General features: G+C 37.5%; 4 protein-coding genes and 1 long non-coding RNA gene across 8 annotated transcripts in view; 3 read left to right on the forward strand and 2 right to left on the reverse strand.

Annotated features, from left to right (window-relative positions):
- LOC132300186 (phosphoglycerate mutase-like protein 1) overlaps positions 1-9,286 on the forward strand; it is a 16,301-nt gene extending 7,015 nt beyond the window's left edge. For all 4 annotated transcript variants that reach the window (XM_059797168.1, XM_059797169.1, XM_059797172.1 and 1 more), the window contains exons 6-10: positions 6,871-6,949; positions 7,128-7,212; positions 7,759-7,878; positions 8,874-8,918; positions 9,000-9,286. In XM_059797168.1, the coding sequence (XP_059653151.1) occupies positions 6,871-6,949; positions 7,128-7,212; positions 7,759-7,878; positions 8,874-8,918; positions 9,000-9,138 (468 nt within the window). In that variant the 3' untranslated portion in view covers positions 9,139-9,286. The remainder of the gene's footprint in view (positions 1-6,870; positions 6,950-7,127; positions 7,213-7,758; positions 7,879-8,873; positions 8,919-8,999) is intronic.
- Positions 9,287-16,852: 7,566 nt separating this feature from the next.
- Positions 16,853-18,691, forward strand: LOC132300187 (uncharacterized). The gene has a single exon (XM_059797173.1). It carries the CDS (start codon positions 17,083-17,085, stop codon positions 18,499-18,501), a length of 1,419 nt encoding a protein of 472 aa, XP_059653156.1. The 5' UTR covers positions 16,853-17,082; the 3' UTR covers positions 18,502-18,691.
- Positions 18,692-27,813: 9,122 nt separating this feature from the next.
- LOC132298729 (uncharacterized) lies at positions 27,814-28,680 on the forward strand. The gene is made up of 3 exons (XR_009479938.1): positions 27,814-27,943; positions 28,264-28,354; positions 28,460-28,680. It is a non-coding gene; the product is annotated as an uncharacterized LOC132298729 (long non-coding RNA).
- A 14,615-nt stretch (positions 28,681-43,295) lies between these two features.
- Positions 43,296-45,194, reverse strand: LOC132301391 (uncharacterized). Its single transcript, XM_059798649.1, has 4 exons — positions 44,793-45,194; positions 44,527-44,606; positions 44,013-44,442; positions 43,296-43,850 (listed from the first exon to the last, which is right to left on the reverse strand). Exons 1-4 carry the CDS (start codon positions 45,192-45,194, stop codon positions 43,296-43,298), a joined length of 1,467 nt encoding a protein of 488 aa, XP_059654632.1.
- Positions 45,195-48,864: 3,670 nt separating this feature from the next.
- LOC132301392 (uncharacterized) lies at positions 48,865-49,479 on the reverse strand. Its single transcript, XM_059798650.1, has one exon. It carries the CDS (start codon positions 49,477-49,479, stop codon positions 48,865-48,867), a length of 615 nt encoding a protein of 204 aa, XP_059654633.1.
- Positions 49,480-72,089: the final 22,610 nt, after the last annotated feature.

Below are 72,089 nucleotides of genomic sequence, written 5' to 3' on the forward strand. Positions count from 1 at the left end.
ATTAGGACACAGACACGGCGAATAGTATACATATACATATATATATATACACACACACATATATACATATATATATATATACACACATATATACATATACACACACACACACACACACACACACACACACACACATATATATATATGATGTAGTATTTTAAAAATTACTGAGTGTTGCTATTTTTCATCAACCTCACAATGAAAAAAAAACACAAATCATAACTCATAACTAATAAACTATAAAAGAACAATGTTGCAGAGTTATAAAACCAAATAAAAAACAAGACATTAGAATAATAACTAGTATCATTTAATTATCATTGCAACTTTACTCCAAATACAAAAGCATAGACAGAAAGGACTATTAACATTCATGACTGTTTAACATTCAGGACTTTACTGTTAGCACTTAACATTCACAAAAACCTAAAGGTTAGTCCCCAAAAAAGATACAAAAACAAGTCAGTGTACTATCATCTATTCCCATCCATCATTTGACCTAGGACTTTTTTACCATTTACACTACCAAAAGGGTAGTACAAAACAAAAAAAAGAACATATCAGCATTAAAAAAAAAAAATTTTCCAGAAGTGTCTGTGCCGCGGAGTGTCCGAGCCGTGTCCAAAAATTAAAAAAAAATAAAAAATTCCAGACACGTTTTTTGGCTTGTCCGACAAGTGTAGGGGCGTGTCCAACACGTGTAGGGGTGTGTCCTTGTCCGACACGTGGCGGACACGGATTCTTCGCCCATTTTGGAGTGTCCGTGCTTCCTAGGGAGATATTTACTGTCCTTAAACTTGCCCCAGTTAATTAACCCCAAATGCTTGGAAAACTTTGATCGGGTGCTTGGTGTTATGGCGATCTTGCGGCAACCCACCATTGGCTATTAATGAGTTCCTTCATTGTTATTCCCTGAAGAAGGCGGGTGAATGGTGTTGCTTAGCCAAACAAGGCACCAAGGGCTTGATCAAGGGGCTTGCTTCCAGTGTCAAAGGCTGGAAAGAGCGCTTTTTCTTTGTCTCCAGTGATTGGGAATTTTCACCCTAGGATGATATTGTTGAACGAGGGATATTCATCCCTCGGAAGTGGAGGACGCTAAACCTCAAGGGTGAGTGCAACATCTGTTTGCACTAAACCTCTTAAGGTATTGATACTATTTTTTAACATTTTTCAAATGAGCACCATGCTTGTCGGATGAAGCGTGCGCAAGGGTAAGGAATGCACTTGACCACGAAGTAAGTTTCTTTTCCTCTCTAGTTACCTCACTTTCTATATTCGGTGTCGGCCTTAGTCCTAGGATTTCGATATTAGCAATTGAACTTTCAACCCTCCGACGATTACATAGAATAGGTATGCCACTCCTCGTAATTTACAATTGGGTCCCTTTCCATTTTACGCTTAATCCCATATTCTTGTTCCCTTTGAAGGAGTGTCCGATATGTCATCGAATAAATTGAAGATAGGCATCCTTTTGCATCTCCGAGATGAGCGAAGCAACTGTCCTACCCCATGGATGCTAAAGAAGAACTGGACACCCCCACTTCGAGGGAACTCCACTTCTTGGACTTCCTCCTCATTCCCAATGGCACAGGCAGACGCGAGTGGTGCAAATCACGAGTGACCCCCACTGCCGCTGCTAAAACTGGTTTATCATCACCCTTCGGGGGCGTTTATTTAGGACAACCCCAGATATGTGCTCACTATGCTGACTGGGGCGTTGCAGATGCAACTGGACCTACATAGGATGGAGTGATATGCTTCCCTTGATGCCATCTTTGGGTCGCTTGCGCATGACATTGTATGGGCGAGACCATTTTGTTGCTTTTTTGGGCTATCTTGACGGCTCCTTTTTTTTTTATCCCTTTTACATTTCCCATTATAGACTTTATTCTTTATGTAGAGTGCAGTGCATGCCATGGAATTGATTTCTCAAGCTGCCATTCTTGAGGACGAGTAAGGGCGTGTTTCCATGGAGCTTAAGGGTGAGAAAAAGAGTCGTCAAGCGGCTGAAGCTCCCTGGCAAGGGGAAAGGTCCGACCTTATGTCAGAGGTGGAGGGGTTGACAAGAGAAATGTCTAGCAAGTTGGAGATGGAGAGGTCACAAGCAGTGGAAGAGTACAACACCTGTGTTGATTTCGACCTGATCACCTCTGGGTTGTTCTATGACAGTTTCGAGGAGTTTCAATGTAAACTCTCTATCACACACCCATATATGGACCTGAATCAATATCAGATCTTGGAGGAGTCTGAGGGCTCGTCAGATCCAGGAGTGGCCCAATGACCCATAGGTGACGCGGGACTCCATATATTTATTGCCATGTTTGCTTTGTTCAAGCGAGAGACTATGTTGCTTATGTATGGAAGACTGTGTCATTTTCGTTATGACTTTCATCCCTTAATGGAAAGAGATTTTAGATTGGGTCACTCTCTTTTGACACAGGATTGATTAGTTTTACCCAATGTAAGACACATTGGCCATGATTAGGACTGAATCTTATTCAACTAAGCCCCTTATAATATAGGGCACTGTTATATCTATCCTTGTGCAGGATGTCAACTATAGGCTTCACTTAGCTCGGCTCATATCAACACTGGCTACGGGCTTCACTCAACCCTGGCACTTATAGTATGGGGCACTTTAATTAATCTCGGCCCTGAGAATCTCAAAATTTTGAAGGGCCCTAGGCAAACTTTCAAATGCGAGGCCCTTTATACATAAAGTTTCACATGTGCAAAAATTTATATTAGTGCGGAATTTTCATTAAAATGAGATGATAAGCACATAAAATATATTAATGTTGAAAACACACAAAGCAAAAGAGTACGATCCAATTTACATCAAAAAATTAAAAGGAAATATTCAACACAATTTAGTCACAAAAATCAAAATTCAACTTCATATCAAAGTAAATGTGATCGTCTTGCATTTTGAGCTGCAAAATTATCAATTAAAGTGCTTCAATCAAGTTTTCTAACATATATTTTTCAATAGATATCATAGGCAATCCATTTAGTCTCTCTTGTGTGACATCGTCGACTATAGGTAAGATTTGATCTACTTCAACTTTGAAAAGCTTCTCTAAGAAGATGCAACTGTAACTGAAATAGTCAATAGTACTTTATATACAATCCAAGCATTTGAAAAATAATAAACTAGCCTTTTTATAAAATCCAATACTTCAATTGCCTTTTTTGTTCCCCTTGGTAAAGCTTCTCTTGTAGTTCTGAAAATAATTATGTCCCATCAATATCAAAAGCCATGTCACGTGTTAAGACATCTTCAAGGTTATTTGGAGAATGTGACAATTGATTGCACTCATGAGTTAAAAATTTGGTTGTTTGGATTGGGCTTAACGAAGCCTGTCATGCACGCACACGAGCCCAAAAATAATGTAATAATGAAATAATAAAAATAAACCAGTTTCTGAGTTTAAATTAAAAAAAAATTCTTTTTTCTTTTGAAGGGAGGGGACATAAACAAATTATTGTTACCATAAAAATTATTGTATTACATATATAAATTGATTTCATAATTATGTGTGTTTATTGGCATATATTTTTTTTGAAAGTTATTTATTGTCATAAATTTACATGATATGTAAGTGTGTGTATTGCCGTTTAATTATGGAAATTATGGCCTGAAATGGACATGTGTTTGGCTTTTAATTGGTTACTACTGTTACGTGGGACTATGGAAAGTAGTGACATTTTAGACACATTCTACTATAGTTGCACAATAATTCTAAATCTGAGGCCCTAGGCGACCACCTGGGTCTCCTATGCCTAGGGCCAGCCCTGACTTCAATATCGATCCCTAATAGTATAGGGATGATGGCTGCGGGCTTCACTCAGCCCAAGCTTTAAATCTGTCAGGTAGAAAAGATGAGAAAGGACCCTAGCTGTATCGAAAGAGGTAGAGAAGCTCCTGAAGGCCAATTTTATTCAGCAGGTAGACTACCTCAACTGACTATCAAACGTAGTTTTGGTTAAAAAACCAAACAGCAAGTGGAGGTTCTGTGTTGATTTTGCAGATTTGAATAAGGCATGTCCTTATGATAGTTTCCCTTTTGTCGAGAATCGATATGTTGGTGGAAGGGATTGCGGGGCATGAATTGTTTAGCTTCATAGATGCTTATTCCGGGCACAATCAGATCCCATGTATGCTCCTTGCAGTGAGAAAACCTCCTTCATCACCGATAGAGGCCTATATTGCTACAAGGTGATGCCATTCAGATTAAAGAATGCTGGTGCAACCTACCAAAGATCGGTCAATATGATGTTTAAGGAGCATATATGGAAAAATATGGAGGTGTACGAAGATGATATACTGGTGAAAAGCCTGAGAACAACCATTTGGCTGATTTACAGGAGGCCTTTGACATTCTTAGGGCACACAAGATGCGCCTGAATCCCAGTAAGTGCGCCTTCGGGGTCCTTGGGAAAGTTCTTAGGGTAAATGGTAAGTAAGAGAGTAATCGAGGCAAACCCAGAGAAAATTCAGGCAATCCTAAATATGAGGTCACCAAGGTCTACCAAAGAAGTCCAAAGACTTGCAAGGAAGGTGGCAGCCTTAAATAGGTTAATCTCCTGCACCACAAACAAGTGCCTTCTTTTCTTCCGAATACTCAAAAAGGCTTTTGAGTGGACACCAGAGTGTGAGCAAGCATTCATTGGGTTGAAAGAATGCCTTAGTTCACCACCACTGTTATCTCATGCAATTCCTGGAGAAGAATTGCACCTTTACCTAGTAGTCTCATCTGTGGTGTTCAAAGGCTGGTGTACTAAACGAGTCGCGTACTTTGGGGAGCAAAAGAAAGATATCCAATGAAGGAAAAATTGACCTTTGCTTTGGTCATGTTAACTAGAGAGCGACCATACTTCCAAGCCCACATTATAGTGGTGTTCACATATCAACCACTTAGGCAGGTCCTTTATAAGGCAGAAACATCCGGACGTCTTATGAAGTGGTCAGTTGGGAAAGTTCGACATCCAGTACAAACTGAGAGCCGTAATAAAAGGCCAAGCACTTGCAGATTTTGTGGCAGAGTTTTCCTATCCTCCGGAACAAGCTGAGGTCCTGGCCCAGCCACCCAAACGATGATCAGGAGCAGATGCATTACTTGGTCACTTTATGTTGACAGATCATCCTACACTCGAGCCTGTGGAGCAAGATTGATGATTATCTCTCCAGAGGAAGAGAATTTGAAGTACTCGATTTGGTTTCAAAACCACCAACAATGGAGCAGAGTACGAGGTTCTGATAACTGAGTTGAAGCTAGTGAAAGCCTTCAGAGCCCAACGATTGAAGGTGTATACGGATTCTCAGCTGGCTGCAAGACAAGTTTGTGATCAGTACGAAGCTAAGGATGATAAAATGAAACTCTACTTGCAGAAGGTAAGGGAGGTAAGGATGATAAGATGAAATTCTACTTGTAGAAGGTAAGAGATTTAGTTGGCCTCTTTGAGAAGTTTGTGATGCAGTAGATATTGCAAGGCAAGAATGAGATGCGGATGCCTTGGCCCGATTGGCAGTACAATAGAGCTAGAGAGCACCAAGGCTATATCACTGGAATACTTGGGAGAGCCCAACATATCCCAAGAGCATAAAGAAGTGAACAAGTTGGTGCCAGGGTTGGAATGGGTAGATTCAATTGTCAAATACATTAAGAATGGCGAATTACCGCCTCACCCACACCAAACTGAGGCCCGAAAAGTAAGGATCTGAGCACCCAAGTACACACTCGTTGATGGGGATCTCTACAAAAGAGGTTTCTCTTTGCCCTTTCTACGTTGTGTCTCAACGGAGGAAGCTCGCTATATCATGAACGAGATACACGAGGGCGCCTGTGGAAACCATGCAGGGGGCAGATCATTGGCCTACAAGGCAATTCGACAGAGGAATTGATGTTGATGTCGAGTCTATGGCCTTTCGCTCAATGGGGAATGGACTTAATTGGTCCTCTACCTAGGGGGAAAAGTCAAACTAAGTTCACTATGGTGACAATTGACTACTTCACCAAGTAGGTGGAATCCTAATCACTGCTAACCTTCCGGCCGTTACCACACCAGTGCGCTTTCAGATTATTCCTTCTTTCTTTGCAGATACGACATTGTTCCTGGTTGTAACTGAATCTTGCATCAACAGTTGGCATTGTCCGGGGGGAATCGTTATTGGAGCCAACTTTTGATGCAAGATTCAGTTACAATCGAGAACGATGCCGTATCTGCAAGGAAATAATGAATTATCTAAAAGGGTGTTGTGGTATCAGCCGGACGGTCTCTGACGATCAAATTAGTATTTAGATCGTAAAGAGGAAGGTAAAAATACTCCGATGAATAACTTTTGTCGTATGTTTTTCCAACCTCTCATTTATAGAGGTCCCCTTGGTAGTAATGTCTATCTAGGAAACTTCTCCCTTTCCTTGACCATTACGGAAAAGAAAGTAACATCCGAGAGGCTGTTGGTGTATATCTATCCCCTGGACTTCCGTGTCGCTTGAACTTCCTTGCCGGACTAATATTCCTTATCAGTTCGTTTCATATTCTTGCAAGTTTAAATTTACGTTGCTTAGTTAACCCTAAACTGTTGATGTGAGGTAATCTTCGTGTAAGTTGGTGACATTTGTTTATTCTTGGACTGGGTAATTGTCAGAAACATCTGATGTTCTTGATGCAAAAATAGTTCAGGCCCATCTTTTATACAATTCTTTGAGGTTTAAACACAGGCTATTGAAACTCTCCTAAACTTGGCTTGTGATATTTGGTGTTGCGTCTTTATAAGAAAAGCATATTTCCTGCTGTAGAGTGGCCTACTGAAGTATTCACATCTAAAGTGTTGAAATTTTATAATTTATATACTTTTGGTTGCAGGGTGTTCATCCTTGTGATAAAAGGAGCAGCATCAGTGACTATCAATGCCTCTTTCCTGCAGTTGATTTTTCACCGGCAAGTACTCAACTATCTAGGATATCTTTTTTTTCTTTAAAAAAAACCCGAGCTTAAATTTCTGGACGTACCTGTAAATTAGTGCCAAACATTTATATGATATGCTTTTCACCTATTGTTGACTGATGGAGATTCAGGCAAGGTTCTTGTTATGTGGCAATTGATTATTTCTGTTCAGATAGAAAGTGATGAGGATATATTATGGAAAGCCAATATTAGAGAGAAGAAGGAAGAAGTTGCAGCTAGGGGAATGAAGTTTATGAATTGGTGAATACCTTTTCTTCTTCTGCTTTATGATAATTAACTATTATGCTAGATGATACAAGTTTCATTAGGTTTTAACTTCAAATTGATATTTATGTTGATGAAGTGGATTTGTATTGATTATGTTATATCTTCGCATATGTTAAAGCAAGGATTGCTGAGATGACTTTCAAAAAAACAAGGAAAAAGAGAGATGACTTACTGTAGCTGCACTCACAAATTAGGCATCTGCACGAAACTCAATCTCTTAGCGTGTTAACCATCTATTCATGTTGGACTGCAAAACCAAATCTAAAATAGATTATGTGCACAAGAGAAAAGGGGCATTTCATTGAATGATCTATTGGCTTTGCATGATAACTCACCGGTGTGAATTTTATGAGCCATTGGTGTCTACTTTTCTAGATAAATAATATACTTTTTCCATTTCTTGTTTTGTACCTTCGGCCTCAACTTTAATCGAAAGGACATATGCATCTAAAATTGTAATTTGTAATAATTGTGCAGGGGTCCATAAGACTTTTTGACAATTCCTTTTCGTCTAAACAGGTTGTGGACACGGAAAGAGAAGGAGATAGCGATTGTTACCCATAGTGGATTCTTGTTTCATACACTAAGTGCTTTCGGCAACGATTGTCACCCTTCGGTGAAGAAAGAAATCTGCAAACAGTTAAGTGTTCATTTCGTTTGATAAGTATATACATTAAATAGAGGCCATTGCTTGGTACGATGGTAAAGTGCTCGGGCTGCCAAGTCTGAGATTGTGAATTTGAATCGGAGAACATTTACTTTGTGCAAATACTTTCCGATGTTATGCTCAAATTCACTCTACCTCTGTTAGCACCATGCATTGACCTGACCAAAACTGGGTAATCCCCTAATTATGACTACACAGTGCATGTTCACAAGGCCTCTTGTTTTAGCTGAAGACCAGTTCCAATGAACCCTTTTTGAGTGTGTATGTCAGTATTTGTATCCTGATGGATTATGTGTTACTCCGTATTTGTTAAGCATTCGTCATGCTTGAGAACAAAAACTCAAAAATGTTTATCCAAATGTGTTCCTTCCTTTTTTATTCCACTTCTCTTGGGAAATAATATGAAGAATTTTATTTTTATTTTGCTTGAAGTTCCAAAATAAATATTTAAAAAAAATCCTTTGCTAGAATATATATGTTTTTCTTTAAGAATCAAACAATACACTCCATTATCTCATCAAGCTTAATGCTCATAGATAATGACTTATAGGTTTGAAGGATGAATTTCCCGTGTTGTGCATGTGCGTACTTGTTGCACTTCTCATATTTGGTTTGCGCTCTTTATATAAAATTTTCTAGATAGAATCATTTTTTACTCAAAATAGGAAAAGAGAGTCGGAAGAAATAGTTATTCCAAATATGAGCTTATAGGTTTTTTTTTTTTTGTTTATTTATTATTATTATTATTTTGGCTGGTTGGTGAGAGAATAATAGGCTTTCCCATGCAACTTTGTTTCTTTAAGCTTCTAAAATAGGTCAAAAACGTCTCATAAGTAAACATTCTACTAAGAAAAACACAATTTGAAAAAGAAAAGAATAAAAAATAAAATCAGCGCAAACATTCATATCTTTTGTTATTTTGCCTTCATTAGAAGTAAGAAATGACTTATGCAACATGTATGTGCAGTTTTGCGAATTGTGAGCTCCGCTCCATGGTCATTGTAGACAGAAGGTGAGCCTTGTCATTTCTATGTCCTCCTATGTGAATCTGTTTTCCGTTCTTGACTTAATTCAACATATATCTGTTCTCCAGTATGATAGGGTCAGACTCCTCAACGACTAACTATCCGGGGAAAATTCCTCCTGGGCCTGATCACCCTAGTGGGCCTAGTGATGTTGCTGCGGATGAGAAGAACCTAGAGAATGAACTGCCCAATCCTGGATCTAAATGAGATGGAGAATGTCATTATTCAGAGGTGCTTATTCATATATTAAGCTGAAAATCCCTGGTATGATAGAATAGCATCATTCGTGGGACTCTCTTGTTCGTATAGATGATGATGTCACATAATACATGCTGTTTTGATTTCATGAGACTAATTCAAGATTTGTTCCGGAAAAAAAGGTTGATTGGTTAGGGAGCACATCCATATAAAAAATGGAGTAGCAGAGCTGCATTTTCATTAGATGTAGAAAGCACTGTCATATCATAGTCACGCATCATCATAACTGCTGAAAATTTCTGTCAACCTAAATTTATGATTTCAGTCGAGTCATAAAAAATTTGCCTGTTTAAATACTTCAAGTTCTTAACCTTGTCTTCTGCTTCCTAAATATTAATCTGACATATGAATGATAATGTCATCCCAAACTCTTGTCCCTCTATAGTCTACATTAGGTTCATTAGAACTGCACCAGCTTGTCATTTGAAAAGGCAAAGGGTGGTTGTGCGAACGAAACTAAATCCCACCCTCTCCTAGCTCAAAATATAGGAATATACTTCTTAGAATTCTCTACTTGAACTCAGAGACATGTTCTTCTTGTTCAATAAATTACTGGAACACAGTAATAGTACCAGCACATTCTCAGCTTTAGGGTTCTAATAAAAGTTCTACTTTTACTGCGAACCACGAAGATGTGAATTTCCTTTGTAGTTCTGAAGAAAAGAAATCCACTAATCTCCGGTAGCACAAAATGCAATAGCAATTCATCCTCCTGTTTAGCGAGAGGTGAATCATTTGCACTCTTGACCCGGCTCCTTTGTTTCATCACTCAAATCCTCCGTCTTCCCTGTTTACAGGTGACTTGAACCTGGCAAGATCATTACGGCCATCTAACTTCTTTTTGTAATCTATAGAGTAATCTCATTCAACGTACTGATCCGATTCTCAACCCCACTTCAAGTGTAATCCATCCGTGAAATGTCTCACTTTGAGGTGTTCAGTCAGTTTTACCAACTATCCAACACATGAAGAAAACGACGAAAACACACAATTCAAGCAAAGAAAATATCTCTGGTTGGTTTCCCATAAGAATGTCACTGAATCATAAGAACCAAAAAGATGAGATGAACATCACTAATCATGAGAGTAAAAAAGAATGAATGATCAATCATCTGTACTATGTAGCAAGAAAACCATGAGCGTCAGCACACTTCAGCAATGTAAAACAGCTTGCTGGTGACTCCTAAATGAAGAAGAGAGAGAGCTTCAGCCCTTTCCATACCACAACCAAATGCTTCCAAATGACCTAAATGCTACAACTTGAAATTCCTCTCTGGGCCACCCTCGGAGAATTTTTCTGTAATTGCTCGGTGTATATGGAATGAGTTGATTGCACATGTACCCGGTGGTGGATTAGGATGCTCTAAGAGGCCCGACACCACCAAAAAGAATTAGCATGGGTGTCACCGACCGAACTGGTCAATTTAACCCTACTCAAGTAAGTCTTTTTCCAACTATTTAGAGTTGGAGCGGGATATGTGAATTCTTTTTCGCCATTCTGCTTTATGCAAGGCCACAGTAGCAGTTGACCTAATTGATGCTACCTTCGATATTTTTTTTTTTTTGAAAAGTTTTTTCAAATCATTGATGGTTTTTGTATTGCATGTGTTTGAGAAAAATAAAGACAGTAAGCAGATGGAGTGAACTATGTGTGTTACCCACCACTTGTATTTTCAACTGGTTTTGGAGAGCCAACATTAAGGGATTTGATATATCTTCCAAGCTTTTATCAAATTTTTAGCATTACAAAATCGTATAAATCATTTAAAATGGGCACAAACAATGAGTGGTTCATGTTTTTGCTAAATTATTCGAGAGGCCTATACCCAATTTCTGTTAGGAATTTGATTAAAAGAGTTTGGCTGAATGTTGTCAATGTTGTGAATGAGACTGACAAGATAGTCAAGAATTGGTCTCATTTATGCTCGTTTGGTAGGAAAGAAGAAACCTGATGGAGGGAAGATAGGAATGAAGGAACAAATGGCGAGAAAAGAGAATGGATGACAGGAGGAGTCCTTCACAAAATTTAAGTGAAAAGGCAGGGTTAGTGTAAAAGTTTTTAAATTACAAATTTTAAGTAAAAATGACAAGGTTATTATAAAAGTTTTTAAATTACAAAATTTTTCTTATAATTAACACTTCCCCTCACTTCTCTCCTAATAAACAAAACAAAATATGGTTATTATTTCATCCTCTTATCTTGTATCCATCCAAACAGAAATAAAAAATGACTTAATATCTTCCTGAGGGATTTCTCATTCATCTATTCTTCTCTCTTTCATATTATTTGCTCATATGATAAACTTTTGTGCTGCGGTCATTTAATATTATCTGCTCATACTAAAATATTGAGGGTTCAAGTCTTCGTAAAGTCAAAATGAGTGAGCAATTTTAAAATAAAAATTTTAAAATAGAAAATTGCTATCCACTGACTAATGACATTATTTAAATTCAAGGGATAACTTGAAAAGTTGGGGTTTAGATTCATAAGGGCAACTAAGGTGTTAGAGTTATTTGTCAAAAAAATAAAAATAAAAAAGGGTATATAGCTTTCAAATTTGTTTGGTGGTGTAGAGTTTTTTTTGTTGGGAACCAAAAACACTGAGTTTTAAAAGTTTATTAAGTAAGCCCAAGGATTGTATATTGTTTTTTTGTTTAGAAAATCAAAATAGTCTAAATAGAGAAGAATTGATGGATAAAAAAATGAAATATGATTATAAAAAGGCATGGGAGAACATGAAGATGCATAGAAAAAAGTTAACTCTGTGCTGCTAAGTCAATGATTCTTCTCTTTTCATGTCCACTAGTAATCATGTCTCCATCTCATGTAAAAATCACCCATCCCCTCCAATCTCTCTCTCTCTCTCTCTCTCTCTCTCTTATATATATATATATATATATATATATATATATTTGTGTGTGTATATGCATGTGAGTGGGGTGATGAATGGGGAGCAAGTAGATGTAGTAAAAGAGTAGTCAAATTGCATCTGGGACGATTTTTGCACATAACGGGATAACATATTATTATTATACATATCACACAATATATAATTCAAAATGTTCTTGTACTTTTTTTTTTTTTTTTTTTTCCCATAATGTTTTGTACTTTCACACTAAACAAATATCATATAGTATATGTTGAACAAAAACATAAATATAGGAGAGTAATTTCATATATAATATAATATATATAATTTTTTTTATTTATATATATTCAGATAGCTTCAACTTTATTCTAGAAATTATAAATTAATTAAATTTTTATAGTTGTCTTAATCAATATATATATATATATATAAATAAAATTTTCTATTTATATTAATCATGTTCATGTCCTATACGTGTCTTACTTTTTTAAAATTTAATATATATAGATACATCCGTATTGCTTCCATGCTTTTTAGTTCTCAAATTAGTCTTTAGTTATATATACATATATATATATATAACAGAAGCATGTGTAATGGTAATGAATTATATATAATTTAAGCTTGTTTAATGGCGATGAGATGTAATGGTAATGAATTATATATAATTTAAGCCTGTTTAATGGATTTGAATTAACATTTTTAACATATATATATAAATTTCTTTTTTCATTTCTTTGTTTAATAGTTTGCTTTACACATTATAATCAAACATTTCACGATTAGGTTGTTCTGACTTTAAAGGACAGTAAAGTTGCAAGTGTTGCAAGTAACAGAAACTATCTATTGTCTCCCGCCAATTACACGCAATTAACAGTCACAAACCCTACCTTTCACGCTGTTCATGTAAATTGTTTACTCTTTTCGATAATATATATATATATATATATATATATATATATATATAGAGTAGTATTTAGCTTAGCTTAACCAACCCTTATTATTTAAAAAATGTACAATTTTTCATATAAATGGTTAGTATATAAACAACGAATCTAATGAACTCCCAGAATATTCACCTGAATCTAATGAACTATGAACTTTTTATTTTATTTATTGGAATTTTACTTTTTTTTAGACACCTACTCAAGAAGACCATTGAATTTTTTAAAAAAAGATTTTGAGATCGATTTAAATGTTTAGGAATCATTAGAAATATACATATACAATAGTGTTTAACCGGTTCTTGATAACATATACATATACATTGGAAAAATCTAGTCAAATTAATTTAATTTAGTTTCTTTTAATCACAAGTCTAGTTTTTCCATTTTTAGTTAATAATATATATATATATATATATATATATATATATATATATATATATATAATATAATATAATTATATATATACTTGTTGACAACGAACTCTCACAATGCTTATGGAGATATTTGAACCGTGCCTTTTTTTGGTTGAAAGGTAAAAGACACTGTTAAAATATTGAGAAAACCCATAAAAAAAAAAAAAATACAACTTCAATAATTTTTTATTTTTATTATTCTTATTTAAAAGAAAAGAAAATATCACTGCCGTTACTTTGATAGTTCATTTTACAGCACACAAAGTGTGACCCTTACATCATCTACTACCTTATCTGCCCACCCTTTGCGTTACACTTACTCTAATTACTTTGTCCCAGTAGCTTTAATTACTCTTTTATTGTTTTTGTCACTAGCTTAATTACTCTTTCATTGTCTTCTCTTGAACCAGGTAGTGAGCATAAGCACATATTTTTTTTTTTTCCAATTCAAGGGTGTAAATGTAATTCCGTAATTCAAAATCCAATCCAGTATATACATGGATTGGGTTTGGATTGAAAATTTTAATTTAAATATAATTCGGATTGAAGTTGAGAGTTGGCCAATCCAAATTAATCCTAAACATAGCATCTTTACTTAACTTAAATTGTTTAATTCAGTTAGACTAATGTGGTTTGTTGAATCTTCAAGGAGATCCCCTCACATTTGCAAAAATTTAATCACATTCCTTACTTTTTTAAAAATGCATTACTCTCCCTCTCCGTCAAAGATGGCTTGGGACACTTTTTGCCGACATTAGCAAAAAAATGTAAAAATGTAAATTTTAATGCCTAGATTGCCCCTCAGGTCATGTTTGGCTACAAACTATATAGTAGTTGAGTCCAGCGACGCTTCCAACCTTCAGTTATGGCCTCTGTAGTGGTTAAGTCTAGCCACGCTTCAACCAAACACGACCCAACTTGACGAACCCAGTTCAATCCGATGAATCCTGACAAAGACGACCAAGCAACTCCAATTTCGGCAAGCTCCAAGGTTCGGCAAAACCCATATCAGTTCGACGATCCTACCCAGTTGTCCTTACAAACTCTACCGATTTTTGCATACTCAATAGTGATAGTTGCAAAAGTTCGCGCGCCATGGTAGATCACCGAGAGCTTCACCGGCGAAAATTGCACTGATCGGCAGCGACCAGTTGGTCTCTGCTGGTGCCATCATCACTGACGTAAATCACCGAAACAGCATATCGTCGCTGCTCATAGTACTGACCTGCTGCTCTAATTAAACTCCAACTCAACATTGTATTTGAGTAGTACTCATTATAATTTGAGTTGAGTAATGACACATATTCTGAATTTCGAGCTTGTCAAATGAAAATTATGTGAGCAAATGAAGGAATTTATGATATCATGTGTGGATTTCACACCCCACTCGATATATGATTTTTATTTGTGGGATATATTGTTCACCTGGAGCTGGAATCTTCCCCTTTCACTTTAAGGACATGAAGAATATACCATTATATCGGCTAATTTCTTTGTTAGTGGAGTAAAATAATTTAGAGAACTAACCTTAATTCAAAAGCTTGAACGTTATTCCAATTTTGATTCCAACTCTTAACTCTATATTAAAATTTTCAAATTGAATTGTATTAAAAATAAAATCCTCATATTTGATTAAAAAAATTCACACCTTAAATCGAGTCTAAGCACCATCACTTGGAAAGTGACTTGGTCACGACACATTTATTTGTTGGGTTTGGTGAGATCAATTTCTCTACCCGCTCTAGAAATCTCTTTAGAAATGGGAAGGGATAATGTTGTCTTTGTAGAAAAAGTGACATCCACTCCATGAAAATCCCGACTTCAAATATCACGTTCATACTCTGTAGCCGTTTAAAATATCAAAAGCTCCACTTGGCAGTCAAATCTCAGTCAACATTTCTCTCTAAATTCTCTCTCTTTAAGAGGGCACTGCGTTTCACATTGGACAAGTTTGAAAATATTTTAAAATCAAATCGTTTTTAATAATTTTAAAAAAATTAAAATCGAATCAAATTGTAAAATCAGTGAAACCGAATCGAACCGAATCAAACCAAATCATAAGAATATAATTTGGTTCGGTTCGAATCTACCATTTTTAGACCCTTTTTTATTTTTTTATTTTTTATAATTCAATCTAATATATATATATATATATATATATATATATATATTATGTATAGTATAATTTTTTATTATATATTATGATTAATAATTGAGTGGTTAAAATTATTTATATAATACAAAATATATGAAATTTATAAAACAGTTCCAAACCAGGTCCGATAAACCTACTGGTCCGGTTTGGTATGGTTCGGTTTCTTGATTCAATCGATTTTTTGTGCACCTTTACTTTCTCTAATTTTATTATTATTATTATTATTATTATTATTATTTTCCTTCATAGGTAAGGCTGCATACCCACCCATTTATACCCAATCTCTTTCCTATCCGATTCCGATGTGGGACAAAATGACCCTTGTTACATTCTCCCCCACCCAAACTCGCAACGCCCTCGTTGCGGTTGGGTCACCCTACCTACCCGGGTGGACTCACCCGGACGTCTTCCGGGCCGGGCGCTTGGCGTGACACAGGATTAAGGACTGGGTTTGGCTCTGATACCAACTGTAACGGGTGGACGCTTACCCATTTACCCAAAAGCTCGAACTGTTAGGTAAGGTTGCATACCCACCCATTTATACCCAATCTCTTTCCCATCCGATTCCGATGTGGGACAAAATGACCCTTGTTACACTAGGCTATATAGAAGTTCTAGTTTTAGTTTTTTTTTAAAACACTTAAATTAATTTTCAACACATTTGTTCTATGTTTCGTTATAGCAATTGACATGTACCTAGGATTAATAGGGTGGGGGCACTTTAGGCCTCGCCCTTTTACCACTTGAATGTCATGTTGTTATGACTAGAATAATGTAGTCTCGGACTATTTACCCCAAAAAAAAAAATGTAGTCTCTTAGGTAGCCACCGACCTATAATTATCCTTAAACTTCTATGCTTGGTGGAGAAGAAGCAAACAAAGGTATGCTCGCTTGCCCTTAGAGATCGAAGATCCAATGAGTTCGTTAGAGTAGGAGAACGATTTGAAACCTAAGGCAAGGGTCGCTTAAAGGGGCTCCCCCATCCTGTTCCGATTGCAATCGAGATAAGAAAACGAGTTCTGGAGTTAGAGCTTGAATGAGAGGTGAGGAGTGGAAAGACTATATATTTTCTTTTTTTTCAAGGTGAACATTTATTTTAAGAGGATATAGTTCTCAAATTTCGAGTGAACATTTATTTTGAAACGGAGGGAACAAAAATTTCAAGAGAATTGTCTCCATTCAATCTGGCCCCACCAATACCCTCAAGTGGCCCCCACCAATCCCCCAATTCCAGCTTAACGCAAATACATTCTACCATCACAACCCTTAACCTCAAACAGAACCACACTCCTCGCTCAACCAACACCACGGCAGCAAAAACCACCCCCAATTCACAAGTTGCACAAAAATTACACGAACCCAAAAGTCAGTTTAGCTAACCCCACGCCGCAGCAAAATTAAAGATCTCCTCGTTTTCTTCGGCTCTCTCCAATCTTTCTCTCTCGACAATGGACTAACACTCTTTGAAAACCTCCTAAACACTCACAACCTCTGCTAAATTGCGCCGATGGATAACTACGCCTACACCACCTCGTACGCGGAGTCCGGCGACTCCTCGCCGCGATCGCGGGAGATCGACTTCGAGAACCCTTCGCCGTGGGAGGACCAGCCACCGAACAACTACAAGGTCAAGTTCATGTGCAGTTACGGCGGCAAAATCCACCCTAGGCCGCACGATAACCAGCTCTCCTACGTCGGCGGCGAGACCAAGATCCTGGCCGTTGATCGCACCATCAAGTTCTCCGGCATCATCTCCAAGCTGTCCGCTCTCTGCGACGCCGACGTCTGCTTCAAGTACCAGTTACCTGGAGAAGATCTCGATGCGTTGATCTCGGTGACCAATGATGACGATCTCGAGCACATGATGAATGAGTACGACCGGTTGTATCGAGCTTCGGCGAAGCCGGCGAGGCTGAGGCTGTTCTTGTTTCCGGCGAACTCGCCGGTTCCGTCTCAATCGGGATTTGGATCGGGTGAGGAGAAATCGGATCGGGAGCGGTTTGTGGACGCTTTGAATTCGGGACCGATCCAGTCGTCTTCTCCGCCGTCGACGGAGGCTCCACCGCCGAACCACATGGACTTCCTCTTCGGTTTGGATAACAAAGGTGTGCCACCGCCGCCAGTTCCAGTGGCGATGAAACTCCAGGATCAGGTTCTGGAACCTCCGTGTTCGGACCGGTTTACCGGATCCGATCCGATGCAGAGGCAGATCCAGGATTTGCAGAGGCTGCATATTGGAGGACAGGAACAAGCTATGTATCGGAAGAAAAGTGATGATAATTTAGTCGGAGGCTTCCCGGGAGAATATTACGTTAAGAAGATGCCGGAAAAGGTTTCGCCGACGACAGCACCGGCGAGTGTGCCGGCGCCGGTGTCAGTTCCAGCTGGATATTGGCCGGAAAAGCAATTCGTGAGCGGAGGTTTTCAGGCGAACACTGCGGCAACTGAACAGCAACAAGTATACATGATTTCAACTCCGGCCGGTATGTATCACGCGCCGATGGCGAGACCGGTGACCGCTCCAACTGGTCAAGGTTACTACGCCGTGCAGAGGATGCCACCGGATGTCTACCGGGACCAGCAGGTGTACAATGCTATGCAGCAAATGGCTGCACCACCAGCTCCGGCGGCGGCGCCGCCACAACCCACCCTGCAGCCGCAACAACAGCAGCAGAAGGTGATGGGGTATTCGGATGGGTATGGAATGGTACGGCAACAACAAACTAGTGGTGGGCCCGGGGTGACGGATATGGCGTACGCGCAGATGGCGTACGATAGTGGTGTGGGAAGACAGGTCTACTACACTGCGCCCGGTGGTGTAATGCCGCAGGGTTATCAGGCCGTGGCGGTTAACGCCGATATGAGACCAGCTGGGACTTTGAGTCAAGAGGGGAAGGTGGTTACTGCTAAGGTCTCACAAACTTGAGTGTGAAATGTGAACGAGATATTTCATAAATATAAATAAAATATATATTATATATGTATAATTATATTATTTCAGTATGAGAAATAATTATTGTGATATATGTGAGGATGAAATGAATTGGGTTTATTGTTAAGGTCAACAAATATATTTTTAATAATTAATATAATTAGTTTACACATTAGAAAGTGAATAGAGAATTCATGTGGCTTCATAATGACGATTTCAAGTAAATAAATAAAATTTCAAAGAAACACGTCTTTTAAGAGATGAACTGTAAATTCAGACCTACTTTGTTGTGTCAGAGTTTAAATGATGTATATGACTTATGATTATTTATACATATTCAATAATAAATTTGGATTTGCCGCATCTCTGAATGAGAAAAGAATAAGAGTTGCAATGAAAAGAATTTTATTTTATTTTTGACAAAGTGTGAGTGGAAGATCTATAATTTCAAGTGTATCATCGATGAGATCGCTGTTTTTGAAAAGGCAAATCAATTATGCAACCCATGAAAGTAAAGAATAATATCACATAGTAATGGTGCTTTATACTTATGGTATCTATATTTTCTTGATGTGGATTTTAAAATATTAGAATCCAAGACAATACACATCAGTTTCGGTTGATTGGATTGAAGGAATTGGGGAGAGAAAGGAAATGAGGAGGAATTATTATCTTTCGTTTGTTCAAGAATATGTCGCCAGACGAGAGACGTGGTGGAAAAAAAAAACAATTATTAAAGGAAAAAAAAAATCATTTAAGTTTCTTGTTTTTTCTCTATTTCTCACAAAATGGTACAATTATTAAAGAAAAAAATATTTTTTATCACCACAAACTAAAATCATTCCTTTCATATCTATTTCTTTCTTAATTATCCAAACATCAAACAAACAAGTGTGAAGAGAGGTTAGCATGATTAAATTAAAACTACACAATTATTGTATCTCTAGGCATTGGATGTACCCAAAGGTCATTTTAAGATAATAAAATCCAGCAATCAAACAAAGGCTTTGTTATATTGATTAGTTAGATGTTTTAGTCACGGAAAGAGAAACACAGAGATTAAAGACTGACCAACGGGGTTGGAAAGAAAGGGAGTGGATGGCAGGCGCAGGAATTCCAGGGACAGGTGTGCGATTTTCTCAGGAAACAATCACCCCCACCCCATCAATGGACCCCACCACCCATTTCTTTTCCTTCAAGCATGAGTTTCTTATTCATCAAATTGTCACTGTTTGGTGACTGGTTTTGAGATGGCGTGGCGCCAAGCAATGGTGGCAAAATTATTTAGGCTTGGTTGGATAACATTTCTTAACATTATTGTTTCAATATATATATATATATATATATATTATATAAAGGTACTATTTTTGTTCCTTAGTAGTTATTATCTTTTTTGAAAAAACTTCTCTCCTTTGCTTACATGACAGGTGTGTACATGTTCTTTTCATACATTGGATTGATTTTTAATATAGAATTTGAGTTGTTAATTATTTTTTATTTTTGTAATTTTTGGGTAGAGTGTTCTTGTGTGATGTTATATATTGTTCAATATTTGTGATGTTACATAGAAGTAAGAATAATATTTTTATTAATGATATTTATTTTAAATTTATGAAATTTATATAAACTTTCAAGAACGTGTAAAACAATAAAAATGACTTTTGTTTGTCTCTTTTTTTCTTTCTCCTCTTCTAGAAAAAATCTTCTTCATCCGAGTTTGAATGGGATAAGGTCCATATGTACAGTTTCGTTTGCTATAGAAAATTATTGTTACCTCGACATAAATTTATGTTGAATTTTCGATTCAACTCTTCAAATTGCTGCTCAGTCAATAGAATCACTGATTATATTAGACCTAATATAGAAAATACTATCGGCATGCATTGGAATGCCTTTAAACAAGTTATAAGATATCTTAATTGGACTATTAAGTATTAACTATGGTTTTATATACAAAAATTAACTCATTCATAATGGTGTCTTGCTAATCTTTGATATTGAAAAACAAATCTTGATTGAATCTATATTTACTCAAGGGATACAATCTGCTAATGCTTCAAAACCTAGAATTTTCGTGATTTGGAGTATTATAAAGTGAATTCCAAATTTGTTAATATATATATATATATATATATATATATATATATATATATATATGTTGCGTGCACTTTGAATTTGCAAACTATTTTAAGAGTCTAAAATGATTAAGAATTGAGTCTTTGATATATTGTTCGTTACTAATAAAAAATAAAAAATTAAACTTTTATTATGTTAGTCTAGCATAAATAGCAAATGTCTCGATAGTTTAATAAATTAGTGTCTTTAATAAATTTTGAAGTGTCAGATTTAAACTCTCAATATCTAATATTTATTACAGTAAAATAATAATAATAATAATAAAAAAATAAAAATACATAGATGGTATTGGACTAAATTAGTACTACATATATAGGGACATATTATGTCAAACTTTTGCAAGGAGTTGTCTTCATCTCAATGATAGGGGTCCATGTGATTCCATCTAGATACAGAGTTTGGGACAATTTCAAATATGTTGTTGATGAGTTCTCTAGATAGTCTTTGGGTGGGATATTTATTTAATTAATGGGCTCACCTGTAACAGTGTAGCTGTGGGGTCACTTGAAATGGACTAATTCTTTGAATTTTTTTTTTTAAAAATGGGAATAAAAGCATGGAGCAATAACATCTTGTTGACTTTTGAAATTTGGATATGGATGCCTAGAATGTCCTGGTTCAAAGTGTTCTATGTATTTTTAAAAGTAAATTATAATGATTTTGTTTGAGGTTTCAACAAATTATATATAGCATTTGGTTTAGAGTTTATTACTTTGATATTTATTTATTTATTATTATTTTTTTAAGTAAAAGTGTGGAGGTAATGAGTGGTCTCTACTGTGTGCCTTTTGTCATCAAAAATTAAATTTGACGCTAATAATGTCATCACATCGATACCGTTCCTAAATTTATTGGTTGATTGTCAAAATGTGATTTTGAGTATGAAAAATTAGTAATGTCCTGATTTTCATGTAAGGAAAGGGTGAAATTATCATTTTATAAACTTTGAACAAACCCCGTAAGGTTGGCTTAGCAGGAGAAAACTTAGGTCTTGGTATTTTATGAAATATCAGGTCTTAGGTGATCTTAGGTTCGAGCCTCTCGGTAAACAATTTCTGTGGGGTACACCCACGAGTTAAGTTGCTATGAGTAATTTTGCCCAAACTTAAGGGAGGTTAGGGTAATTTACCCTAATTTTCAAGCAAACATTAGTTACAAGCTTAATACACGTTGTTTATTAGTTAGGACTACAGGAATAGTAGTAAGTAAAGGTGCAAATGCATTTGTTACTTTCATAATGTATAATTTTCTAGCTATTTTGTAGTTATATTAAACTTTTTTGTTTAGAATATGTAGTGGATTATTTAAATAAAAATTTAGCTTTTTTTAAATAAAAAATTCTTATTTGTATGAGGGCATAGACTTTGTCTCAGGGTCCCCATGAGTTTCATAATAGAGTTTGGTTTGGATATGACGTTCCATTTCGATCCAAGGATTTGAAAATGAATGGATTAGTGTTAAGACCACTTAAAGAACTATGTAATATATATTTATAATGAATAATTTAGGTTTAAGTTTTATAAAATGCATATATTGATTTGAGAACTTTGTATATATGGATTTTAATAATTAGGTGGGAAGAGTTATTTGAAATTCATTCCCTATTCAAACTACATTTTAATCTAATATCCTTCGAGTTTCTACCTTAATACACAAAATTTTAGGATTTTGTTTCCACCGGAAGTCGTAGCTTAATGGTGCTTCTTCACCTTCTAAAATGAAAGGTTGAGATTAATTCTCCTTAGAATCAAGTGGGTGTATATGTTATTTATGAGGAGAAAATAATAATATTTTAAAAAAAATTTAAATTAATTTATTTCAAATACATTCATTAATCAGAATGGAGCTTTAAGTTCACATGCTATTACTCTCCCTCATCAATGTACAATACTTACTGTGTCACCAATTATCCTCCTAAATACCTTGGAATAATGTCACACTTTCATTTATAAATTATCAGTTACATCAATAGTCTTGAATTTAGAAAAATAAGCTTGGGTTGGGTTTGGTTTTGAATTTTATACTTTGGGTTGGTTGGGCTTAGGATCACAATTGCATAGCACCTTAAGAACTTCATTCACTAGTCCCCAAATTCAATTCTAAAATGGTTTATAAGTTAAAATCTATACTCAAAGCATATTCATCCTGGTTAAATCCGAAAACAAACATAGATGACAATATTGCACGATAAGGTTGGAGTTGGATAAGATACATGATCATTGTTAGGGGTGCACATGGTTCGATTTCATATAGTTCTAGGTTAAATCGAAATCGAACCGATTCCAACCATACCTAAAAAAATTGGAATTGGAATTGGAATCGTTGAGGCTTCGAACCAAACCGAACTAAACTGTGCTTCGAATTTCGTGGATTCTTTGTCATGATCTGTAATTGATTCCTAAGCTACATTTATGGCATGGAATGGTGCTTCGAATTTCATGGTTCCAAATGCAACATAAGATTATTTATGAAAAAGGCCAAGGTTTCATAGTCATGACATACAAGGATAAAGTGACTGATTCAGCTGAATAGATTTTACCTTCCCAAAAAACAAATGACTATAATTCTTTTTCTATATTTTGAACTCTCAATGGATCGATGAGTGTCTGTCAATCTTGTATGAGTTTATTTTCCTCCTTTTTCTTCTCTTTTTAACAATTGTCGTGTCAAACATCTTACTCTTAGAACACCTCATAATCGAAAATCGAATGCAGGCAGTCTCCCCGTCTTATATGCACAGGAAAAATTCCGTGAGAGTGGCCCAATTCCACAATACTATTTTTCGTGCACTTGGAAAGCAAATATGTGCATGGGCCTGGTTTTAATCCATTCTCTCTTTTGGGAAGCTACTCTTGGGTCCATGTCTAGAAGGTGGGAATTGACATAAAATATATGTTGTGGGTGAAGAGTTAGTGTGGACCCAACCCATGTTGAGTAGCCCAAAAGCTCATATGGACTTGAACTTCTTTCAGAAAACTAACATGTGTAATTTTATTCGACTCCTCCAATGACTCATCAATTTCACTCTTATTTGCAAAATTATTTTCAAATTCTGATTTTATTCCTTTTTTTTTTTTTAAAAAAATTGAATTTTAACTAGTATGCTAGATCTTAGTGATTCTCAGGTTTTAATTAAATTCATAATAACAAAATATTGTGAAAGAATTTTAAAGAATAAGAAAATATATGAAACAAGAGAAATGGTATTTTGGTGATAGTAGAAGAGTTTATATATGCTTTAGATTTTATTATATTCAATATTTTTAAGAGCATATCAATTTATAAAGGACTCACTTCAAAAGAAATTGAAGAAAGTATATATTATTAAATAAATAAAGACATACCAATTTACCATACTACCCGTGTTAAAAAAAGATAGAGGAATTTCTTCAAGTGGAGAGGCTTAGAAGTGGAAAATCAAGAGCTTTTACTACTATACCAAACAATGCTTAAATTATTTATTATTATATATCTAATAATTTGTGAATCACAATAGTGAGAGTGTGAACAAGTAATTGTCAAAGTAAGCCATCATAGTAATGAAAAATCAACCGCATTATTCTCTCTTATCTGTGCCAAAAGGTGCTTTTCTTTTTATTTTTTTAAGGTGCTTTTATTCAACATGTTATTCAATTGATTTTCTTATTCTAAGACTACTTTAAAATCGAAAAAATATATCAATATTTTTTTCTAAAGAAAAAAAAGAGAGGTGATATTGTTTTCCACTTTTCAACAAATATATTTCTTTTTTTTTTTCTTTTTTTCTTTTTTTTTTTGTCTTTTCTTAACAAAATGACAAAAATACCTCTAGTTTCATTAATGTTTGATTATATTACTTATGAAATTAAGTAGGATAGTATCATTTGGTTAAGAAGTGGAAGTGTTTGTTGAAAAGTGAAGTGTAAATAACGATTTAAAATAAATAAAAATAAATTGAAAAAGAGTATGTAGATTGATAATATTCACACTTTTACAATAGAGTTGTACTCGTGTTATGTTAATACGACAATGACATTCCTCGAATATTCTATCCCACACTTCATATATGTTCATAAATAAATCTTAAATTTAGTATTTGGACACTTAGCCAATACTTTCAGATACTTTTCAAACACTTTTTAACACAAGGCTATACATAATACTTGAAAATAATATGAATTTAACTTTTTTCTTCAAGAAAATTTGTATTATATATATATATATATATATATATATATATATATGATGATCACAAGTGAATCATAAAATAATATTTGTTCATTTAAAACAAAAATACTATTATGATAAAGTAGTAAACTAACGGTACATGATCTAAAAATTATTAAAATAATGACATAATTTTATTTTTTAAATTATTTCAAAGCAATTCTTAGTATAAAAATTAGAAATGAATTAAAATTTCATAATACTATTACCCAATAGATATATATAGATAAAAATTTATATTTATATATAGTTGTATCCGTACCACACTTATATTTTACTTTTTAAAAATTTAATGTGTCAACCAAGGGCGGATTTAGGAATTGTTATCGAGGTTGGCTAATGCTAGTAATTTTTTTTTTTTTTGAACTGGGCTAAAATTGACTATAGTAATATATATATATATATATATATATATATATATATATATATATAAAATTGTGAGCTTAAGCCCACCAAAGCCCACCCCTAGATTCGCCTTTGGTGTCAACATATTCATGTCGTATGGTGCTCAAATCTTGTGTCGATCTATTCTGCTCAATGATTTTGGAATGTTATAAATCAAGTACAAGGGGTTATATTAATTTATACATTGTGTGATATTGTTGCCGAATTTGGTGACGAACCGTTTGATAAGCTTTAGAGTGAATGATCAAGAGACACTGAAAACCAGACAAAAAGAAAGTGAGACGTTGAAATTTATAATCTCCGTTTTTAAACATTGTAAAATTTTTTTTATAGTATTTCGTGATCTCGCTGAAAGGCCCTTAAAAGAAAAAAGACTTAAAAGTATAGACAAAAAGATGAAAAAGTTAACAAAGAGGAAAAGTGGAGGAAATTACTTGGAACTTCATGAGTCCATTGTTTGAAGCAAAACCTTTGCTTTTATAATGAAATTTAATAATTGAGTTCAATCACTTTCATGAGAATAAAATTTTTTAGATAACCTTTGGAACTGTAGTAACGTGTGGGGGTAAGAAAAGCGTGTGCCTTTCTTTCTTGAAAGTAGATCCCTCATGTCATGGGTTGGCATTTCACTTCTAGCAATAGCATCCTTTTATTCCATTCCTTACCCAAAAAAGCACTTGTTTGGTATTGGTATCATCTCTTGCTTCAAAAAAGGAAAAGAAAGTTTGAGAGAATTACAATTTCATTTAGGTATCATTAAAATTGAGACTTTTGAAAGGGAGAATGAAAATTTCAATAAAAATCAACCATTTAGTATAATTTAATATTAAATTTGATATTTATTGCAATGTACTTTCTCGGCATCCATCATTACCTTGAGAGAAAGTATTAAGCGGTCATAAATGACTAGTGGTAGAAGAGTCTGATCCGTTCCAGATGCGAAAGAGAATGGGTATATTATACATGTGGTTAGGTAGACAACACTATCCAACAATTGAAGTTTTTGAGTTAAAAGGTAAGCAGCCGATCCATTATAATTAGTATCAGAGTTAAACCCGATCTTTGATATAGTGTCATGTCAAGCGCTTGCTTAGACGAACCCACCCGAGAGGTGCCTAGATCAAGGTCGGTTAGCTCGACTTCAGCGAGGGCTTGCGAGTTCGAGTGAGAAAAAATATTAGAAGGTATTGTCCGACATCGAAACTGAATAAATAAAGAATGAATATATAAATAAGTGTTTATAATAAGCCACTTAGTGATCCGGTCCAATCAAAATGCATGTTAGAAAATTTTGATTACTATGGACCAATTGGTAATGTGACTAGTGTTTTTTACCCTTCTCATACTTTGCTAATAAATTTGCCCTTTGTGAACATATTTAAAATTTTATTCTCTCTCAAATCAAATTGCCATCTTGTATTTATACCTTTGCATCGAATTTGATATATTATGTGGATATTATAATAATTAATGATCGCCCATGCATAACAGAATTTATGTTGAATTCATGCTACATGTATATTGTTGCTCACATTCTACAATTTCTTAAGGTGGTGGTAACTTCCACATTTACTACATAATTTCACATGATTTGCCTAAGATGTACCTAGACTAAATACAAGCCTTTTTATATTTAAAAGAAAATTCCAATTTCAACGGGCAATATTAGCTTTAATGAATAAGTAAATCTTACAAGGAGGGTTCCCTTTGACAAAATAACAAACAAAAACATGGTGATTTTAATTTTTTTTTTATTTTTTATTTTTTCGTTTTTATTAAAAAGATATTAATCCTCATTTAATTTTTAAGAGTTGTGATACTCACACCAAATAATTACAGTGAATTATCTAACTGAATACTCCGTTATTTATGGTATAAATGACGAATTAAAAATAGTAAATCTTAAAATATTCAATGCGCCGAGTATGTTATGTCATTGGTACGTACTAACAATGAAAATGCATTACTATGTGAAATTGGTTTAACTTATTTTTGAAAACTATTTTCAATTAACTGTTTTATGAATTTTCATTGGTCGAATGTACAAATGACATGGTATGCCGGCGACACCCAATAACTACTTGAGTTTCGGATTCTTACTTGCCATTTCATACATTCAAACAGTCATTATTTTGATCAATCCCAGTTTTTCGAAACAAATGGCAAATGAGGGTCCAAAATTTCACGTAAATGTAATTATTTTCTCTCTCTCTATATATATAATTTTATCCAAATTTGGCCATTATTTCTTCTGACGCCAGTATGATTACGTGTATTTGGCTCTTAACTCTCATTTTTTCAATTAATGAGGCACATTAGTGATGGAGGCTCTCCAGTTTCAGTCGACATGGTGTTGACTTGGCTGACCATTTTTATTATTTTATTATTCTCTCTATCTCCATCCATAGATAGAGAGAATAATTAAACTCACAAAGCATGTACAGTCATCAATGGGTATAGAATCTTAAAAACGGTTTTAACCCAGTTCTTTCTAGAGGTTTCTTTCCGCCCCACCTTACCTATTATTCTCAAGCTTTTATGTGAGACTATATATATATATATACACAGCTACCCTCATGTCAAGTGTCAACAATTCATATTTCACTCTTGAACTCAGCTTGTGTTTTGGTTTGTGTTGCAAAGATGATTAATGAACCCCCCAAATATGCTTATCCATACCCTCCTCAAGGTACCATCCTCTTTCTTCTCCTCCTCATGATTCTTTTGCCAATCTATTTCTAGTCATATATATATATATATATATATCATTCTTAATTGTTGCCCAATTATTGGTAAAGACTATATGTCTTATAGTTATATCTGATTTATTCTTCCATGTCTCTAGCCAACTTTTCAAAGATCTCTCTCTCAAGTGTTGTCTGTGTTCTAATCTTCCATGCCTTTTTTTTTTTTTTTAAAAAAAAAAAAAAAAAAAAGAAAAAACTTGGGTTATATATTTTCACTAAATATTTTAGTGCATGTTTCTAATGTGTGTTATATTTGGACCAGGGCAAGGTTATTATCAAGGTCCTCCAGTGATGGCACCTCCTCAGTATGCTGCTCCACCTCCTAAAAGAGAACCTAGTTTCCTTGAGGGATGGTATGTCAATTATATATATATATATATGTCTGTGTGTGTGTGTGTTGATCATTCTTATGAAATTTTTTAATTTTAACTATTTGTTATGGTTGTGGTGATTTGCAGCCTTGCAGCTATGTGTTGCTGCTGTCTATTGGATGAGTGTTGCTGTGATCCAGACATATTCTGTGTGTTCTAGTGGTGGTGTTGTTGATTGTGAAGAAGCATAATTTTGGTGTTCTTTTTGGTTGTGTGTAAAACAATAAAGAAAGGTGCTTTAGTGGATTCTATATGCTTGTGTTTAAGGCATTTCCTTTGTCATTCTATATATATTATTAGTTTGTAAATTGCATGCTTCTGACACAATTCAATTCATAGATGTTTTTTTTTTTTTTTTAATATCCAAATGTAGATGGGCTTGTATAAATATTCTCAAGGGTGGCTAGGACTAGTCAGATTAGGCATTAATCCTAATCTGATCCGGTCCTAACGGATTAGAAAATTTTGAATCTGTCACTAATTCATGTGACGGATCAGATCGAGTCCGTAAAATGACGAATCGGATCGGATTCATAGATTGAGATTTTTCCATATAATCCAATATTATTATTTTTTAATCATGGCTCGATATATAAAATTTGAATTTATTAACATTAATTAATACATTCTTATAGCCATTAAATGATCATTAACGAATTTTAATTGAAAAGATCATTAACTAATTTATTTTTAAAATATATCTATTTCACGGAATGGATTGGATCGGATAATTAAAAGTCCAATCTGTAATCCGATTCTTGAATTATGCATTTCATATTGTTGAATTTATCGCTGATCCATGAGTTTAATAATCCGATCCACATAGATTGGATCGGACTCGTGGATTGTCGGATCAAATACCTACCCCTGATCATGTAAGAAAATTCTAACGGGACTGAATATGTGATGATAAAGAGAGTTTCTGGAGATTTCTTGAGGTAGGTGTGGAAGATTAGTTGTGAAAATTCTTGTTAATTCAATGTAGTCTTGTGGCCAAGGAGTCGATTCTTTGATGTTACTACAAAATTTTAGAATTTGATTTGGGTAATTTTGGGTATGGTTGATGGGATCAAATTAGTGGATTATCAAATGGATCAAAGTAGACTTTGAAAAGTTGCTCTGAAATCAGAATTTGGATATTGCTTTTCGAAATTGTTTTTGTTTCTTGAGTACGAAATATAAATTAATAAAAAACGAGGGGTAAATTGCAAAAACTCCTTAAAGGAGTCACGATTTTGCAAATACTTATTAGACTACAAGAAGAATATTATTTCTACCAAGACTTGAACAGTAGGAGAGGATCATGCTAAAAAAAAAAAATAATCATACACATCATCACCATTTTTATCTTAATCCCATTTGAATCATTTGAATGGAGTCGATCACATGGATTAATCATTTAGCTAAATTTTTCTATTACATGTCAATTCACCAACTATATTTAATTTTTTAAAATTTTCTATTACATGTCAATTTACCAACTATATTTAATATTTAATATATATTTTGTTCATAACCTTATCTTAAGTTATTTTTTTACTTTCATTCTCATTTCTTACTTTCTATATTACTAGTCTTCCTCATTTGATTAGCGTATCACTAAGTTTTCGATATATATGTGTAAACCATCTAAGCCGCCATCTCAAATAGGGCGTTACACCTAATTTCCTCTCATTTTCATTAGTAATCATACCCTTCTAATTACTCCATTCATCCATCTGAACATTCTCATTTCCAGTGTTGTATTTGTTTCTTTATTAAGGCCCAACACTCTGCTCCATACAACATAATTGGTCTAATAATTGTCCTATAAAATTCTTGATTTAGCCTGTGTTATTCTTTTGTCACATAAAATTTCATTACCTTGTCTCCATTTTGTTCGGTTAACTGCAATTCTACTAATCGCATCGCTATCTCTCTGTCCTTTCATATTATCAATCCTAAATATCGAAAGTGGTTATTTGAAATAATAATGTAATTTTGAAGTGTCATCATTATATTATCAACATTCAAATTTTAACAAATTTGCACTCGGTAGACCTGGCTTTAGTTTGACTAATTCTTAATCTTTTTGATTCTAAAGTATTTTTCCATATTTTTAATTTTATTGCTAAATTCTCTTTTAAGATATCCTAAAGCACAACATCATCCACAAGCATCATAGACTCATGACTTACTGATCTTGCAATTTTGATGACGACCTACTAGCCTTATAGGTCGCATTTGTGAGTGTGTGCAAGTATTCATTGAACAAAAAAAATAAATAAATAATGCTAGTTTGGCCTTCCAATTTCATATTAATACAATTATAAGACTTTTTATTTAAAAAATAATAATAATTTTATCAAATTAATTTTTAAATTAGATGGAATCAGATTCAAGGATAAAATTGACAGCTCTAATTTGAAACTTAATATTGTGTGAAATAGTGAATATATGCCACTCAAGATCCATACATAGAGAGAATAATTAACCCACAAAGCATTTCCAGGTCATCAAGCTTATAGAATCCCAAAGTCGGTTTGAAACCAGCTCTTTCTAGAGCTTTCTTTCCACCCTCTCATATAAATATAAACTATATATATAAATATATATATATACACACACCATGTCAAACAAACTGTCAAACAAACCCCATTTCCACTTTCTAGATTCTGCTTCTCTGTCGGTGTTTTTGGTTTGTGTTGCAAAAGATGAGTGAACTCCCCAAATATGCTTATCCATACCCTACTCATGGTATTTATTTCTTTTCTAATTATATTATGCTCAAATGTTTTTTTAATGGGTTATGTTTTATTTCCGTTAAATATTTTAGTGAATCCTCTGATTTTTTTAATTTGTTTTCAATGTCTTATATGACATAATATGGGTGGAATCCAAACTTTAAAGGAATTAATTGACTTTTGAGCACATGTAGGCTATGCTCTTAATTTTTTCACTCTTAATACCATGTTTCTAATGGATATATATATATATATATACACAGATACAGGTTATTATGAAGGGCCCCCGGTGATGGCACCTCCTCTATATGCTGCTCCACCACCTAGAACTGAACCTGGTTTCCTTGAGGGATGGTATGTAAATTATACATATATATATATATATATATATATGTATGTATGTATGTATGTGTATGTGTATGTGTATGTGTATGTACACATGTATTTGTATGTGTTGATCATTCTTATGAATTTTTTTTTTTTTTTATTTTGACACTTATTTTATGTTTGTGGTGATTTGCAGCCTTGCAGCTCTGTGTTGTTGTTGCCTAATAGATGAGTGTTGCTTTGACCCAATATTCTGGATGTACTAGCATGATGGTGTTGTTGATTGTGAAGAACCAGAATTTTCTCTTCTTTTTGGTTGTCTAATGTTATAGAGGTGGTTTAGTGGATTTTATATCCTTGTGTTCAATAAATTTCCTTTATAATTCTATATTATTAATTTATTTATTTTCCTCTGTAAATTACATGCTTGTGACACAATTCATAGATGTTAGAATGGGTAAGATTTTATTGTATTTTTTAATCCAAATGGGTATGATGAGAGAGCAGAAAAATTATCATTATAAACAATGTTATACCGTCTACGAAAATTTTAGGGTAAATTGCACGGATCTTTCTTAAAATTTGACTAAATTACACATAAGTGGAGCGTTTCAGATTTATTACTTTGACCTCCCTTGATGTTTGGATGAATGCTCAGCAATCCCTTCTCCATCAAAACTTATTAAAAAAAAAAAAATCATAAAATGACAAAGTTGTCCTTACACCTATTTTTTATTTATTTATTTAGAATTTTTTTTTTAAGAGGGGGTAACAGTGGTGGAGAGGACAAAGAGGACAAAGAAAGTAATAAGAGAGATGAGATAAAAAATAATTTTTTATTAAATTTTATAATATATTTTGTATTATAAAAATATATTACATATAATATAAAGATATAATTGACTTTTTATAATTTTAAGGAATGTCAGGATAATAAACTTCAAATATTTTACTCATGTGAGATTTATTCAAACTTCACGAAAGGTAAGTATAATTTACCTAAAATTCTAAATTCGATGATAAAGAGAGTTTTTAAAATTCACGTTAATTCAATGTAGTTTGAAAATGGGGTAAATTTTGATTTGGGTAAATTTGAGTATGTTGATGAGGGGTTTGGGTTATCGAATGAATCCAAACTAAACTAGGGTAAAAAAAAGAATCAAACTATTGTATGAAAAGGTTCAATGAAATCAGAATTTGGATATTGCTTAATTGGATTAAAAATCAATTTACTAGAATGTGGATATTCCTGTAAAAAGTTACTTGAGTTTATTTACAAACCAAGCCTCCATGTGTATATTTATGTATGTTCAAGCCCAGTTGTTTTGAATTTTTTACTTCAGAAAATTGTTTTTGTTTCTTGAGTATGAAAATTAATTAAATAAAATTAAGTGGGTAAATTGCAAAACTTCTTTTCAACTATCAGGATTTTGCAAATATATAGGACTAGTTAGTTTGATAGTTGAATTACCTTTTTAGACATTTTATTATACAGTATTTAATAAAAAATAAATAATTGAAGTAAATTATAATATTTTTTTATTAACTTTCATATTATTCAAATTATGGAATGAAATTTTCTCATAAATTTATTTTAAAATTTTCATGTTATATAATGAATCTTATATATATATATATATATATATATATATATTCCCTTCATTTTTAATTTTAGACATTAATTTGCATATAACCAAAGAAGAGTAGCCAAGGAGAGAAAAGTAGAGGGAGATTCTTTCATATAATGGCATTTCTGTAGTTTTCTCCAAACACATACATGCGCTTTCACTTCGCACGTGCCAAAGCGCGTGCATGCCTTCTCTCATTCACGGCCTCACCCATATATCACTCCTTTGGGGCATCTATCGTCTGGAGCATTCCAGATCTCTCTCTCTCTCTCTCTCTAAATCTCTGAACTACGACTGGTTCTCTGATCGGTGGTTGTCTCTCTCTCTCTCCGTATATTAATCTTTGTAAAATCATATATCATTTGTTGGTCAAATATCAGATTTATTGCTCTAAATCACATATATATTCCTTTGTTCACATAAATATATATATATATATATATATATATATATATATATATATTGGTTCGTTATTATTCATCAGATCTGTTGACATGTATTTTGCAACTGGGATTAAGAGAGAGTTAGGGATTAAAATGGAGTGGGGGCGATTTGGGCCTTTTTAACCAGATCGAACCATCACTTTAACCAGATCGAACCATCACTCTAACCCATTTATGTCATCACCATTTAGTGCTATATTCTATATGTATATATATATATATATATATATATATATATTCTTGTTTTAGAGGGTGGGTTACCCCTATCTTTCAAATATTGACTTTGTATATATATATATATATTCTTGTTTTAGAGGGTGGGTTACCCCTATCTTTCAAATATTGACTTTGGTACGAAAAAGTCTAAAAATCCCAATAAAAGTTAATGGTTAAGATTAGTATTCAAGTGATCTTATAGCCATTTTGATGCTGCGTTTAAAACTATTTTTTGTTGTCTAAATCAATCTTTTCTTTCTAAGAAGTTTTTTTTTTTTACTCCTTTGGAAGTATGTGTTTTACTTTTAATTTGTAAAACAATTTGTCTGTTTATTTTTCTCATTACTTCATTTATTGTTAAATTATTCTACTAACAGAAATATATACTACAAGAGTATATATTTGACATTGATATGGGATCCTAGTTGTTGTTGCATTTCATCCAATCTCGTCTTTTTGGATGCCTTTCCCTCAATCTGTGTTAGATGTTGCATTGAACATTCAGAATTGTCCTAAGAAAACATGATCCGAAGCCCATAGTTGACATGTCCCCTCCCCCGGGTCCATCACAAAGAAAACAAAAATTAAGATTTGCTTTATTCGGTATCAAATGAGTTCTACGAGCAAATAAAACACCTTTTAAGAATATCAATACCGTTACACAAATAGTAAATGAATGTGATGTACAAAAAAATCTGCGGCTCCTAATGAAATAGGTAACAAAGCCCACTTTGCTGCCCCTTCCAGGTGACCGACCAACATGTATTAACTAGAAAGACTAAATTTGTATTAAAGTTGTTCCACATTGTTAATTAGAAAGACTTTGTAATTACATTTTTGTATTGAAGTTATTCTATATTGTTTATTAGAAAGACTCTGTAAATGTACTAAATTACATGGTTGTATTAGTTCTAATGGAGTGGATTTTAGATATAATTTAGGGTAAAATATAAAATAAAAAAAAAATCTCCGAATTAGCAATTAAATCCCTGAATTACGAAAACTTTAACTAATATATTATATATTTTTGTTGCACATGACTCTATCTAACACTCTGGTTAAAGTATCACATGCTACCAAGTGATGAGAATTAAAAACTTAAAGGATCAAGTGCCCTTGTTCACATGAAAGGACTATAATGCCCCTTTGTCAGGTTACATCCAAACACTTTCTTCCCCAAATGGATCATCTCAAATACAGACTACACAGTATTGAAACTTTCAGCGACCCAAATCGTGAGGATAGAACTTTAACATCCGCAACGCGGGTGACCGTGAACACAGGGATAACTTCTTGTTCTTTCTCCCCATCGCCAACCACCACCCATCGTCATCTTCAACCCAACCCGCACCGGCAGCCAAACATGACCCAAATGTCTTGATCTATAATTTCTCAAAAATAAAAATAAAAAATAAAAGCAGAAATTGGGTAAATGCATCGTTGACTAAGCTGATTGTGATTTGAAGGAATTTTCCTTGAAACTCAGGCTCATGGCCTGTTTGGTATTTTTGTTTATTTTGGATATGGTAACAGTGAATTGTAGAAAAAAATGTCTTTTGATAAAAATTGTTTTGTTTTGCGTAATGTTGAAACGTCTCGTGAATATTGGCAAAAAATAGAAACACTAATTTCGTGTTTTTACATATTTCAGCAATAAATAGTAATTATTTTTGAAAAAATTCTTAAATGACATTTTAAAACTAACTATTATATTTTTTAAAGTTGCAACACTTATTTACCAGATATGTTTTGATTTTTTGTTTTATAATTTTTTGCAACAAATGAAAATTACTAAACATACTTCTTATTAATATTCTATATAACAAAATACTTATTTTGTTTCAGATTAAAATAAAACGTGTAACAAACGAACCCTCAATAAAAAAAATTATTATGTTTTTTTAAATAGGGTAGATTTTGATTTGGGTGCATTTGAGCATGGTTAATGGGTTTGGGAACAAATTAGTGGATTATCAAATTAATCAAAGTAGAGTTTGAAAAGTTGTTAGGGAAACCAGAATTTGGGTATTACTTAATTGGATTATAAATCAACTTGCGACAAGTTGTGTTCTTTGCTGGGAAGAAATGATTGAGATTTAATTACATTTGAGAGAGAAATTTTTTTTTTAATTACCCATGAGTTTGCATGTGCTTCGCCATATCTGTCAATATGCAATAATCGTATCGAACCGTTCGTAATTTTTTTCAAAGGTCCGATACTGTTACACATTTTTATGAATTAACCGATACCGATATTCGTCCGAATAATATTCAAAACAAAATAATAATAATAATAACATCTAAAAATTTAGCACTTATTATTATTATTTTTTTTACTTAATTTTTCAGTTTATAGAAACAATACCTTAGTTTGACAGTCAAATTATCTTTTTATGCTTATATCAAAAACTTCTAATTTGAAGAAGTCCATGAAAGCCTTACCAACAAAAAATAAAAATAATCTCTTTTACTTAACTATCAAAGAAAATTAAATACATCTATAAATACATATGCAAAATCAAGTGACCTTCGGTGATAAAATGAAACTTTAGGTCTCCTTCCACCAACTAGTCAACTTATTATTTATTTTATGAAATAATAAACTAATAAATTTAAAGATTTCTATAAAAAAAATATTTTATTAAATAAAATCAATATTGTAGGTGCAAAATTTCTCTCTATTAAAATATATATATATATATATATATATATATATATATATATATAACTCACTTAGAGCAAGCAAATATAATACTCAGAATAAGTGTATAATGCTCGATGATTTTATTGAAGGTTTAGGCTCTATTTAAAAGAAACAAGGTGGTATAATTATGGTAGGACTCGCATAGCTTGTCCTCCAATCCCTTCCATATGTGACATTCTTTACAATTATAATCCTTTCCTTTTTACAATTCTTTCCATGCAGAACTTTCCTTGCACAGAACTTACCTTATTTGTTGATTCCTTTGTCTAGCAGGACTGGTCTACCTTTAATTAGGATTGGACTAAATGTGGGCTGATCCAGACGATTCGGCTAATGGGCTTGGAGTTCACCATTGGTGCCCCGGGTTGTTGACGTCTGGGCTTAGTAAGTGGGCCGGATGGCCTAGGTCAGCGGTCTATATAGAAGCCAAGACTTTGTCTGAGCTTGTTCTGGACTGGGTTCCCCCAATTTGGGCTTAACAACGATTGGGCCCTTGCGGTACCTAAGATAATTTTGTAGTGTGATGACGTGGATGATTCTTACTGGAGGGGGGATTTTTTCCCTCCACACTTTGCCCCCAATTCCCTTTTAATTAGGAGCCGTAGTCCAATTAAAAAGGGAATTGAAGTTACACGGTTGCCAACTCTTCAAAAGGCGGTTTAAGGTGTGTCCATTGCCATTCTGACCAAAAGGCCTCTTCATAGTTCGTTCCAGACTCTGCGACGTTCACTGTGCTTTTTGCTTCAGTGTGATCTCATGTTAGTTTCTCATTTACTGTCTAATTTTTTTTCACATCATGAACTCTTTACCCACTCACGACCGTATAGACCTTGTAGATTCGGATTCCACACCTTCTTCTTCTCCCAATCTCATTAGGATCCCTCCCCCTAGGGTTTTTGACCTCGTTAAACTCACAAACAATTCAATTGTTCAAATGGATGCCTCTCCTTCACAAGCTGAGGTATCTACTTCTAGGTCAGACTGTGTTTACTAAGGAGGAGAGAGAGTTGATTTTGTCTGTTCGGCGTATCAAGTTCTCTATCGAGTCTGTAATAGAGGATTTTAAGATTCCTGATGGGGTTGACATTATCGAGTACCCAGATGGGGCTGATTTCAGTTCTGGCGAAGGTGTAGGGGACAACAAATTGCTTATATCAGTTGGGAATCTTAATGCTCTTCGATTTCCTCTTCACTCTTTCTATCACCTAGTCTTCAATAGGTTCGGACTTGCCCCTCTCCAAGTAAACCCTAACTTTTTTCGAGTGATCTTGGCGCTTTTAGTTCGCCGAAGGATGGAGAGTCTTGACATGACTCTTGCTGATCTACTCATTACCTACACCATCGCCAGGCATGGGACTGAGCCTGGCTGTTTCTACTTCACTTCCCCTTTTCAGCAGAGGATATGTACAGACCTCCCTATCTCTGAGAAGAAGTGGAAAGAGAGGATGATAATTGTGAAGGGGAATTGGTCTGTGGATAAATCGAGTACCCTCCCCATTCCTCGCAAATTTGGGAAGCTAGGTATTGAATATCTTCCCTCATTTCATGACAAGTGTTCTGGTTGTTTTCCATACCAAGTTTTATTATTTCGTCATATTTATGAATTTCTTGGTCTTCTTTCTGCAACATTCCCCTTCTTCCGCAGCTAAGAAGAAACTTGTTTTTCTTGAAGCACAAGTCTAGAGTGAGCCCCCTTCGGTTGAGGAGCTACTCACTTCATCCAACCTTCAAGAAATTGCTTCCAGTGCTGCAGCTGCAGACCTTATGGACTTGACACTTCTATCCTTTAACAGCTTCCCCCCGACTGAGGAGGAAAAACAGAGAGCTGAAGCTCTGAAGAGGAAAGCTGCTGAGGAGCAACCCTTGTTGGTCATCAGATCGACTGAGCATGAGAAGGAGGTGGATAAACCTCCTCTCAAGAAGACAAGGTCAAACTCTCCCTCCAGCAGCAAGGGCAAGAACATCCCCAAAAGCAAGGGGAAGAAGGCTGGGGAGACTGTAACGACCTACTCCACCACATGGTATGATATTGTCCGCTTTGGGCTTGAGCCCGCAAGGTTTTGCTCTTGGGTTTTATCCCAAAAGGCCTCATACCAATTGGAGATGACATACTTACATATAAGCACTTCACCTTTCCTCTACCCAGGCGATGTGGGACTGTGCACCCGTAGCTCGCCAATGTGGTAGCCTGTCAGTGTCTCTCGCACCCACCCACGACACACCCGCCCACAAGGTCATCACAATCCACCTCCCTTGGAGGCCCGACGTCCCTGTCGGCACACTTCCGGCTGGGTCAGACTCTGATACCATTTGTAATGACCCGCTCCACCACATGGTATGATATTGTTCGCTTTGGGCCTGAGCCCGCACGGTTTTGCTCTTGGGCTTCACCCCAAAAGGCCTCATACCAATTGGAGATGACACACTTACATATAAGCACTTCACCTTTCCTCTACCCAGGCGATGTGGGACTGTGCACCCATAACTCGCCAATGTGATAACCTGTCAGTGTCTCTAGCACCCGCCCACGACACATCCGCCCACAAGGTCATCACAATTGGTATCAGAGCCTGACCGAGCCGGAAGTGTGCCGACGGGGACGTCGAGCCTCTAAGAGGGGTGGATTGTGATGACCTTGCGGGCGGGTGTGCCGTGGGCGGGTGCGAGAGACATTGTCAGGCTACCACACTGGCGAGCTACGGGTGCACAATTCCACATCGCCTGGGTAAAGGAAAGGTGAAGTACTTATATGTAAGTGTGTCACCTCCAATTAGTATTAGGCCTTTTGGGGTGAAGCCCAAGAGCAAAACCGTGCGGGCTCAGGCCCAAAGCAGACAATATCATACCATGTGGTGGAGTGGGTCGTTACAAGTGATATCAGAGCCTGACCCAGCCGGAAGTGTGCCGACGAAGACGTTGGGCCTCCAAGGGGGGTGGATTGTGATGACCTTGCGGGCGGGTGTGCCGTAGGCGGGTGCGAGAGACACTGTCAGGCTACCACACTGGCGAGCTACGGGTGCACAGTCCCACATCGCCTGGGTAGAGGAAAGGTGAAGTACTTATATGTAAGTGTGTCACCTCCAATTGGTATGAGGCCTTTTGGGGTGAAGCCCAAGAGCAAAACTGTGTGGGCTCAGGCCCAAAGCGGACAATATCATACCATGTGGTGGAGTGGGTCGTTACAGAGACTGACCAGGAGGAGGAAGTCCGGGCTTACGTTCAAGCTGAGTCTAGAGAACCTTGGAAACCCGTCTTCTCAAGGGCTGACAAGTCGATCCTTCATTCCGGGGATTCAATAGTCTCTAACCCCTTTGCTGCCTTGGCAGTTGCTCGAGGGATGTGACTACCCAAGGATGAAGAGATCATTGGGAATCTGGGGTTGGACCAGCTGCTACCATCTGCCCCAGTTGATGCCGTGAAGGTTTACTCTTTTCCCTCCACTTGCTTAATTCTTCTGATTTTTTTTCACCGTATATTTACTGATATTGTCATTGTTGCTCATGTAGAGTCTGTACCAGACTATGGCACTGTGTGCCACTGTTGAAGCTCAATCTCTTTCCATTAAAAAACTGGAAAAGGGACCTGGGCAATGCTGAGAAAAAGGCTTCACACTGGGCTATGAGTGCGAAGATTGCTTCTGATGCGAGGGATGTCTACAAGAATCGCCTGACAGCTTCTAAGGCGAAGGTGAAGACTCTGGAAGCTAAAGTCCAGCGCTTGAATGACGCCATTGGTACCTGCATTACTGCTGAGAGACAAATACAAGGACGTTACTCCACCATTGTGCGTTTATCCAGTGCAAAAGCTTTCAGGTTCGGCTTTAGCCAGGGCTCTGGTGACAAAACAAAGGATCCAGAAACCTTTGATGCTAACATGGAAGTGTCCTTCCCCTATGCTGAGGGTCCAAAGGCCCAAGAGGCTGAGGTGCTCTTTGCTGAGATGGTGAAGGCTTATCCAGAGGATCATCCAACTTCAAGCTTGCCAGCTCCTACATCTTCTGACCTGCTAACTCCTCTATCCACCAGTCCGAATGTAGTGAATGCCTTTAACTCTGCTCCTTTTGATCCAAAAAGGAAGTAGAGATATGTAACTTTTTTTTGTCTTTCTTGTTTTGAGAGAATGAATGTAGAAACTATACATTTTTGTTCTTGAAATGTAATGACTACATTTATTCTGAAGTCTTTTTCATGCTTGTGAATGCCTCTTGTTTTTACACGACTATATTGTAATAATATAATCCTATCCTTAGGGAGGAAGGCTTATTGCCTAAGGATTTTGGACCTTTTGTAGTCCGAAGCAAAAACTGGACAGATGATAAGAAGGGAATCCCTTTGATTATTTAATTAATATCTGAGGATGGTTTCTCCGTCTAGTATTCTAACCGTCAAGGGAACCCTTTTTACCACTGATTTGTATGGCATAGATATATCAATACTTGTTTTCCTTGTATTATTTCGACGTGGGACGAAACTTTCCACGAATTATATACCATTAGCCCATTAAATAAGGATCTGTGGGCATGTTGCTATAGAGAACTTTTGCCCCCAGTTGGTCTTATAGCTTACTGGCGCAGCTTCGGACTTAAATCGTCCGAGGTGGTATACTTTTTGGCTCAGCCTCGAACTTAAATCGTCCGAGGTGGTATACTCTTTGGCCAAGAGCCTGAGAGGAATTGTATTACACTGGATTCCTGTTGTCCGAAGTGATATGCTCCTCGGTCATGAGCTTGGGAGGAGCTGTGCTGCGCCGGACTCTTGAGGGCCGAAGCGATGTATTCTTCGACTATGACCCTGGGAGGAACTATCGTAGGTCGGACTCTTGAGGTCTGAGCGTTGTGTTCCTTGGCAATCAACCTGAGAAGAACTATATTATGTCGGACTCTTAAGGTCTGAGGTGTTGTGTTCCTTGCCTATGAGCCTGAGAGGAACTGTATTGAGCTGGATTCTTGGGATCCGAAGCAAGGTGTTCCTTGGCTATGAGCCTGAGAGGAACTATATTGAGCTGGACTCTTAAGGTCCGAAGTGAGATGTTCCTCGGCTATGAGCCTGAGAAGAACTGTACTAAGCTGGACTCTTAGGGTCCAAAGCGATGTGTTCCTCAGCTATGAGCCTGAGAGGAACTGTATTGAGCTGGACTCTTGGGGTCCGAAGCGATGTGTTCCTCGGCTATGAGCCTGATCTGGAAAACTCACCAAGTATGCAAGGCTGGCTGAAGATTCAAAAATGACATGAGGCCAAGAAAGAGACTAACTATGACTGAGAAGTCCCCCATACATTTGTTCAGGAGACTTTCTTTCACAGAGACTCTCTTTATGGCAACCAAATGTAGCGTGCTAACTCTATATTTACTATACACCTCTTGTATTCCTATTTGATGTAGGACAAGGGATATATGGGCTAAAAATCTGGTTTGTTTAGAAATGACAAAAATTATTGCAAAGAATGCCTGTTGGTGCTAGGGTTTTGAACACAATTTGGGCTGGGCCGTTACTGTTACCAACGGGCCCTCTTTGAAATGCACCCAAATATTTAATATTTCCCTATATAAAGGTATGTATAAAAATAGTTTTTTTCCAATGTGGGACCACAGTAGATAAGTGCTCTGAGCTATACATATTTGTGGTTTGTGCCCAAAAATGAAAGAAAAACTGTAAAACACCTTTGGGTTCATGATTTAAGTAGAGCCTGAATGTTCAATTGGCATTCGTTGTAATGCATATGCATTCTAAAGTACGTTTTTATGAAAAAGGACTTGTAAGTACCACCAAAAAGCCAAAAAATTATATAGCTTTGTTTTGTTTGCTTCGTGGTAATATCTTTCTTTTGGCGTAATATCAATAGTAGGGTACACGCTTTTGTCACAATATGAATAGTAGGGTACATGTATTGCCACCTATGACGACAAAAGAAAATAATAAGAAGTAATACCCCATATTACTAAAGGAGTAAAGATGTGTATAACTCAAGAAACTTTTATTATATGGGCCTAGAAACAGCCATACTTGGATAAAAAACAGACATATGCTGTCTGTAAATGAAAAGTAAACAAACTATATCATTAGATGATAGCACCTTTTCAATTGTATTGCATTCCATGGACGTGCAATTGGATGCCCATCAGCTTCTGCCAATCAGTAAGCTCCTTTCCCTACTACTTCTATGACTCTGTAAGGTCTGATCCAATTGGGTTACAATTTTTTAAATGGGCTGTTTCCTGCTTCAGCACCCAATCTCCTTCCACAAAACATCTGAATTTGACTAGCTTGTTGTAACTGTTACGAACTGTTATTGATACGAAGCGAGCCTAATTGTTGCGGCATCCCTCTTTTCTTCCAAGAGATCGAGGCTGTGTTTGAGTTGTTGATCATTATTACCTTCGAGCACCAAGTGGGTCCAAAGAGTCGGAACTACTGATTCCGTGGGGATGATAACCTAACCCATAGGCTATGGCAAAAGGACTTTCTCCCGTTGGCCTTCGTGGGGTGGTTCGATATGCCCAAAGCACCTGAGGTAGATTCTCGTACCATTTTGATTTGAGTTTTTCTAACTTTTTCTTCAAGTAGCTGAACATGGTCCGGTTAGTTATTTCAGCCTGCCCATTTCCCTGAGGATGGCTAACTGCAGCCAACTTTTGCCTAATCCCATGCTCAGCAAAGAACTTTCTTGTGCTTCGGTTATCTAAATTCGGGCCATTGTCCATCATGATAACATTCGGCATACCAAATCGGCAGATTATGTTGTTCCATAGAAAACTCTTCACTTGTTCATGGGTCACACTTGAGTAAACTTCGGCTTCAACCCATTTAGTGAAGTAATCTGTGGCTAGCAACATGTATTCCTTTTTCTCCATAGTTTTGGGTAAAGGACCGACCATATCAATCCCTCATTGAGTGAATGGCAATGGATTCGACATTGTGTGCAAATCTTCGACCGGTTGATGTTTCATTGGACCATGTCGTTGGCACTTATCACATTTTCTGGCATACTCTTTAGTATTCCAAGCCAAGTAAGGCCAGAAATAACCTTGAGCCAGGAGCTTATGTGCCAAGGATCTACCTCCAGAGTGATTGCCACAATCCCGGTCATGAATCTGTTTCAGAATCATGAGGGCTTCAGTGGGACTTAAACATTTCAGGTAAGGACCTGAGAATGACTTCCAATATAATTGATTATTGATGATAGCATATTTAGTTGTGATAAGCCTGAGTTTCAGTGCCTCGGCCTTCTGGTTTGGAAGAGTCACCTCCTTAAGGTAAGCTTCCAATGGATCCATCCAATATACTTCGCGTGGAACATCTAGGATCACCATTATCTCTTGCCGAGGGCTTATACTTGGTTCATCCAGGATGTCAATTGGTACGATCTGGACTAAATCTTCATCCGAAGAAGATGCTGCTGTAGCCAACTGATCTGCTTCAGAATTCTCCTCGCAAGGTATCTGATGGAATTTGATCTGATCGAACCCTCATGAGGCACTCTCCACAACCTCCCTGTAGGCTTTCATTCTATTCTCCTTGGGCTGATACTAGCCTGTTACCTGATTCACAACAAGTTGAGAATTACTAAAAACTTTTAGACAGCTTACCTAAAGCTGGCTTACTAGCTGGAGTCCTGCGAGCAAGGCCTCATATTCTGCCTCATGCTTGGTGCCTTCGGGGGTTGTGATAACGACTCCGGCCCTGGCACTAATCAGGTTTAAGGAACCACCCACCCGAAGCTCCCATTGTGGCTCGGAAGGGCTTGGCTCTTCGGGTTTATCCTCATACTCCAAGAGGAAATCAGCTAGTGTTTGTCCTTTGTGTGACACCTTCGGTTCATAGGATATATCAAAGGAACTGAGTTCGATTACCCATTTAGTTATTCTTCCGGATAAATCAGGCTTGGAAAGAATGACTCGCATGGAGCAGTTGGTAAGAACTTTGACGCTGTGCGACTCAAAGTAGTGTCGAAGTTTTCTCTTTGCATACACCAATGCTAATATGATCTTCTCTGCTTTGCTGTATCGCGTTTCTGTATCTTTTATTGTCTTGCTGGTGTAGAAGATTGGATACTGATTCTTACCTTATTCTCTAATCAATACTGCACTCGTGGCTATGCTGGAGATGGCTAAGTACATGATAAGAGTTTCACCAGGCTTCAGAGCTGACAGAATCGGGGGTTCACCCATGTAGCACTTCAGTTGATTTAGAGCAGCCTGTTGTTGAGGTCCTCATATGTCTTTGTTTTTAGATTTTATTGCATCGAAGAATGGTTTGCACTTATCAGACAATCGAGAGATAAATCGACTGAGATCTGCGATCTGACCGGTTAAAACTTGTACTTCCCTGCGGGTTTTTGGTTCTTGATTTTGTATAAGGGCTTAAGCCTGAGCCGGACTCACCTCAATTCCCCTTTTGTTTACAATATGGCTGAGGAACTGTCCTGAAGAAACCGCAAAGGAGCACTTCGAAGGGTTTAGCTTCATGCCATACTTTCTCAAAGTGTCAAAGACCTCTTGGAGGTGCTTAGGATATTCTTCCTTCTTCACACTTTTGACCACCATATCGTCGATATAGGCCTCGATCATCTTTCCCAACATCTCGTCGAAGATCTTGTCAACAAAGCGCTGGTAAGTTGCCCCAGCATTCTTGAGCCTGAAGGGCATGACTCTGTAACAGTAGGTGCCCTTCTCTGTTATGAAAGCAGTCTTCTCTTCATCCTCTGGATTCACAGGGATTTGGTTATAGCCGGAGTATGCATCAAGAAATGTGAGCCTATCAAAACCAGTAGTGGCATCAACCATCTTATCGATTTTGGGTAATGGAAAGTTGTCTTTAGGGCAGGCTTTGTTGAGATTGGTAAAATCTATGCACACCCTCCATTTTTCATTCTTCTTCTGAACTACCACCACGTTGGAGAACCATTGTGGGTAGTGCACCTCTCGGATGAAGCCTATGCTACCCCCGAATTTTCGGATGCGAGTTGGCCAGGCCCATGCCCGATTACTCGAGGATATCAAACCAATTAGCAATAATCGAACACAGAATACAATTAAGATAAACAGGAATAAATAAAATTGCTGAAAAGAAACTAAAATGATAATCCAGAAACTGAAACCTTTGAATAAAATTTATAAATAAGAACTATTCCGATACATTCAATTTCTCCATTTATAATACAACTCAGGAATTCATCTAGTGGACTCCTAATAAGAATCCAACACTGAAACAACAACTGAAGAAAATCCAATGCTAAACCATGAAGAAAACTCCTATGTCGTCGGAAGGATAAGTAGCCGTCTCTGCTCAACACGAACAAGCTCAAAGACCTGGAACCGTCCGTTACCTGAAAAATAATAGTGGGTCAGGCTCACGAACAAGTTTTATCCTAACTACAATCTAAGCAGAGATCTGATACGTAGATATATCCTAGATGTCTCAACCATACCTATATAGTCCGTAGATATATATATATATATATATATATATATATACACACACTATAGGACTTTCATTAGACTATTATGAGGGTCTCAACCTGAATAGAAGGCATCACGCAAAACGCACCTGAGTGGGCATGACTACCTAAGCCTAACAGGGTATACCTCAACCACCATAGCCAGCTATACATCCAACTGCATTTACACTCCCTAATCGTCGACTCTGAGACTCAAGCTCATATCGCGGTACCATAGTTATATATATAAATTCCATCCAAATACAATATTATGCCGATCAACTATTCGTCGTCAAAGCACAACATATAATTAAGATTTAAATATTTTAATTAAATCCCTATCCTTTCTAATACAGAAATATAAACAACCATCCAATATGCCATTCAATTGTTTTAGTTGACAGGACATGAAACCATGTAGGGTTTAACTGTTTTAGTTAATCCATTCCGTATGTATGAATGGGTAGGAATTAGCGTTTTGATCTAATCCTTCGCTCCGTATGCCACCGTCCCATACCGATGCATATTATGCATATGATCCATAAATGATGCAACCTTTCATACAGTAAATCAAATACAATCCACACAATCCATATAGTTGATAAAATAGAATTTAAACAGTTCATCAACTAAAAATTCATAACAATATCCATGTAACTGACGAGACAAAGTTTAATAGGTCGTCAGTTTAAAACCCAGAATCCATCCATGTAATTGACAAAACAAAACTGAATAGTTCATCAATTAAAAATCCAAAATATATTCATGAAATTGATAAAATTTAATTTACCAATTCTACGATTAAAATCCAGACCAACATCTATGTACTTGATAGAATATAATTTAACAATTCTTCAATTAAAATTCAGACTCATATCCACGTAATTTGATAGAATATAACTTATTACTTCATCAAATAAAGTCCAGGATAGTCATAACAAATTTTAACATGTACATGACTCTATTCTACATCCAGAACATGATTCATAAATCATTCTATAGTCCATTAATTTTTTAAAGCAAAACGAACCAATTTAATACTTCTTATTCGTTAACAGCATGCAAAATCAGTTAAACTTTCCTACGGTTAAATCCATGAGCACAAAGACATTAATTTATTCAATTTAGGCTCTAATATAGCATAATATAATGTTTGGAATCCATGTTACAATCCATTTAAATTTTTAAATCAAGATTTAATAGTTTAGTCCTTCCTATTCGTTAACAACGTGCAAAGTTGCTTATTTTTACATTGTTTATTCTACTTGCTCTATGGATCAAAGCATACAATTAGAGAGTCTTAAATCCCTTGAAATTACTTTTAAAATTGTTAGTCTAGTCCTTGAAACAATTCAGAATTCCAAACAATGCCCAAACAGTGTCCAAACAGTCCTGGAACGCACCCAAACAAAACCCAACCAAGGGAGCCTTCTCTCTAATCAACAGAGCAGGCTCTTTGCACCTTAGAGCCGGCTCCCTAGCCCTTGGAGCCCGCTCTATGAAGGGGGAAGCCGGCCCCCAACTTCCTGGAGCCGGCTCTCTCCTCCTTTGAGAGCGCTATTTGCTTCCTTCTCCGTTTCCGACCATCTGCTTCGTCTCTGGCCCTTTCCTACCCCTCTATTCTTCCTTAAAACTGGTCCTAACTATCTAATATATATCCAGTGTCAACCCCCAGTCCTTAGTTTACAACAGTAAGAACTAAAACAACAATTTAAAACCACACCAGTTTACATGCTTTAAATCAGACGACGAAAAAACAAAGGTGCAAGAAATATTTCAGACAATATAAACATATACAGATGATCAAGTTGACATACATTACGTAGGTAAGATTCAATTAACATTCAATTACAATCCTAGAGATCCTTTAGGCATGCACAGAACACGGGCCAAGGGGAGAGAGACAGAATAGACTTTGCCTGTGATTTCAGTTATGAAATCTTGGCGTCGCCTCTAAGTTTCCGGCAATTGTTGAATACCGTTAAGCCTCCTACTGCTCTGGCTCTAATCCAGAACCAACCTCCTTGGTCCTCTCTGTTTCCCTCCTTGGTAGCCCTAACTGTGCTTCCGTTCTCTCAAGCCTCTCTTTACGTGAGCAGACTATGCTTATGTTTTTAAAACCCTAAGCCACCGTAATAATATACTTATAGGCTTAGAAAAATATAACCCTAACTCTAAGTAAAACCCTAAACTGAAACTTAATCGGCCCAAAAGAATAAAACCTAATTTAATTAAACAAACCAATTAATTTAAATAAATAAATAAAACAATAAATATATTTTCCACATAAGCACACATTAATGAAAATAAAAATACAACTACTTCAATTAAACCACCAATTAAAAAAATGCAATTAAAGACACAATGAAGCAATTAAATAAAATAAATAACCAAACAATTAAACAATTTACCACATAAGCACATAGCCACACCTAATTAAATAAAAATGTACGTGAAATAAATAAATAACTTTCCATTATATCCTTTTTAAAATTAGGGGTATTACAAAGCCTACCTGGAGCAATTTGCTTACTTCTTCAGCTATAATTTGGTTGTGCTCTGGAGCAAACCTTCTGTGTTTCTACTTGACTGGTTTAAACGCCGGATCAACCTTTAGGCTATGGTATGAGATCGAAGGATTGATTCCCACCATGTCTGAATGCTCTCAAGCAAATGCATCTGTGTTCCGTCGAATGACATCAATTAATGCTTTCTTTTCTTCGACTGTGGGGGAAGAACCTATGTAGGTAACTTTCTGAGGATCGCCGAGGATTATTTCGACAACCTCCAGAGACTCCTCGGTAGGCTTTTCAGCTTCGACTTCATCCTCTGCTTTCAAATATCTGGGCAGAGGGTTATGTAATTGCTATTTGGACATACTCCCAGGAGGTGTGATCTGGGACTGTTTTGTTACCTTCTTTGCCTCATTCTGTGTCAACATGTAACACTTTGGCAGCGACTTGATCTCTCCTGAGGTTAATAACCTTTTTACCATCCGGAGAAAAGCATCACATCACTTAATGAAGGGTAGATGGAACCCCGTTCATTCGGTGGATCCAGACTCTTCCCATAATGAGATTATAGGAAGGGTGGATCTCCGTTAAAATAAAGTTCTCCTTCAATGTCTTCTTTGCCGCGGTCACGGACAGGTCAATTACCCCAAGGGGGTCCACCTTCGTGCCATCGAACCCCATCAAAGGGCTGGAGGTGGGCCGAATTGATGATGATGGAATCTCTAGTTGCTTAAAGACTGCCTTTGTAATGATGTTGGCACTGCTACCTGGGTCTATCAAAACCCTCTTAATTATACAATTCGCCACCAAGAGACTGATGATCAACAGATCCTCGTAAGGGAGTTGAACTCTGGATAGATCTCCATTGCCGAACCCAATGTTGACGCTTCCTGAAGCGATAACGTTTATCGAGGATAACCTTCTTAGCTTATGGGCTGTTCTCAATTGGGACCAATATACCTCCTCTGACTCTTGATTATCCTCCGATCTTTCATGTATTGCATGGATGACCTTCACTTGATTACCTTCGACCTTACGAGGATTGACCTCCCGAGGCTTCACGTACTCCTTTGTTGTGAGGTAGTCTGCCAATTCACCTCTCAGTATCATGTTTTCCATCTACCGCCTAAAGGATCTGCAATCATTAGTTGTATGCCCGTAATCTCTATGATAGACGAAGTGTTTGGTCTTATCTCTCTGTTCCAATGGTTGCCTTATTGGCTGAGGGGGCTGCAAACTTCATTTTATTCTCCTGGAATAGCCGAGCCAAGGTTGTGCGAAGAGGTGTGAACCTTTCCTCTGTCATTTGCCTTTTCTCGGGTATTTAAATGGCTGGTGCAGAAGTGTGCTGGCTTTTTCGGCTTTTTGAGTTTGAAACCCTTTGCTGAGGCTTGTTCTCCACTGTGACGAGGGTGGCATGTTGCGCTCGGTGAGCCACATTCTCCTCAAGCCAGATGTAGATCTGCGCCCTAGCATTGAGAGTCGGCATATTCGGAGGGGAACATTGACGAGGCCGCTTATATACGCCAAAATAATGTAGTGAATGTGTGGTTCAAGAAAAGTCTTTTATATCAAATTTAAATTTATAAAAACCACTACCAACACTACTACTAATGTAGCAAGAGTGAGTAGGGATCGTCCCAATGGATTATACGTGTTGGAATTTAACTTCGACTCTAGTGGATCACAAGATTGCAAAGAGAGGGTTTGGATTAATTAAACTAAGGTACAATGAAATTAAAATGCAAGTAAAATAAACTAGTGAGAGATACGGATTTAAGAGATATGAAGAGAGGTCTTAGGGTATTGGAATCACCACTAAGCTTATATAATTAACCACTTGCTTTCCATTAATGGGGAATACATTGTTGTGAACAAAATGCGACTATCAATTGCAATATTAAGCATAGACCATCAAATTAAAGAATGAATTGTTTACCTAAACTAAGTGTAACACAACCCATCAATTCTAAGCATGACCCATCAAATTAGTCACAATTGTAGCACACATCAATCTAGAGAATCATGGAATTTGCAATAATAAGCCATGGAATATCAAATCAAGTATAGATAGTCTACCTACCTACAAGCATGAATTAAATTGTAGAACAATCCATCAAGTGTAAGAATAATCCATCAAATTAATTGACAAACCCATTCAATGAAAACCCATGTCTAGCCATCACTAGATTCTCAATCAACCACACATAGACATGCAATTAATATAGAAAAATTAGTGTAGAGATCAATTATCAGATAATCGCACATAAGACAACATGTAATTAAAATAGAGAATCAATAGGAAGAATTAAATCATATGAATCATGTAAGACATAATTCCTAATTTAATCACACATAGACATGTAAATAAACTAGAGAATTAATAGGAAGAATTAAACCATAAAAATCATAGAAATATACCAAGATTCATGAAATTCATAAGGCTAGAATAATAATCACAACAATATATATATAAATCCCCAAAAATAAAAATACAAGTATTTAGATTACACAAGACTTAGGGCTCATCCAAACCCTAAGTGTAGATCTAGCCAATCATGGAAGAGGTGGATGTGGTCATAGAATCAAGCTCCAAATATGGCTCCATCTTCTTCTTCCTCTTCTTCTTCTTCTTTGAAGCTTTAGAGATGGAGAGAGAGTGTGGGTCTGGAGTTGGTTTTTATGAGATATGCCTCCACTTCCTGTAATACCCCTATTTTTCAAAAGGATAAAATTGAAATTTAACGTTTATTTTTGTGCATTTTTTATTGATTTTTGTGTCTATTTGCTTATGTGTTTAATTATTTTATTTCTATTTGATTTAATTGTTAATTGTGTATTTGAATTTGCCTTACGTGATTAATTATTCTATTTAATTGGAATTAATTATTTAATGGCATTATTTGCTTTATTTGTATTACTGGCTTTAATTAAATTATCTGAATTATTTTTTATTATTTGTGTGTCTTTGATTTATTAATATAGAGGTTTAATTATTTAATTACGTTAATAAAGTCTTTAGGGATTTCATAACTGAAACTGTTAAAAGTTTTGTAAGTGGAAGCAACAAAGTTTCTAACGAGGGTTTTATCCTATGGGCCGACTAGGGTTTAATTTAGATTAGGGTTTCTGTCGCGGATTAGCATTGGAATTAGGTTTTATCTGTGCCTATATATATATGGTTATAGTCTGAAGGAAGGGTTGGAAAACCCTATTCACGTATCAAAACATAGAAAGATACAGAGTGAGGGTTTGAAAGAAACAGAGCAAGTCTGTGAGGTTTCCGACTGAGGCTTCAAAGTCAGACCTAGGAAAAGGGAAGAGCAGAAGTAGAAGGAGGCTAGACAGTAACTCAGTGTTGCCGGAACAGTGGACACGATGCCGGGATTTCAACTGAAATCATAGGCAAGTTCTTTTCTTCCTCCTTCCCTTTGGCTTGTGTTCTGTGCACCTAGGTATGCTCTAGGGTTTTAATGGATCAATAACTGAATCATGCATGTTTTTATATGTCAAATTAATCATATTTTTGCCTTGAATTAGTTCTGTGATGATTTTTGAAAGTTTGGTTACAGTACTTGTTTTTATAAGCAAACTATAATCGGTAGGTGTTAAAGGATTTTAGTAATGCTATTTGGTATGAATAATGAATCTGGATGATACTGGATATACTTGGGACATCTAGGTTCAGGTTTAAAATAAACAGAGAGGGTTGGAAGCAGCTGGAGTTGGGGACGAAGGTCGTAGAATTCACGGAATCGCAGACGGCTCTCAGAAAGGGAGAGAGTCAGCTCCAGAAGGAGGGAGCCGGCTCCCCCCAATTGTAGAGCCGGCTCTAGGAGAGGTAGAGCCGGCTCTACCCTCTTGGAGATGGCTCCAAGAATTCTTGGAGCCTTCTCTTTTGTTTTTTGAGCATTCTCCTTCGTTTAGAGCCTTCTCTTTTATTTTTAGAGCCTTCTCCTTTTTTTTACAGCATTCTTTCTCTTTTTAGAGCCTTCTCCTTTTTTTAGAGCCTGCTCTCTTTTTTTAGAGCCTTCTCGTTTTGTTTTTGGAGCCTTCTCCTTTTTGGTTTTAGAGTAGTCTCTCACGAGGATTGATTTTCTAAAGTTTTAGGTGATGTTTGGATGTTTTTAATTTTGGTCTGGACTGTTGAAGATACAAGAAATCCTTCCTCCCTTTCTCTCTCTAGAATTCTTGCATTTCAACCTAAAAAATATCTCCCCTCCTCTTTCCATTACTTCTCCTATTTATAAATATTTACAAATATTGATGGACTGCTGGATCTGGGCCCGTTCCTCCATGAGTCTTGGTCATCTTTGATGGGCTTATTCGCGTTCGTCCCATATGGCAGTGTCTCTCTATGGGCCTGACCCATCTGTACGGATCGGATGTCGCGTTTGCAAGTCATATCTGGCCCATGTCATCTCGGGCCTCCTCAACTGCCCCCATAATTACCCCTTATTTAATAAGGGGGTAATTATTGAAGGCGTCTCATCATGACGTTGACGGCTCGAGAAACCCACATGGGGGAACGGACAGTCAGATCCAGAATCAATGTTCCGGGGCTCGATGAATTTCTCGCCTTCCTGACGCTTCGGCCCTCGGGTCCCCCTCGCCTTTATAAGGCTCTAGAATACCACTTCATGCCTTTTTACCGTCTCCATGATCAGTCAAATCTCTCTCTCTTTAGAACAGTGCTAAGCTTCTTCCGGTGAAATCCTTCAAGAGTCATTCTTCCAGCGGTCTCGCAGTGCTCTTTGTTGCTTTCTACCTCAGAGGTTAGTTTTGTTCCTTTTTACTTTCGGCAGGCTTCTTTTTACCCTTTTAGATCCTTCAATCACTTCCACCATGGTTGTAGATCTAGATGTTCTTCGTATGAGACTTAGACTTCCTGACAACATCCAAGTTAGGGTTTGCTCTAAGGATGTTAATATTATGACCGGTGCCGGCCTCCTTCCCGGCGAAGTTTTATTTTCAAACCTTCAACTGAATGTCGTTAGGTTCCCTCTACATCCCTTCTTTAATTATGTCTTCAATAGACTGGGGATATCCCCCCTACAGGTAAACCCCAATTTCTTTAGAATCATATCCGTTATGCTACTGTTGATTTGTGACAGAAGCCTGGACCTTGACCTCATAGATCTTCTTCTGTGTTATAAGGTCAGTAAGATCCGAACTAACGAGCCCTTCTACCACCTCTACCCGATCGACAAGATGTCCATATGTACGGACACAATCAAATCTGAAAAGGGTTGGAGGGATAACATTGTGGGCATTAGTGGGGCCTGGTCTTCGCCGGCTGCAGAGGATTACCCAATCCCGAGCGCCTTTGGCGTCTGTTCTGGTTCCTCATATAAGAAATTCAAATCTCATAAAAACGATTGTCCCTGCGAAACATGCATTCCTCGCTTTTGTACTTTCTTATGTCGCTCCTTAGGCATACCTTGTGATGACTTGAGCTACAGTGTTTGCAGGGATAGGAGTAATTACTTGAAGAAATACGTTCTGAACGATATTCCTTCTTGCTCAGACCTCCTCACTTCAGACAACCTTCTAGCGCTCTCATCCCTCGGCTATACCATGAGCAGGCTTCAGATTCCATCCTTTGGTAGGAGGAAGAATACTCCCCCACCCACTTCTGCTGCTGGAGCAACCTCCTCTCCTGCATCAGCCTCTTCCTCAGCCACCATCTCTGACACCATCCCGAGCACGGTGGCTATTGATTCTGTTGTCAGCACCCCTGCTACCAACCCGAGCGCGTCTCCACAGATCACTACTGCCCCTGCTGCCGCTGGGGGCGCTCGGGACAAAGAACGAGGCAAAAGGCCTCATCCTGACGACGGAGTCGACCCCGAGGAGGAACCTCTTATAAGAAGGACCCGGATCTCTGGGCCGAGTGCTCTCTTGCATCGCCCAGTCAGAACTCCTGCCCCCTCCGGGCCTGTCGCAGCTGGTGCCTCTGCTTCTGCTTCAGCTTCTCCTTCTCTTCCCACTTTACCACCGTGGGCTCCTCGGTACACCCGAACGGATGGGACGTTCGTGAAGCCGAACGAGACCATGCTAAAGGATGGCCAGACCGCCATGGCGTATTACAGCAGCATGTAGACTCCGAAAGACCTTGAGGCGGCGAAAGGTCTATCCCAAAAGGATGTGTTCAGCCGCTTCCCCCAATCTGCTATGGATGTGACTTTTATTTCCCAACTCATGAATCCTCTCATACTATTTGGTCTTACCTTCGTCCGACCAGACTATCAGTTTAACCATTATTAATGTATATCTATGCAGACTTTGTTCGGTATGATGGCTATGCAGAAGCAGGTCGAAATAGGGAACGCCAGGGCCCGTAAGTTCTCTGATAGCCTGGAGGTGGCCAACAAGGAAAACGACCTTCTCGCCAGCAAGAATACCGAGGTATTGGCTCGGCTTGAAAAAATCGACAAGAAAGAGATGTCTTGAAGAAAGAAAATGACTCTCTTCAGGATGAGAAGGATGCCCTCCAGCTTGAAAAGAGTGTCTGGCAGACTGAGCGTGATTCAATCAGAGACGAAAAGGCAGAGCTCCAGCGCCTTCTGGCTGATGAACAGTCTGCTCGGATGGCTTTTGAGAAGAGAGCTCTGGACGAGCGTACTGCTCTGATTGATACCATCAGCAGAGTGAACGGTGGGATGCTGGCTCTTCATGCTCGGTTCTCAAGGGTCGGCGCTCTTAGATATGCTCAAGGATTCCGAGAAGGTTTCTCCGACCGAGTTCCGGATGAGGGACAGACCAGCTCAACTCCAGATGAGGTCGATAAGGATTTAGGGATTGACCCTCTGGGGGTCTATGTTGACCCAGAACCCACCGAAGCGGAGCATATATTTGATGAGTGCCAGGACATTGCTTCCTCTAGGATCACTACAGCTCCTCCTACCGCTCTGCCTCTAACCGCTCCTCAATCGTCAACTGTGGTACCTCCCATAGCCACTGCTGACGTTGGCCCCCAGCAGAATGACTCTGTTATTCATCTTGATTCCCCACCTCGTGAGGGTGAGATGGCTGATGGGACCGAGGAGGCGGGTCGGCACAACCAGGAGGCTGTCGGTACTGAGGCAGCTAGCTAGGACTCCTCCGGACTCTTCGATTCCATACTTTTTTGTAACAATGTGACTTGAATATTTCATTTTTTGTAAATCCAATGCTTATTATGAATGAGATGACAGAACTCTTTTTCTCTTTTTCCTTTGTGTTGCGCTCTGTTCAAACCCATTTTCAATATATATATACCTTTTCTCTCTTTTTTTTTTATATTAACTTTGTCGTGTGCTTGTTTATGGCAAGTGTTTGGCGTTCGGCTTGCGGTGCCAGCTGCCACTTATCTTGCTCAAGTGCCTGGCGCTCGGTTAGAATGCCACTTGCCACTTGGCTTTTCATTTTTTAGCAAGTGTCTGGCGTTCGGCTTGTGGTGCCAGCTGCCACTTATCTTGCTTAAGTGCCTGGCGCTCGGCAAGAATGCCACTTGCCACTTGGCTTTTCATTTTTTAGCAAGTGTCTAGCGTTCGGCTTATGGTGCCAGCTGCCACTTATCTTGCTCAAGTGCCTGGCGCTCGGCTAGAATACCACTTGCCACTTGGCTTTTCATTTTTTAGCAAGTGTCTGGCGTTCGGCTTGTAGTGCCAGCTGCCACTTATCTTGCTTAAATGCCTGGCGCTCGGCTAGAATGCCACTTGCCACTTGGCTTTTCATTTTTTAGCAAGTGTCTGGCGTTCGGCTTATGGTGCCAGCTGCCACTTATCTTGCTTAAGTGCCTGGCGCTCGGCTAGAATGCCACTTGCCACTTGGCTTTTCATTTTTTAGCAAGTGTCTGGCGTTCGACTTATGGTGCCAGCTGCCACTTATCTTGCTTAAGTGCCTGGCGCTCAGCTAGAATGCCACTTGCCACTTGGCTTTTCATTTTTTTTTTATTTTTAGCAACCCATTGAAGAGGAAAGTTATTTTTATAAATTTCAGGAATTTGCACATTCATACGTACTTGATTGACAACAAACAACACCCAATAAAGCCGAAACTTAGCTTTTATTGGTAGTACCTCTTCAGAGACGTGACATTCCAGGGCTTGCTGACCAACCTTCCCGCCATGGTTTCTAACGTATATGCTCCCTTGCCTATGACTTCTGCAATTCTGTATGGGCCTTCCCAGGGTGGCATCATTTTTTTTATTATCCCCACCTTTCTTTTCAGAACTAGATTGCCAGGGGCAAAATCTCTGTGTTTCACTATTTTGTTGTGACTATTCGCCAATACTTGCTGGTATGATGCTAACCTTATTGCTGCAGCGTCTCTCCTTTCGTCTATCATATCGAGGTTCAATCTTAACATCTTGTCGTTCTGATCTCGACTCCATGCTAAGCTTCTGATAGTTGGGACCATGTGCTCAGCCGGTATAACCGCCTCGGTACCATATGCCATTGCAAACGGGCTCTCCCCAGTCGGCCGCCTTGGGGTGGTTCTGTAAGCCCATAGGACGTTCGGGAGCTCATCCAACCACTTCCCTTTATGGTCCTCCAGCTTCTTCTTAATGCAGGCGAAAATTGTTCTGTTTGTAATTTCTGCTTGTCCATTGGCCTGAGGATGACTTGCTGCAGCCAACTTCTGATTAATTCCATACTCCTCCAGCAGCTCTCTTACTTACTTGCTGTCGAGGTTCGTGCCATTATCCATGACTATTGACCTTGGAACGCCGAAACGGCAGATAATATTGCTCCAAATAAATCGTCTCACATGAGTCTGAGTCACGCTAGGATATGGTTCTGCTTCCACCCACTTAGTGAAGTAATCCGTCGCCAGTAACACATACTTGTTCTGAGCTCTTGCCGTTAGCAGAGGACCGACCACATCCATCCCCCATTGCGCGAAAGGCCATGGCGAGGCCATTACGTGCAATTCCTCAGGTGGTTGGTGGATCAATGGTCCATATCGTTGGCATTTATCGCACCTTCGAGAGAACTCCTCCACATCTCTTGACATGTTCGGCCAGAAATACCCTTGTGTCATTGCTTTATGCGCTAACGACCTTCCCCCAGAATGATTGCCACACACACCTTTATGAATAGCTCGCAATACCTGCTGCGACTCTGCGGGGGTGACACACTTCAAGTATGGGCCAGAGTAGGATCTTCTATACAGCTGGTTATGCACGATGGCGTATTTTGCAGCATTCTTTTTAAGTTTCCTAGCTTCATCCCTTTGCATAGGCAAAACGCCATCTCAAATATAAGTAATGATGGGGTCAATCCAACTCGGTTCATACGGTATGACGTTGACTTGCCAAGGGTCAGAGTCCAAAGGTTCTTCGAAAATAGATGGCTGGGTCAATATTCCTATTGGAATCACCCTCGCCAATGTTTCACCAGAACTCGAAGCACTACATGCTAACCAGTCCGCATCTGCGTTCTGTTCCCTCGGTAACTGTATGAATTCAATCTTTGCAAAGTCCTTGGCTTTATGCAGAACGGCAGAACGATATGCCCCCATCGTGTCATCCTTGGTCACGTACTCACCATTTACCTGCCGAACAATCAACTGTGAGTCACTATAAACAGTCAAACTTCTGACCTGTAGCTCTTTGGCCAACTTTAACCCATTCAGCAACGCCTCGTATTCTGCTTCGTTATTGGTGGCTCGGAACTCAAGTCTGAGTGCTTGACTCAAAGAAGTACCCTCTGGGGTTTGCAGTTTAACCCCAATTCCGGCCCCCATCTGGTTAGAGGAGCCATCCACATAAAGTTTCCAAGAGCCGCACCTAAGGTCTTCTTCCGTATCTTCAGAGCCACATTCTAGCAGGAAATAGGCTACCGCTTATCCTTTGACAGCTGTTCTCGGCTCATATGTTATGTCAAATAAACTTAACTCTATGGCCCACTTTGTCATTCTGCCCGAGAGTTCTGGCTTGTGCATAAGCACTCTGATTGGAAAAGTTGTTAGAACAGCTATAGGGTGGGATTCGAAATAATGCCTCAACTTTCTTTTTGCGTTTACAAGTGCAAGTATCACCCGTTCGGCCTTCGAGTATTTTCGTTCTGCCTCGGTCATTGTTTTACTGACGTAAAATACCGGGTGTTGCACGCCTTCCTTGCAACGAATTAGAACGGCACTTGTCGCAACACTAGATACTCCAAGATACAAAAATAACTTTTCTTCTGGATCCGGGGCTGACAGGACTGGTGGATTCTGCATATATTCCTTCAAATGGGTCAATGCTTGTCGTTGCTCATCTCCCCAGACCTGTCTTCCATGACTCCGAATCGTGTCAAAGAACTGCTTGCGGCGGTCTGACAATTTTGAAATGAATCGACTTAATGCAGCTATTCGTCCTGTGAGGGCTTGCACCTCTCTGATCGTCTTTGGCTCGGCATTCTTAATCAAAGCCTCTGCTTGAGCGGGGCTAACTTCGATGCCCCTGCGGTTGACCACATGTCCCAAGAACTGACCGAAACTCACACCAAACGAGCACTTGGTTGGATTGAGCCTCATCCCATATCGCCTCATCACATCAAATATATCTTGCAGATGTTTTAGATGATCATTCTTTTTCCTACTCTTTACCACCATATCATCAATATAGGCTTCCACAATCTTTCCTATTTGATCCTTGAAAATTTTGCTAACAAGTCTTTGATAAGTTGCTCCCGCGTTCTTTAGTCCGAAAGGCATAACTTTGTAGCAGTATGTCCCTCGCTCGGATACAAAAGAAGTTTTTTCTTCATCTGCCGGGTCCATAGGGATCTGATTCTAACCTGAATAAGCGTCCAGAAAGGTTAAGCGTTCATACCCGGTGGTAGTATCCACCATTTGATCAATCTTTGGCAGCGGGAAGCTATCCTTCGGACAGGCTTTGTTCAAATTGGTGAAATCAATGCATACTCGCCATTTCCCATTCTTCTTCTGCACGACAACGACGTTAGACAACCAATCAGGGTAGTGCACTTCTGTGATAAATCCCGCATCAAGCAGCCTATCAACTTCCTCGGCTATGATTTGGTTGCGTTTTGGAGCAAATCTTCGTTGCTTTTGTTTTACTGGTTTGAAATTGGGATTGACATTCAAGGAATGACAGGATACGGAGGGATTAATTCCAGGCATGTCTAGGTGACTCCATGCAAATACATCGGCATTGTGAGACAAGAAGTCAGCTAGCTCTTGCCGCTCTTCCCTGGTCAGTCTTATTCCTACTCTGGTAGTTCGTTCTGGCCTGGACTGATCGATCTGCATATTCAGAAGGGGCTCTTCGGTTAAGTCAACTGACTCCTCCACCCTGTTCTGGTTGGGCGGAGGTTCCTGTAATTGCTATCTGGAGCTTACCGGTCGGACAGGCGCCTTCCCTTTCCCAGCATACTTTAGTGTGACGGAATAACACTCTTTGGCTGCAACCTGATCCCCACGAATGTCTATCACCTTATTTCCATCGGGTCCGAGGCACCTCATGACCTGATGTAAAGTTGAGGGTACTCCTTGGACTCTGTGAATCCATCCTCTTCCCATCAGGAGATTGTACGAGGGGTGAATCTCTACAACCACAAAAGTTTCCATAAGAACTCGTTCTGCAGCTTGAACTTCTACTTCCACCATTCCGACGGGCTCCACCCTCTTGCCATCGAATCCTAACAGGGGATTCCCAGTGGGCTTGAGCCTCTCTGGTTTAATCTCGAGCCGATCAAATGTGTCCATCGGCATGACATTCGCACTGCTCCCGGGATCGATCAGAACTCTGCGCACCAGGCAGTCCGCCACTGTCAAACTGACTACCAACGGGTCTTCATGAGGGATTTGAACACGCTGCAGGTCCGTCCTGTCGAACTTTATCTATATCGATGTGATCTGCTGGTGTAGAGTATTCACACTGCTGACCCTTTTCTTCATCTGCGCCTGCCGTAGGCGCGCTCGGAGCAGCTCATCTGAATCTTCGCTGGGCTCGGGTCGACCGTGGATAGCATTGATTATACGAACTGGTTGTGAATTGTGGGAGCTTTGTTTATGGCTCCTTTTTACCTGTTCCATCGGTCGATTCTGCTCTGTCGCCGAGCCTTGAACATAACTCGCGAACTCCCCTCTAGCTATCAATATCTCCACTTGCCTTCTCAAATTCCTGCATTCATTAGTCTGATGACCGAAATCGGAATGGAAAGCACAATGTTTAGTCTGATCCCTCTGTTCGAGGGGTTGCCTAATTGGCAGTGGTGGATGAAACTTATCTTTGTTCTCCTGATATAGCCTCGCCAGAGTGACCTTCAGCGGAGTGATCAGCTCTTCCTCCCTGGACCTCTTTTTTGCCTTCCAGGAGGTCTGACGCTGTGGCTGAGCCTGCTTCTGCCTAATCTTTGCCTTGAACTTTTCCTCGGTCGACACGAGCCACGCTGTCCGAGCATTGGCTGCCTCCTCTTCTTCTAGGCGCACAAAGCCGTCGGCTCTTTCATTGAGTTCATCCATAGTCGTCGGCGTGTTCACTACCAGACTGGTATGGAACGGAGTGCCACGTGTCATGGCTAACTTGAAGGCTTGAACCGCTATAGAAGGGTGGCATTCGATCACCATACTCTTAGTGAGATTAAACCTGGTGAGAAAAGCCTGGAGACGTTCATCTTTGTGCTGTCTCATTGTGAATAGGCTTGAGATGTCCTTCGGCGGATGCTTGTTCCCATAGTACTGGCTTATGAACCGATCGCACAGGTCTCGAAAGCTACCAATGGAGCTCCTAGGCAAGTTCTTGAACCAGCTGAGCGCCGGTCCAGCTAGGCTTGTAGGGAAACATTTGCACATTAAAGCGTCGTTTTCCGTATTCAGGGCCATCTTCAACTGGATATGGTACACATGATCGATCGGATCGGTTGTTCCGTCAAACAGAATAAATACTGGCATCGCAAACTTCCTTGGATGCGGGGCATTCAGGATCTCGTCAGTGAATGGTGAATCAACCGTTCGAGCCGCGGATCGGAGTGCTTCATTCTCTCTTTGGGGCCCAGTGGTAGCTCTATGAGCTACGGTTCTGCTCTCCGAACCGCGATGAGTGATTGTAGCCATGGAGGGCCGGTAGGACGGATCGAACGACCGTTCCTCTATGAGCTCTCTTTGCCAAGGCGACGCAACTTGGCGGCGATCAACCTCTATCACCTCCTCTCGGTTGAACCTTTCCCGATGCGGATCGAAGGTCATGGCTTCGTTCTGTCTGATCTGCTCATGTCGTGGATCAACGTGAGTCGATCCTTCGTGATCCTCAACTCGACGAGCATTTGGCGGTAAATCATCCATCCTCCTTTCATCACGGTGGAGAGCTGACTGACTGTTCTCGTCCTGCTCGCCTTGATGCGCGATATTAGATTGAACACCTCCTTCACCGGCCGGAGGTGGACGAGAAACCGCGGGCATTTGCTGATGTTGCATTCCAGCTTTCAATTCTGCATTCTCTTTTTTGAGAGCCTCGATCAAGTTCATCAACTCCTCAAGCTTCGTTTGCTGGACAACCTCCATCGGATTGGAGCTTTCACCTATCATTATTCCTGAACGGAGTAAAGGCATTAATCTCAAGTTCGTGAGTAGATCCGGGCTTCGTGAGTGGGAATTTTTCAGATCTGGTTTCGAATTCTCCGCATTATGCTCACGGTTGACGAGATCTGAATTATCCGAATTCTAAATCCGTCAGATCCTGCCACAATCGAACAACTCGTTGTTACGTAGATCTGAAGCCACTTCTGCCGAAGCAACAGGAACTAAAATTCCTCCAGAGTAGGTCACAATCGCTCAGATCTGGATCCAACTCCCAAAGATTGAGTCTCGATCCCCCGGATTGGTCTGAATCCACGCGATATTAGTCATTGATCAACCAATCTTCCATGATTCCCACAGACGGCGCCAATTGAAGATACAAGAAATCCCTCCTCCCTTTCTCTCTCTAGAATTCTTGCATTTCAACCCAAAAAATATCTCCCCTCCTCTTTCCATTACTTCTCCTATTTATAGATATTTACAAATGTTGATGGACTGCTGGATCTAGGCCCGTTCGTCCATGAGTCCTGGTCATCTTTGATGGGCTTATTCATGTTCGGCCCATATGGCAGTGTCTCTCTATGGGCCTGACCTATCTGTACGGACCGGATGTCGCGTTTGCAAGTCATATCTGGCCCATGTCATCTCGGGCCTCCTCAACTGTGTAGTAAGCATACTGGGGTTCTTAATACTAATTTTAAGTGTGGTTAAAGCCTCTTGTTGCATAGTTTATGTCTCTACACTAAAGGATGGACAGTATTAAACTATACAATTTAACATACTGGTAACGGGTGGAAGGAATTGAATTGTTCTGAAATTTTGGGACTTCACAGAGGGATTTAATGGTTTATTTTGAGTGTTATTAAAACCTTAGATTGATCGAAGTTGGCCTCTGAGTCAGTGGGACAAACAGTATAAAATTAATAAATTTTCTACGTTGTTAACGGATGGAAGACGGATTAATTGTTTAATTAAATTTTAGCAATTTAATGGGATCCAGTATGCTAATAAAACTTGTTTAAAATGCATGATAAGGTTTTTATATTAGATTTGATCTATGCATGCTCTTGATGTTAGTTGTGGAATTATTAAATCATTTCCTGCAGCTATATGGTTAAATGCTTGGATTTAAATTGCTGAAATATTAAATACTTTTCTGCAATGATTTGGATTGTGGTTTTGGACTGTAAATTATTAAAGTATTATGTATAAGTTGTAATTTACTTGGATATAGAGGATTGTATGCACCGGTATGGGACGGTGACATATTAGGAGAGGAGATGGTTTAGCTCAAAACGCCTAAACCTACCCTAATGGATTAAAGGAATGGATTGAAAATATATTGAATCCTAATTGGAACTAAGTTAGATCAACTGCGATTAAGTTGAATGACTTCCTGGATTAATGGATGATAGTTAAGTCATATCAACTGCATAAGTTGAGTGACTAACAAGTTTGTATATTGTATGCCAGCTCAATGAACTACTGAATGACATACTCTGGTTTTTAGACGGACTTTAGATATATGATTATGGTACCACGAGATGAGCTTGAGTCTCAGACTCATTGGTTAGGGTGTGCGTATATGCAGTGGATGCGTAGCTGGATATAATAGGTAGGTGTACCCTGTTAAGTCTAGGTACTCATACCCACCTTTGGGTGCGTTTTCGCATGATCTCTTCTATTCAGGTTGAGACCCCTATTATAGTCCAGTGAATGTCCTTAGTGTGGATATATATATACTTATGGACTAAATAGATATTGTTAGGTATCTAGGGTGTATCTGTGTATCGGGTCTCTCTATGGATTGTAGTTAGATTAGAACTTATTCGTGGGCCTGACCCACTATTATTTTTCAGGTAATGGACGGTTCCAGGTTGTAGAGCTTGTTCGTGCTGAGCAGAGACGGTTACTCATTCTTCCGACGATGTGGGAGTTTTCTTCATGGTTTAGCATTGGGTTCTTCAGTTGTTATTTTTCCAGTGTTGGAGTTTAATAGGGGTCCATCAGATGGATTCCCGAGTTGTATTAAAAATGGAGAAGTTGGATGTATCAGAATAATTCTTCATTTATAAAATTTGACGAGGCTGCTTGTATACGCCAAAATAATGTAGTGAATGTGTGGTTTAAGAAAAGCCTTTTATGTCAAATTTAAATTTATAAAAACCACTACCAACACTACTACTAACGTAACAAGAGTGAGTAGGGATCGTCCCAATGGATTATACGTGTTGGAATTTAACTTCGACTCTAGTGGATCACAAGATTGCAAAAAGAGGGTTTTGATTGATTAAACTAAGGTGCAATGAAATTAAAATGCAAGTAAAATGAACTAGTAAGAGATAGGGATTAAGAGATATGAAGAGAGGTCTTAGGGTGTTGGAATCACCACTAAGCTCATGTAATTAACCACTTGCTTTCCATTAATGGGGAATACATTGCTGTGAACAAAATGCGACTACCAATTGCAATATTAAGCATGGACTATCGAATTAAAGAATGAATTGTTTACATAAACTAAGTATAGCACAACCCATCAATTCTAAGCATGACCCATCAAATTAGTCACAATTGTAGCACACATCAATCTAGAGGATTATGGAATTTGCAATAATAAACCATGGAATATCAAATCAAGTATAGATAGTCTACCTACCTACAAGCATGAATTAAATTGTAGAACAATCCATCAAGTGTAAGAATAATCCATCAAATTAATTGATAAACCCATTCAATGAAAACCCATGTCTAGCCATCACTAAATTCTCAATCAACCACACATAGATATGCAATTAATATAGAAAAATTAGTGTAGAGATCAATTCTCAAATAATCACACATAAGACAACATGTAATTAAAATAGAGAATCAATAGGAATGATTAAATCATATGAATCATGTGAGACATAATTCTTAATTTAATCACACATAGACATGTAAATAAACTAGAGAATTAATAAGAAGAATTAAACCATAAAAATCATAGAAATATACCAAGATTCATGAAATTTACAAGGCTAGAACAATAATCACAACAATATATATATATATATATATATATAAATCCCCAAAAATAGAAATACAAGGGTTTAGATTACACAAGACTTAGGGCTGATCCAAGCCCTAAGTGTAGATCTAGCCAATCATGGAGGAGGTGGATGTGGTCATGGAATCAAGCTCCAAATATGGCTTCATCTTCTTCTTCTTCTTCTTTGAAGCTCTAGAGATGGAGAGAGAGTGGGTCTAGAGATGGGTTCTTGAGATGTGCCTCCACTTCCCTCTTTTCTTCTAACTCTAATCTCTAATTTTACTAGAGAGAGAAAATGAAATTACAATGTAGAAATAAAAATGATAAAAGTTTTTTTACAAAATGGGCTACTTCCCTTTATATAGAAGGTCCTTTTCTTAGCCATTAAGCCAGAAATATAGCCCCAAAAATATCTAATCTTGTACTATGTGGTAGGTGGGAGTTTTGGGCTCGCGCAGGAATAAGACAACTCGCTGCCAGCAAAAGTTCGATCGATCCAACTTTTATTTTCGATCGATCCAACTTCGATTGATCTCAGAAAAAGTTGGATCGATCCAACTTGGCAGTTTTTCAGGATTAGCCTCCTTTTACTCCAAATCAGCTTCCTTTTGCTCCGGATCATCAGTAAGACTTAGTTTGACTCCAAAAAGGCCTTAAGAAACCATTTTTAACTCATTTTAACATTATTGACCTGAAATAGATAAAAACACAAATAAGTACTAAAATAGGAAAATAAGATAAATAAAGGTCCTAGAACACTCAAGCTTAAGGGGTTTAAAAGCGCACTTTTCAGCGCTCATCACACCCCGAAACTTAAATATTGCTAGTCCCTAGCAATGAACTACAAAGTAAAGGAATGAAATGAACAACTATACAACTACGAACTAGAAAGCAATAAAATGATAGCGCCACTTTCATAGGGAACACGATTGCATTCAGCATATGCAACAAGCCTTTTAAACCCCTAGGTTACCCCTAGTGGACAAGTGAAGTCTCGTGAGGGTTTCCAGAAATGATACCCACAAACATTAAGCTCATTCTCACAAAAGAGGCACCAATATTGCAAACAAGCATTGGGAGAAAACTACCTCAAGTATGCAATTTTTCAACTATTTCCAAGCAATCTCCCAAAATCTCAACATCAAGCAAACAAATATGGTCATCCACACATCAAGAAAATGATCATGCAAATCAAAACAACTCTAGAATCCTTTTTAAGTGGACCGGCATCAAATATGTTGTTATCTTAGCCAACTAAAGAATTAATCACATCCTTACCCTCAAACTAGCACACAAATCTAGTACCGATCATCAAGACAAAAAGTGGACCTTTTATTAAAACTTTATTGTTCTATGTGCGCTTATTCTTTCCACTCGATTTTTATTTTTATTTTTTATAGGATCAAAGATGGAAGCATGGTGCAATGTGTTGATCTATTAAGCTTTCTAGCGATCTATGAGATCGAGCGTTAGATGAATGACTCCCAAACCAGATGGCTTTAGGGCACAAGGTGTTCAAACACCCTTACGGACTTACAAGCTCAAATCAAGTAGGTTACAAATCAAGACAACCTCCATCTAATCATTTCCCACTTCTCACCTTTTGGGAGAAGTCCTCACTTTTTATTACTTTTATAACTTCTTCTTCTTTTTTTTTTTTTTTTCGATAAACAATTATTAACCTAGAGTTTGGGCCCTCCACCTTTCAACGCGAGAAGTTCAATGCTTGATGAGGCTAGAATCCCGGCTACTTAGTGAAAAGGGGTTGTTATCCACCTTTATTACGAATGAAAGCTTTCAAAGCATTACTAGCTCAATTGGGATATAACCAATTCAATAATCAACAAAGCATGTACTCCACAAATGAATGCTAGTGTGCCCCTGTGCTAGTGTAGAATCCTAGAGTGAATTTCAAAACAATCACAAAATCAAGATGATGTGAACCACAAGTGTAAGCAAAATATCAATTTTTCGAAAAATTTACTCATAAATGGCATCCACAAGACATACAAGGAGTATTGGACTCTCAAGTCTAGCAATTTTTAAATTTTAAGTAATATAATCCTCAAAAGATCAAAATCATCGCTAACATCAATCTCAAATCTCAATCATACATTTAAGTCTCAAACTTAAGTAGAATACAACAAAGACACCTTACCCCCAAACTTAAACTGCACATTGTCCTCAATGTGTAAGGAAAAGATAGAAAGAGTATACCGTGGTGATGTAGACATGAAGTCCGGTAGCGATCCAATTCGAAAAACGTCTCCCTCAAACTTGGAATTAACAACCTACTTGAATAACCACACTAGCTAACTTACATCAAATATCAAATGGGATAAGAATAATCAAATCATGCAATCTAAGGCAATATAGCACAAGATGAAAGAGAGATATGAGATTAAGCGCTAATTAAAACATGAATACACATAAGGGCACAATGGTGAATTTTTTTTTTTTTTTTTTTAATATTTTCATTTAATGAAAACAAGTATATACAAAATGCAAGAAAAATAAAGAATAAAATGTATTAACAAAATATAAAAAGAAAAATAAAGAAGGTAAAATGTAATGAAAGAATATATATAATGCAAGAAATGAAAAACAATATGTACAATGCAAGTATATTCAAAATTTTCTTACTTTTTTTTCATTTTTTTTTTGTTTTATATATATATATATATATATATATATATATATTATTTTTTATTTTTAATTTTTTTTAATTTTTTTTATTTTTTTTTTTTTGAAAAATAAAATAAAATAAAATAACTAAAATAAACTAAATAAAATAAAAGAAATATTTTTGGGATTTTTGAAATATAAACAAAAATAAAAATAAAAGTAAAAGTAAAAATAAATTTTCAAAACCAGCAGAAATGTTCGATCGATCTGACAAAATGTTCGATCGATCTGACAGAGAGGTGAAATATGCAAGTTTTCTGGGTTCAAAATTTTTCTAAGTGTTGGAACACTGCAGATCGATCCAATGATGAAGTTAGATCGATCGAAGAACTTCAGATCGATCTAGAAATGTTTTTGATCGATCTGACAGAGAGCTGAAATATGCAGGTTGATGCAAGCTCAAAATTTTTCTAAGTGTGGGAACTGAAGATTGATCGAACTTGGAGTTTGGATCGATCGAAGGTCTTCTGATCTATCTAATAGAGAACAAAAATATGCAGATTTTATTAGATCGATGGGACAGAGGGTGATTTGGATGTAGGTTTGCTGCAGGGATGAAGTTCGATGATCGAACCTCATTTTGAGATCGATCGAACTTATGCAAAATACTCAATTATGACACGAAAGTGCATGCAATCCTTATCACAGTTCCTAGCAATGTATATGAACCCAAAACAAATATCTAGGCTTCGTAAGAAATGAAAAACAAAAAGAAATGAGGGAGGAATAGAGTTGTGAAACTCTACGAATACTAGTGTTTAACGTCTCTAGCAAGACGTTGGGCCAACTCACTAATCAAAAGAATCAAAAATCGGATATGAAACATCCTTATTGACCCTCTTTTCACTTTTCTCATTTAATGTCCCACTTATAACAATGAAATCATCCTCCAAAAGAATGACTTGAAAAAAAATGAAAGAGATGATATTGTTCCTTTCATCCACGGTTTTGAAAACAAAATCAATCATGGTTAGCCTTGCCTCAATTTTGTACTCTTGAAGCGTATTCAAAGAATCACTTCCTTTGTGAATTGGCAAGTCAATGTCTTTCAAAGACTCATTTGGAATATGAAGGAACACCTTCTCTTCATCCTTTTTCTCCTCCTCAAAAATCACCATCTCCTCACCTTCCAAATTAGCTAAGGAGTCTATTAGAGAGTTCACTTTATTTTTGGAGCTTTCAAAGTCAAAACCACAATTTTTATATATTTCAAAAAGGCATGTCTAAAGAGGGTCTTTGGAGATAATAGAAGGAATGCCCTCTTCAACAAGTTCCTCCTCCTCCTTCTCTCCTACCTCAAGTGTGGTCAATGTCTCCTCACTCTCTAGAGTAGCAATGTCTGAGATAAAATCATAATCAAAACAAGGAAAGTCCTCATTAATCATGTTATGCTCTATTAGATTAGCGACTAACTCACTTGCCACTTCCTCCTCTATACAAGATAGAGTACTAGGCATTAGCTCACTTATTTCATTTTCCTCTTCACTTTCATCATCCTCATCTATATACATTGAAATTCTTGCCATTTTTTCATTTGTCTCTTCCTCCTCCTCTTGATGAGAAAGAGTACTTGCAATTTGCTCAACTTGAACTTCAAGATTGGCTAAAGTTTGAGAATGAGAATTAATAAGTGGAGTTTGTGAAATATGCACATCAAGTAAAACTAATACTTTTTCTTCAAATCCGGGTGAGTACCTAGAAGGTGGTGGAGTTGGTTCTTCATAAAATGGTTGGGGAGGGTAATAGTCATAAGAAAGATTAAATGAGTGATCAAGTCCATAATAAGATAATGCATGAAATGAATTAGACTTAATCTCATAAAGATTAAAATATGATGGAGGAGCATAAGGTGAAGGGATATAATTTCCCCCCAAACTTAAATCAAACAATTCCTCCATTCACAATTAAAATCCAAATACAAGAAAATATTGGCCTCAACAAGGGCCTATGCTTGGACAAAGATAAAGCAATATAATGAGCCTCAACAAGAGCTATCACAAGCATTCAAAGAAGTGAAACAATTAAAATACAAGAGTTCCAAGAATTGCTCACAACGGTCCTTAAGCAACTTCAAATTTTAATATTAGCTTTAAGCTCCAATTATTACTTCAAGTTCCAAAGTTTGCCTTCCTTGTAGTCAAGTACTTAATTGAACAAATAATAATGAGAACAAGAGAAAATAATATATAATGGAAAATAAAATAAAAATAGAAGCAATCAAATGAACACTATTGTCTAGTTTAATTCCAACAAAACCGTTAATCCCCGGTAACGGCGCCAAAATTTGACGAGGCCGCTTGTATACGCCAAAATAATGTAGTGAATGTGTGGTTCAAGAAAAGACTTTTATGTCAAATTTAAATTTATAAAAACCACTACCAACACTACTACTAACGTAGCAAGAGTGAGTAGGGATCGTCCCAATGGATAATACGTGTTGGAATTTAACTTCGACTCTAGTGGATCACAAGATTGCAAATAGAGGGTTTGGATTGATTAAACTAAGGTGGAATGAAATTAAAATGCAAGTAAAATAAACTAGTGAGAGATAGGGATTTAAAAGATATGAAGAGAGGTCTTAGGGTGTTGGAATCACCACTAAGTTCATGTAATAAACCATTTGCTTTCCATTAATGGGGAATACATTGCTGTAAACAAAATGCGACTACCAATTGCAATATTAAGCATGGACCATCAAATTAAAGAATGAATTGTCTACCTAAACTAAGTGTAACACAACCCATCAATTTTAAGCATGACCCATCAAATTAGTCACAATTGTAGCACACATCAATCTAGAGACTCATGGAATTTGCAATAATAAACCATAGAATATCAAATCAAGTATAGATAGTCTACCTACCTACAAGCATGAATTAAATTGTAGAACAACCCATCAAGTGTAAGAATAATCCATCAAATTAATTAACAAACGCATTCAATGAAAACCCATGTCTAGCCATCACTAGATTCTCAATCAACCACACATAGACATGTAATTAATATAGAAAAATTAGTGTAGAGATCAGTTCTCAAATAATCACACATAAGACAACATGTAATTAAAATAGAGAATCAATAGGAAGAATTAAATCATATAAATCATGTGAGACATAATTCCTAATTTAATCACACATAGACATGTAAATAAACTAGAGAATTAATAGGAAGAATTAAACTATAAAAATCATAGAAATATACCAAGATTCATGAAATTCACAACGTTAGAACAATAATCACAACAATATATATATATATAAATCCCCAAAAATATAAATACAAGGGTTTAGATTACACAAGACTTAGGGCTGATCCAAGCCCTAAGTGTAGATCTAGCCAATCATGGAGGAGGTGGATGTGGTCATGGAATCAAGCTCCAAATATGGCTCCATCTTCTTCTTCCTTTTCTTCTTCTTTGAAGCTCTAGGGATGGAGAGAGTGTGGGTCTAGAGATGGGTTCTTGAGATGTGCCTCCACTTCCTTCTTTTCTTCTAACCCTAATCTCTAACTTTACTAGAGAGAGAAAATGAAATTACAATGTAGAAATAAAAATGATAAAAGCTTCTTTACAAAATGGGCCACTTCCCTTTATATAGAAGGTCATTTTCTTAGTCATTAAGTCAGAAATATAGCCCCAAAAATATCTAATCTGGTACTATGTGGTAGGTGGGAGTTTTGGGCGCGCACGGGAATAAGACAGCTCGCTGCCAGCAAAAGTTCGATCGATCCAACTTCGATCGATCTCAGAAAAAGCGATCGATCTCAGAAAAAGTTGGATCAATCCAACTTGGCAGTTTTTCAGTATTAGCCTCCTTTTGCTCCAAATCAGCTTCCTTTTACTCCGGATCATCAATAAGACTTAGTTTGACTCTAAAAAGGCCTTAAGAAATCATTTTTAGCCCATTTTAACATTATTGACCTGAAATAGACAAAAACACGAATAGGTATTAAAATGGGAAAATAAGATAGATAAAGGTCCTAAAACACTCGAGCTTAAGGAGTTTAAAAGCGCACTTTTCAGCGCTCATCAAACATTTAACTAGGGATGTATGAAACTTGGTTCCCTGAATCATTGCAAGTTTGAACGTTTCTATTGCGGTAGCAGGATGGCAATCTGCTATTTCCAAAGCCTCCATGTTAAATCTGGACAAAAAATCTTGTAATGTTTTGCCTTTCTTTTGCCTTATAGTGAAAAGGATAGCAATACTCTTCTTTTGCTTCTTACCGCAATACTGCGCCAGGAACATAGTGCACACAGTTTTGTAGTCTGGAATAGATTTGTGTGGCCTATTCCTAAACCACTCTAGCGCAGCCCCTGTTAGACTGGTAGGGAAAACTTTGCATATCCATGGGTCATTGTGATCGTCCACAGCCATCTTTTGTGCGTAATAATCTAGGTGCCGAGAAGGATCTCCCGTACTATCAAACTGGGTAAAAGAAGGCGTAGTGAATTTCTTAGATCTGTCAACAAGGTACACATCGTTAGTGAATGGAGTCTTCACAA

Source organism: Cornus florida, unplaced genomic scaffold, assembly GCF_030987335.1.
Source record: "Cornus florida cultivar Cherokee Brave unplaced genomic scaffold, ASM3098733v1 CherokeeBrave_3.0.0_Hap2_Chr03, whole genome shotgun sequence".
Lineage (NCBI taxonomy): Eukaryota > Viridiplantae > Streptophyta > Magnoliopsida > Cornales > Cornaceae > Cornus > Cornus florida.

Coding starts and splice junctions, on each gene's coding strand:
- LOC132301391 (XM_059798649.1), bottom strand. CDS start 45,194: ATGGTTGATGCCACTACTGGTTTTGATAGGCTCACATTTCTTGATGCA. Junction 44,607..44,792: donor TAAACAAAAGGGGAATTGAG/GTGAGTCCGGCT, acceptor CCTCAACAACAG/GCTGCTCTAAATCAACTGAA. Junction 44,443..44,526: donor CCTGGTGAAACTCTTATCAT/GTACTTAGCCAT, acceptor CTTCTACACCAG/CAAGACAATAAAAGATACAG.
- LOC132301392 (XM_059798650.1), bottom strand. CDS start 49,479: ATGGAAAACATGATACTGAGAGGTGAATTGGCAGACTACCTCACAACA.
- LOC132300187 (XM_059797173.1), top strand. CDS start 17,083: ATGGATAACTACGCCTACACCACCTCGTACGCGGAGTCCGGCGACTCC.